At 44.8% G+C, this 70,295-nt stretch overlaps 2 protein-coding genes and 1 long non-coding RNA gene across 4 annotated transcripts in view; 1 reads left to right on the top strand and 2 right to left on the bottom strand.

Annotated features, from left to right (window-relative positions):
- Window positions 1–10,537: 10,537 nt before the first annotated feature.
- Window positions 10,538–15,821, bottom strand: LOC120919440. Its single transcript, XR_005744570.1, has 2 exons — window positions 15,716–15,821; window positions 10,538–11,268 (listed from the first exon to the last, which is right to left on the bottom strand). It is a non-coding gene; the product is annotated as an uncharacterized LOC120919440 (long non-coding RNA).
- SNF8 (SNF8 subunit of ESCRT-II) lies at window positions 15,779–42,106 on the top strand. 2 transcript variants are annotated; one of them, XM_040331604.1, is made up of 8 exons: window positions 15,779–15,863; window positions 21,321–21,371; window positions 25,198–25,336; window positions 28,309–28,413; window positions 33,996–34,068; window positions 34,154–34,295; window positions 38,032–38,106; window positions 41,530–42,106. In XM_040331604.1, exons 1-8 carry the CDS (start codon window positions 15,846–15,848, stop codon window positions 41,665–41,667), a joined length of 741 nt encoding a protein of 246 aa, XP_040187538.1. In that variant the 5' UTR covers window positions 15,779–15,845; the 3' UTR covers window positions 41,668–42,106. The 2 variants fall into 2 exon arrangements, with proteins under 2 accessions (XP_040187538.1, XP_040187537.1); XM_040331603.1 differs by lacking the exon at window positions 15,779–15,863 and adding an exon at window positions 15,870–15,991.
- Window positions 42,107–61,862: 19,756 nt separating this feature from the next.
- The window catches only part of UBE2Z (ubiquitin conjugating enzyme E2 Z), a 22,710-nt gene continuing 14,277 nt past the window's right edge, over window positions 61,863–70,295 (bottom strand). The window contains exons 4-7 of the mRNA XM_040331846.1: window positions 69,413–69,524; window positions 69,218–69,330; window positions 64,745–64,835; window positions 61,863–62,959 (exon numbers count right to left, since the gene is read on the bottom strand). Of these exons, the coding sequence (XP_040187780.1) occupies window positions 62,789–62,959; window positions 64,745–64,835; window positions 69,218–69,330; window positions 69,413–69,524 (487 nt within the window). The 3' untranslated portion in view covers window positions 61,863–62,788. The remainder of the gene's footprint in view (window positions 62,960–64,744; window positions 64,836–69,217; window positions 69,331–69,412; window positions 69,525–70,295) is intronic.

Raw genomic sequence — 70,295 nt, 5'->3', positions numbered from 1 at the left:
ATAGATAGAGGTGTAAATGTACGTCCCAAGCTGATTTCCTTATGCAGTCACAAGAATTCAGGTTCCAACAAAAAAGATATGAAAAGAATACCCTCAGCCAGGAAATACTGGCCCAGATTCACGTAGATGGGCGCAAAATTGTGCGGTTGTAATGTATCTCATTTACGTTACGCGGCCGCAAGTTTTTCAGGGAAGTGCTTTATTCACAAAGCACTTGCCTGTAAAATTGCGGCAGCGTAGCGTAAATCACCCGGCGGAATTCAAATTTGGCGGGTAGGGGGCGTGTTTCATTTAAATGAAGCGCGTCCCCGCGCAGAACGAACTGCGCATGCGCCGTCCCTAAAATATCCCACTGTGCATTGCTCCAAATGACGTCGCAAGGACGTCATTAGTTTCGACGTGAACGTAAATGACGACCAGCCTCATTCACGGACGACTTACGCAAACAACGTAAATTCTTACATTTTCGACGCGGGAACGACGGCCATACTTAACATTGGCTGCACCTCATAGACCCAGGGGAAACTTTACGCCAGGAAAAGCCTAATGTAAACGTCAAAACTTTACTGCGTCGGCCGCGCGTACGTTCGGGAATTCGCGTATCTAGCTAATTTGCATACTCGACGCGGAAATCGAATGAAAGCGCCACCTAGCGGGCAAAAAAAAAATTGCAGTTTAGATCCGACGGCGTAAGAGACTTACGCCTGTCGGATCTAATGAATATCTTTGCGTAACTGATTCTAAGAATCAGTCGCATAGATACGACGGCGCTACGCAGAGATACGACGGCGTATCTGGAGATGCGCCGTCGTATCTCTTTTGAGAATCTGGGCCAGAGAGAATTGGATTAATGGATAGAAGCTCCATGGTTTCTGATCAAGTTAACCTCCGAGCCTATTTTTCAGACTCCGTGTTTACCCCCCAAACATTATGCATTGTTTTTTTTTTTGGTCTAACACCCGAGAGAATAAAATGGCGGTCATTGCAATACTTTTTGTCACACCGTATTTGCGCAGCGGTCTTACAAGCGCACTTTTTTTGGAAAAAAAATTTGAATACAAAAAAGAGTTATCCCAATTTTTTTTTTTATTGTGTGAAAGATAAATGATACACCGAGTAAATTGATATCCAACATGTCACGCTTCAAAATTGCACCCGCTCGTGGAATGGCGTCAAACTTTTACTCTTAAAAATCTCCATAGGCGATGTTTAAAAATGTCTACAGGTTGCATGTTTTGAGTTACAGAGGAGGTCTAGGGCTAGAATTATTGCTCTCGCTCTAACGATTGCGGTGATACCTCACATGTGTGGTTTGAACATCGTTTTCATATGCAGGCGCTACTCACGTATGCGTTCGCAAACATTACCCCTGTTTGCGAGAGGGGGCCCCTCTCCTGCCGCCGATAACGGTGATCTTGTGGCGAATCCGCTGCGGAGACCACCATTATTGTTTACAGCACCGCCGCCTGAAGAGATGGATATCTCGGTTGTTAACGAGATATCCCTCTTCAAAAAGAGGACGTATATAGTCATGCGGCGGGGCTTAAAGGGGTTGTAAAGGTACAATTATTTTCCCTAAATAGCTTCCTTTACATTAGTGCAGTCCTCCTTCACTTACCTCATCCTTCCATTTTGCTTTTAAATGTCCTTATTTCTTCTGAGAAATCCTCACTTCCTGTTCTTCTGTCTGTAACTCCACACAGTAATGTGAGGCTTTCTCCCTGGTGTGGAGTGTCGTGCTCGCCCCCTCCCTTGGACTACAGGAGAGTCAGGACTCCCACTAACACACAGCTCCTTTCTCTATCTGCAACGTAGAGAGCGTCCTGACTCTCCTGTAGTCCAAGGGAGGGGGCGAGCACGACACTCCACACCAGGGAGAAAAACTTGCATTACTGTGTGGAGTTATAGGCAGAAGAACAGGAAGTGAGGATTTCTCAGAAGAAATAAGGACATTTAAAGGGGTTGTAAAGGTTTGTTTTTTATTTTCTAAATTGGTTCCTTTAAGCTAGTGCATTGTTGGTTCACTTACCTTTTCCTTCAATTTCCCTTCTAAATGTTTGTTTTCTTTGTCTGAATTTCTCACTTCCTGTTTCTCCTCAGTAAGTTGTTCGGTAAGCTGTTCTGACTGACTTTCCACCGCTCGGATGATGAGGGCAAGCTTACTGAGGAGAAACAGGAAGTGAGAAATTCAGACAAAGAAAAAAAACATTTAGAAGGGAAATGGAAGGAAAAGGTAAGTGAACCAACAATGCACTAGCTTAAAGGAACCTATTTAGAAAATAAAAAACAAACCTTTACAACCCCTTTAAAAGCAAAATCGAAGGATGAGGTGAGTGAAGGAGGACTGCACTAAGCACTAAGGGGGCTAAGAGTGTGGGGGTAAAAAGCACTGGGGGGGATCTTGAGAGTACTGGGGGGGGGGGGCAGAAAGAACAGGGGTGAAGAGCACGGGGGCTGGAGAGCACTGGGGGGTACAAAGAGCAGGGGGGAGTGGAGAGCAATGGGTGAAGCTTGAGAGCACCAGTGGGGGCCAGAAAAAACAGGGGTGGAAAGTACGGGGGGCTGGAGCGCACTATGGGGGGCGGAGAGCACAGGCGGGGTTGGAGAACACATGGGTGGGGACAAAATGCAGGGGGAAGCAGAGAGAGCACTGGCGGGGTTGGAGAGCACGTGGGTGGGGGCAAAATGCAGGGGGAAGTGGAGAGTACAGGGTTGGGGAGCGGAGAGTGCTGGGGGGGAGCTTGAGAGCACTGGAGGGAGAGCCAAAAAGAACAGGGGTGGAGAACACTGGGGGACTGGAGAGCGATGGGTGGAGCTTGAGAGCACTGGGGGGGGGGGGGCAGAAAGAACAGGGGTGGAGAGCATGGTGGGGAACAGGGGTGGAGACTACTGTGGGGGGAACAGGGGTGGAGAGCACTGGTGGGGAACAGGGGTGGAGAGCACTGGTGGGGAACAGGGGTGGAGAGCACTGGGGGGGAACAGGGATGAAGAGCACTGGGGGGACAGGGGTAGAGAGCACTGGGGGGGACAGGGGTGGAGAGCACTGGGGGGGGGAGAACAATGGTGGAGAGCACGGGGGGGGCAGGGGTGGAGAGAACTGTGGGGGGGGCGGAGAGTGTGGTGGGAGAGGAGAACACTGGGGGGGGGAGCTTCAAGGAGAACTGTATAGGAGGAGAAGCAGGGTGGCTGCATATAGAGGAAATGAGCTGTCTATATATTCCACCATGCAGCCGCGGAATGCTTGAGTCTCCCCCTCTCCCTCTTGCAAGCATCCAGCGGCTGTATGGAGGAATATAGACGGCACATTTCCTCTATATGTAGCCACCCTGCCGAATCCGATCCTCCTATTCAGTCACATAGGTCGGGCTGTACGGCGGGCATCTAGCGTGTATCATCACTCAGCTGGCTGGCCTGCCTGGGTCTGTGTTCGGCGGTGACGCTCTAACAGGGTCCCGCCCCCCTACACCGGCTCGTTTGATAGGCTGAACACTGATTCTATCTACTATGACATGAGCCGGTCTAGGGGGGCGGGACCGTGTTACAGCGTTACCGCCGAACACAGACCGAGCCAGCCAGCTCCGTGATGATACACAGGAGCAGGAGAGAGGGGACAGGGAGCACTGCAGCCCCACAACTGAAACCGGCCACAGGACAGGCAGCCTACCGGGAAATCTCCCGATATCCGGGTAGGCCAGTCGGGCCCTGCACTTTCACCCCCTTCCTGTCCAGGAAAATTTTCAGCTTTTAGCATGGCCACACTTTGAATGACAATTGCAATTGAATGACAAATGCAACACTGTACCCAAATGACATTTTTTATCTTTTTTTCACACAAACAGAGCTTTCTTTTAGTGTTATTTAATCACCACTGGATTTTTTATTTTTTGCTAAATAAATGAAAAAGGACAGAAAATGTTTGAAAAAAAACCCTAAACTAGTTTGTTATTAAATTTTGGAAACAGGTCATTTTTTAACTTCACCAATAGGCGTCACTCATGGGTACTGGTAAGCAGCATTGATGGTCACTGATAGGCAGCACTGATGAAGAAGCACTGATTGTCACTGATAGGCAGCACTGATGAGCACTGATAGGCAGCACTGATGGGTACTGGCTCACCTCCTCTTCCCTAAGATTTCTCTCCTCTCACCATCCGTGACATGACAGGGGGGAGCTCCCGAAATTAAAGTGAAAGTGGTGAAAGTGTCCTCTCCTCTCAGCCACAGTGCCGCCCCGAGGCCTGGCCTTGTTGGCCTTGTCTGGAATCCGGCCCTGCTGGTAGCACTGATGAAGAAGCACTGATTGTCACTGATAGGCGCTGATAGGCAGCACTGATGGGCGCTAATAGGCGGTACTGATAGGCAGCTCTGATGGGTACTGGTAGGTAGCACTGATGAGGAACCATGCAGGTTTCTCACTGAGCCATCGTGATATAACAGCCACTAGCAATAATCACATGTAAAATCTGGCAGGCTGGTTGTACCCAAGTTGATAAATCAATCAACTTGGGTACATTTAGATTGTCCGTATATCGTTTGAATCTTGGGCGTATTCTGCTGAACTGGCCGAGATTTGGCGGGTTTGGGAGGTGCAATCTTTCATTCTGGGCTGCTATGGATGAGGAAGTGGAATTATGCATAGTTTGGTAAAACCAATAAACAAAAGAGTCTATTTATAGAACATTCTTTGGCTGATCTGATGAGAGAAGCATTTGTGCAAGCTGAATGAAATTGTCCCTTATATTTTCAAATACAGTAAATTAATTCCTGTATCATTTGCACCATCTAGTGGACAAAAAGCAATTTTTATGGAGGTATTTCAGAAAACTATACTGCATTTTGGCCACTAGATGGTGCAAATGATACAGGAATGAATCTGTTAGGGGGGAAAAAAAAGTGATGTTTTGTTCATTTTGCACAAATGTTTCTTATAAGTAGACCACAGTGCAGGGATCGCCCAATTTTCAACTTACATTATTTTTATGACACATCAGTTCCATTTAAAGTGAAGTAACTATCAATGTTTACGCACTATTTCAAAGCAAGACATCTAGATGATCTCTAAAAGCCCATACACACAATCTGACTTTTCGACAACAACGGTCCGACGGACGTGTTTTATCAGACAATCCGACCGTCTGTATGGTCCATCGGAAAATTGTTGGTGGTTTTTCAACGGACAAATGTTCGCTGTGCATGCTCTCAAACTTTCCAACAACAAATGTCCGACGTAGGATCATCCGACCGTGTGTACACAAGTCCATTGAACTAAAATCCAAAGTACAAACACGCATGCTCCGTACCAATGCTAAACATCAGACAACAATAGCAGACGTTTCCCAAAGGGTGGCGGTAAAGAGCTGAAAAACCATGTGATTCGGTGTATGTTGGCTAAAAATGTTTTGCCGTGTGTATGTATACCAAGTTTATGGCCAACGCCCCTTCGAACAAAAATCCAATTCTGATTGTGTGTATGAGGCTTTAGATTGTAAGCTCTAATAAGCAGGGCCCTCTGATTACTACTGTATTCAATTGTATTGTCTGCCCTTACAGGTGCATCTCAAAAAACTGGAATATCATCAAAAAAGTACATTTATTTCAGTAATTAAATTCAAAAAGTGAAACTCCTATATCATATATATTCATTACACGCAGAGTTATATATTTCAAGCATTTTAATTTAGGTAATTATGGCTTACAGCTAGTAAAACCCCAAAATTCAGTATCTCAGAAATTAGAATATTGTGATAAAGTTCAATACTGTAGACTCATGGTGTCACACTCTAATCAGCTAATTAGCTCAAAACACCTGTAAGTTCGGAGCGACTTCAGAAGTGTACATTAAGACGACTCTCATTCACTTCAATGGAATTTCTCATGTCGAGCGACTTGGGGGCGACACAAGTCGGATCCCAAATGGCTGTAGTGTGAACTGCCACTTATGGAGATGCTGATTTCATTTTCCAGCAGGTCTTGGCATCTGTCCACACTGCCAAAAGTAACCTGGTTTATTGATCATAGTATCACTGTGCTTGAGTGGTCAGAAAACTCTCCTGACCTAAACCCCATAGAGAAACTGTGGGGTATTGTCAAGAGGAAGATGAGAGACACCAGACCCAACAATGCAGATGAAGGCCGCTATCAAAGCAACCTGGGCTTCCATAACACCTCAGCAGTGCCACGGGTTGATCGCCTCCATGCCATGCCGCATTGATGCAATAATTCATGCAAAAGGAGCCCCAACCAAGTATTGAGTGCATACTATACTGTACATGGACATACTTTTCAGTAAGTCTACATTTATGTATTAAAAATCCTTTTTTTATTGGTCTTATGTAATATTCAAATTTTCTGAGATACTGAATATTGGGTTTTCACTAGCTGTAAGCCATAATTACCCAAATTAAAAGAAAGAAATGCTTGAAATATATCACTCTGTGTGTAATGAATCGATACGATATACAAGTTTCACTTTTTGAATTGAATTACAGAAATTCTAATTTAATGAGATCCACCTGTATGTTGTAAAGCGCTGTGTTAACTAATTCCCATCCGGGCCAATTCTAGCACTTCGCTCCTACATGTAATTTTCTTGGTAGACAATCAGAACCCCCAAACATGATATTTCTTTTAGCAGAGACACTAGAGAAAAAAACATTGGTTGTTGCAACTTTTTACGTCGCATGGTATTTCCGCAGCAATTTAAAAAAAAAAAACAGTTGCATTAATTGAAAAAAAAAAAAAAAAACACTAAAGTTAGCCCAATATTTTAGTATAATGTGAAAGATGATGTTATGCCGAGTAAATAGATACCCAACATGTCATGCTTGAAAATTGCGCTCGCTCGTGGAATGGCGCCAAACTTCGTTACTCAAAAATCTCCATAGGCAATGCTTTAATTTTTATTTATTTTTTACAGATTACCTGTTAGTTACAGAGGAGGTCTAGAATTGTTGCTCTTGCTATAACGTTCACAGTGATGCCTCACACGTGTGGTTTTTAAATGCCATTTACATATGTGGGCGCGATGTACGTATGCGCTTGCTTCTGCGTGCGAGCTCACGGGGACAGGGGCACTTTAAAAAAATAAATTATAGTTCATTTTATTTTCATTGTTTGATTTGTACACTTTTCCTTTAAAAAAAAAAATTTTGATCACTTATTCCTATTACAAGGGATGTAAACAAAAGACTATGAAGAGGTCTTATTGACCAGGGCTCGACAAAATCCGGACGCCCGGTCGCAATTGCGACAAGAAATTGTGACCTGGCACCCGCCGGTAATTGAGGCCGTGGCTTTGCGGCCTCAATTACCGGCCGCCGCGGGGCTGCCGCGATCGTGCGGCGGGGGCGCACGGAGGCACAGAGGCGACGGCAGGGTAATTGAGGCCGCGGCTTTGCAGCCTTGTAAAGGCCCAAGCTGGCGCCACCTGGTGGTGGTCGTTGGCATTACAAGTAAAACAGCAGTTCTAATGTGTTTTCTTCACTGTTTTCACTGCCATCTCCTTCCCCCTAATTAGAAACCTCCAAACATTATATATATTTTTTTATTCTAACACCCTAGAGAATAAAATCCACACCATATGTCACACCATATTTGCGCAGCGGTCTTACAAGCGCACTTTTTTGGGGAAAAAATACACTTTTTTAATAAAAAAATAGGACAACAGTAAAGTTAGCCCAATTTGTTTTATATTGTGGAAGATAATGTTACGCCAAGTAAATTGATACCCAACATGTCACGCTTCAAAATTGCGTCCACTGGAATGGCGACAAACTTTCACCCTTTAAAATCTCCATAGGCGACGTTTAAAAAATTCTACAGGTTGCATGTTTTGAGTTACATATGAGGTCTAGGGCTAGAATTATTGCTCTCACTCTAACGATCGCTGCGATACATCACATGTTTGGTTTGAATACCGTTTACATATGCGGGCGCTACTCGCGTATGTGTTCACTTCTGCGCACGACCTTGGTGGGACGGGGCGCTTTTTCTGGCTCCTAACGTTTTTTAGCTGGCTCCAAGATTCCAAGCAAATTTGTCAAACCCTGTTATTGACCCCACATCTCTCCTCCAGGCTGGAAAGCCTGAGATAAAAAATAAATAAAATGGATTTGGATTTGGAAATGGATTTCTTCTCCGGCTCACCAATGGCAGGGGTAAGCCTGGAGAAGCATCGGAGGGTGGTGGGAGGGGGTGACCACCTGTAAGAACAATCAACATCTGAACTGCCGCTATGATTGTTCCTCTGGTGAAGGGAATCGCCGGCTGAAGAGCATGATACTGGGTTAATGCCTGTAGGTGCAGGGATCATCCCAGTATAAACAATATAAAAAGCCGCGCCAAATAACAAAAAATGAATATAATAGTTCAACAGTCCACAGGTAGTGTAAGTAATAGTGGATATTAGATTGATTCTCCAGCAGAAACAAAAACACTGTATTGATCAGAGGCTGATTTGCATGTAAAGATGTTGATTTTTCAATGCACCAGGTGACATGCATACACTGTGTGAGATCCCACCACCGGAATTGTGTATCAGCTTACCAGATAGCAAGCCTTTGGTGCAGTTGGCTATAACCCAGCCACGGCCTTTAAATCCCCCGGGCTCAGATTTCCAATCAAAAAGACAGCTGAGGTTTGGAGTTGGTGTGTAATTCCGATTTAGGACACCCCACAATTCATCAGCAACCACAGTATACCGATAAGCGTAACCCAATCCGGCTCACATGTAGACAGGAGAATAGAAAGGGACGCAATAGCGTGATATCGTAGGTATACAAATTTATTTAAGAAAGTAATGTACTTACACTTAGGCAGTATAAACACAGCATTAAACAGATAAAACAAGCCGGCCGGCTTACGGAGCCCTCCTCCTAGGCGTGGTGACGTCACTGACGCTGCCTCCAGACGCGTTTCGTCCTATTGGACATTCTCAATGGGGGTCCAATAGGACGAAACGCGTCTGGAGGCAGCGTCAGTGACGTCACCACGCCTAGGAGGAGGGCTCCGTAAGCCGGCCGGCTTGTTTTATCTGTTTAATGCTGTGTTTATACTGCCTAAGTGTAAGTACATTACTTTCTTAAATAAATTTGTATACCTACGATATCACGCTATTGCGTCCCTTTCTATTCTCCTGTCTACATGTGAGCCGGATTGGGTTACGCTTATCGGTATACTGTGGTTGCTGATGAATTGTGGGGTGTCCTAAATCGGAATTACACACCAACTCCAAACCTCAGCTGTCTTTTTGATTGGAAATCTGAGCCCGGGGGATTTAAAGGCCGTGGCTGGGTTATAGCCAACTGCACCAAAGGCTTGCTATCTGGTAAGCTGATACACAATTCCGGTGGTGGGATCTCACACAGTGTATGCATGTCACCTGGTGCATTGAAAAATCAACATCTTTACATGCAAATCAGCCTCTGATCAATACAGTGTTTTTGTTTCTGCTGGAGAATCAATCTAATATCCACTATTACTTACACTACCTGTGGACTGTTGAACTATTATATTCATTTTTTGTTATTTGGCGCGGCTTTTTATATTGTTTATTTTTCTTGTCATCACACGCTAGCCGCTGCCTATATTTGTAGTGTTGTGTTAGCGCGGTTTTTTAGTGTATAATCATCCCAGTATAACCACTGAAACGGGAGGACGTCCATGTATGCCCTCCCGGTGGGAAGTGTTTAATTGTTGACGCTATATAAATTCTGTATAACAATAATAATCCCTGGAGAAAGTGCAATATTGTAACACAGTGTGCCATTTTGAATACTATGCACAAATAAAGTGGCACCAAGAGCTCAGTGACAGATGTCAAAAACAGTCGAGTCTCCAGTTGCTCCATAACCATGATTAAAGGACTTGCTCACACCAGTCCGCATCCTAAAACAGTTGGGATGACTGTGTGGGATAGTGTTCATTGTGTAGCAGCAGTGCAGAGCGGTGCCTTGCATTTTTACAACAAAAGACACTGTTTACCTATTTTTTATTGAATGGAAGAGTCACACTTCATCAAAGTACTTCACTACAAAGTTATCATGTGAACAAGGCACATGGCAAGTAATGGTACTGATTAATTCAGGTCGCCACACATGGGGTTGTAGTAAAAAAAACAAAAAAAAAAAAAAAGCATAGCTGCTGTTCCATTAAAACTGCATATAAATTAGTTTTGTGTGAATGGGGCAAAAGTGAATGCCTTCAGGCTATATTCTCTGCAGCTCCAATGTGTGAACGAAGAATATACTGCATTATGGCCACTAGATGGAGCTGAGGAGCATAGCAATTTTCTATGATAGTCCACGCCATCTCGTGGCCATAATGCAGTATTGTCTGCATTCACACATTTGAACTGCAGAAAACATAGCCTGAAAACAAATTTGTATGCGGTTTTTCATGGGCAAACAGCTACATGCTATTTTTTTTATAAATACAGCCCATGCCTTTAAAAAAGAAGAACCAGTACTGACCATTATGAATATACATAAAAATGGTTTATATTCTACTTATATACAGTTACAGGAGACAGACAAGCATGTTATTGACTCAAATTGTATTAAAATCAAACATCCAAGCCCTATAAAGTTACATAGTAGGTGAGGTTGAAAAACGACACAAGTCCAACCTATGTGTGTGATTATATGTCAGTATTACATTCTATATCCCTGTATGTTTTGGTCGTTCAGGTGCTTATCTATAAAGCGATTTAGGAGATGCTGTATGTAGTGGTGATGTTTTCTTTTCTAGCACACACCTTTTTATAATTCAGTTACCGGGGTGCAAACGCTGTATTCAGGTGATTTTAATCCACTAGGCATTGTTTAACTGCAGGATCGTAACTGCTTAATCAGCCTCTTCATAGTCTTTATCTTCTGCTTCTGTCTCTGGGCTTTGCGATGTAGTCGTCTTATCTTCTTCTTAAGCATCAGGGTATTGGGACTCAGTGCCGAGTATGGAATTTCATTTTCCATTCCATGACAAGATGAAGAGTATGTGTGGTCGGTATGTTCTTCGGGTCTGTCACCATCATGAGTGCTGTCATGTCTCTCTGTTTGGGGTTTATTAGCAACGTCATCTACAGATCTGGTGTTCATCTTCTCCACAACTGTAACATGCCTGCGGTCACATCACTAGGCTGTAAGTGGAGAAGTCAATATCCGGAGAGCAAATAAAATTTACATAACACTCTTCAAGCCATTCATCATCATCTGAAGAATTGTCACTATTATGTGGTCTCAGGGCAAGCAGACAAAAATTACTTGTAGGACCCTAAAAAAAAACACAGATATAAAACTCTTAATTTCATAAAACACCATACAAAGCTTTCAAGCAGAGTATTCTGGTTTTTAGTTTTAGATTATTTGGTGCCTCAAAAACAAAAAAAGTCCTAATGCACTGAAACTAAGGGTAAATATACATAATATGTAGACCTTAAAGTAGGGGTGCAACGGATTGTGCCCGATCCGCGATCCGAACGGGTCGTCCTGTTCGGATCGGCACAGTATGCGATCCGCGGAACGCACAGCCGCCGCGGCCTTAAGAAAGACCGCGGCTTCGGCCTAGCTCTGGAGCGGTCGGCCATCTTGGCACACTCGGCGGCGGTGCGCGCTGACGTCATCACCCCTACCTCTGCTCGTGGATCTTTTCTATTCTGCAAGAGCGCGCTGACTCTGCATGCAACCTACAGTGACAAGTACAGTGAGACGGACCGAGTACATCAGTACAGTGAGTTGGCTAATTGCTATTACAGGGGGGAAATGGCTATACACACAGTGTTACTGTTTACTAGTGTGGGGGCAATGTTGGCTATGACTATTATTACAGTGGCAAAAATGGCAATTACAGTGTTACTGTTTTACTAGTGTGGGGGCAATGTTGGCTATTAATAATAGCCATAGCCAACATTGCCCCCACACTAGTAAAACAGTAACACTGTAATTGCCATATTTCCCACTGTAATGGTCCCAAAAATGTGTCAAAATTGTCCGATGTGTCCGCCATAATGTCGCGGTCACGATAAAAAAATCGCTGATCGCCACCATTGGTAGTAAAAAAAAAAATATTAATAAAAATGTAAATAGACAAAACTTTTGTTTGTCTTGTGTTTTTTTTTTTTTTTACTGATCCGAAAATTATCCGATCCATGACTCCTGATCCGAGGATCGATCCGATCTGTGAGTTTTTTGATCCGTTGCACCCCTACCTTAAAGGGTAGCCCACTTTTGAGGGGGGATTAGCAATTAAAAAATAATAAGAATAATGCCTAATATTGCCAAGAGGCCGTATTAAGTCAATGATGTCTCAAGAATCCCTAACCCCTTGAGTACAGCAGCATGGTGGGGAATGTGCTGGCTACAGTTGATTGGGTGGGAATGACAGCTTGTATCTGGGTTCAGTCTAAGCCCAAGCTTATCCGTAGTAGGGATAAGCATGTTCTGCTGTGTAGCTGCAAGTAAACAATGAGCCTATATACATGCGACTGAGGCTTTTAATAGGCCTATTACAAAGACAGACTACTGGCATGATCAGATTAGGATCCAAGCACATCAGAGCTCATCCCTACTAGGAAAAAGCTTGGGTTCAGACTGAATCTGGAAGAAAGCTGTCACTCCCACCAATCAACTGCAGCCAGGGCATTCCCCACCGCACAGCCGCATGTACACAAACGTGCTTTGGGTCATTTTGTGTATGTGCATCTACAGGGTGAGATTGTCCTGGCTGCAGCCGATTGGGCAAGAGTGACAGCTTCCTTCTAGGTTTGTCCTGAATGTAAGCTCATCCCTACCATGGACCACAGTGCTGCAAGAACTTGAGTTCAGGGATAAGCTGAGGCGTGTTTGAACACCAGTCTGAACCCGCCTGACGCATTCCCTGCTACACGTATGCAAGTATATGTGTGGCTGCAGGGCAGGGAATACCTCCGCCAATCATACTGAAGTATGATTGGCTGTCTGCTTTGATGACTTCCTGGCGGGATAGCTCAGGCGGGTTCAGACTTGCGCCCAAACACACAGCTCATCCCTATTTGAGATTAAGGATGGGCTCGGGCATCTTCGCAACTCCACGAGCCTGCCAGGAAGCTTACACTGCGCAGCGCTAATCATAGGTAGTGAGACATTTCCCGATCTGTGCAGCCGTGATTGGGAAATGTCTCACTACCTGTGATTAGCGCTCCGCAGTATCCATACTTACCAACTGTATCGAATTTCCCGTGACATTCACAGGATTTAGAGCATTTTCCCGGTTTTCCAGATTCCCGGGAAATCCTTGTATTCACGATTTTCCGCTGCCAACGCTAGAGGTCAGTGCCCGGCAGAGACGATGTCTCCACCGGCCACCATTTTCCTGAAGACTAGAACGAACAAGAGGCTGGGGGTGGCTGCCAATAGAAATTGAGCTGCAGCACCACCCACCCCCCGCCCGCTTCCGGCCTGTCTGTGAAGTGTGTGGGAAGGGGCAGTGGGTGGGCATCGCCGCAGCTAAATTTTTATTGGCAGCTACCCAGCGGCTCCGCCTATTTTGTTACACTGTTCGATCTGGTCATCTGTAATGGCGGTGGAGAGAGTCTCCGCTGCTGGGGGATACCTGATGTAACTTAGGGGGGCTCCATTGGGAATGCCTGGTGTAAGGGGGGACTCCGCTGGGAATGCCTGGTGTAAGGCGGGACTCCGCTGGGAATGCCTGGTGTAAGGCGGGACTCCGCTGGGAATGCCTGGTGTAAGGGGGGACTCCGCTGGGAATGCCTGGTGTAAGGGGGGACTCCGCTGGGAATGCCTGGTGTAAGGGGGGACTCCGCTGGGAATGCCTGGTGTAAGGGGGGACTCCGCTGGGAATGCCTGGTGTAAGGGGGGACTCCGCTGGGAATGCCTGGTGTAAGGGGGGACTGCGCTGGGAATGCCCCGTGTAAGGGGGGACTCCGCTGGGAATGCCCCGTGTAAGGGGGGACTCCGCTGGGAATGCCCCGTGTAAGGGGGGACTCCGCTGGGAATGCCCCGTGTAAGGGGGGACTCCGCTGGGAATGCCCCGTGTAAGGGGGGACTCCGCTGGGAATGCCCCGTGTAAGGGGGGACTCCGCTGGGAATGCCCCGTGTAAGGGGGGACTCCGCTGGGGACACCTGATGGTAGGCGATGATGGCAAGTGACACACTCGGGCTCCCACTGATTCGGCATTATGGTGAGTTGAACTATTTCATTTTTTATTACAATGTAATAATAGAAATAATGCGTTTCAATCATCCTGATACCATAACAACCATGTTGCCGGGATGATTAAAGCGCTAACACCGGGTGTTTGGAGTATCTTTATCTGCTGATTGTTAAATTTTCTGGAATACACATATTTCTATTGTGGTAAAGGTTTATGAAAAAGATTAGGTTTAACGTATATCCCCACAGGGTGATACTGTGAAGGATATTGTGGTGAAGGATCTGGGCCTGTTGTCCCTCTATCCCTTTCTTTCTCCCTTTGTTTCTCCCCTCCAACCCTCATTCATCTCAGACGCTAACCACACCCCATTTGAGTCACGCCCCTTTAAGCCATGCCCAATATTTAGCTTAAACCACGCCCATTTTCACTGTGGCGCAACACATTTTTATTCCCCCCCTACTACGTCACACCTACAAACGAATGCCCCACCCCCTAATTATAATAAGACCGCCCACAGACAAAAAAGTGTCCCTATACATTTTTTACAATGTTGGCAACTATGGGCCAGATTCTCAAAGGCGTTACGACGGCGCAACGCCATTTGTGACGTCGTAAGTCCCAATCTGGCCCAGGGTATCTATGCGACTGATTCTTAGAATCAGTTACGCATAGATACCCATTAGATCTGACAGGCGTAAGGCTCTTACGCTGTCAGATCTTAAATGCAATTTTTTTTCCCGCCGCTAGGTGTCGCATCGTCGTTTTCCCCGTCGTCTATGCAAATTAGCTAGTTACGCGAGATTCCCAAACGTACGTGCGGACGACGCAGTGATTTTACAACGTTTCCGTAGGCGTAAACTTGCCCCTGCTATAATGTTTATGGCGTCGGGTCAGCGTCGGCTTTTTCCGTCGTTTTCGTAATTCCTTCGCGAATACGACTTTACGTCAATGACGCTCACGTCGGCGTCATTGACGTTTTCCGTCGTGAGCTGGAGCATGCGCACTGGGCTATTTTTACGCCCGGCGCATGCGCAGTTCGATCGGCGCGGGGGCACGCTTAATTTAAATACAAGCCGCCCCCTTTGAATTACGCGGCCTTACGCTGGCCCAATTACACTACGCCGACGCAAATTACGGAGCAAGTGCTTGGAGAATACAGCACTTGCTCCAGTAATTTGCGGCGGCGTAGTGTAAATGGCTTACGCTACCCCGCCGCAGATTCTACAAGAATCTGGCCCCTTGAGTATCAGCTTCCTGATGGAGTTACCCGAGCCTGAGTCTATCAAGCCCTCTCTACTAGTTGATACATCATTGCCTTTTTCACTAAAACATGACACATCAGGATCTGTAGTACAGAGTGAGACACTCCAATATATTCCAGAAATAAAGACTTGTCATCAGATGTCAAACCCTCTAATGATCCATCCCTGTAATCACACTCCAGTCTGATCATCTGATGACACTCTCCTCAGCTCTGTCCGCTAAGCTCTATGATCTATGATCAGCTGTGTGATCAGGAGGGTCATATTGGAAAGCTCCACAAAGCCAACCAACAAAATGGCAACTTACCAGCGACCAGAGTGTCCTGTCCAGCGTACTTCCACCGGAAGTTTACGTATTTAGCGTGTGGCGGAAGTAAATAGACGGTCTGGGTCGCCTTCTCTATTGCAAATTATGGCCGCTCTAGCCGGGTGTCTCTATGCTCCGGAGGCCGGAAGTGAGTGTGCGGCGGAATGGATGTGACATCACCGGAGGCTTTCTGAAGACCAGGAAGCGGCGTTTATGTCAGCCATGCACCGGAGAGGGGTGGGAGCGGGGGCCATAGCCAAGAAGAAGCTGGCTGAGGTGAAGGGCCCCGTGTGGGGGGGATTGGAGGAGGGGGGGAGGGGTGCAGGACCTATATAATGATAGGTGAGGGGTGTCTGTGTTTTGTAGGGGAGATGTGTGTGTCTGTCTGTGGAGAGATCCTCTTCTGTCAGCACTGAGCAGATCAACCCAGATAATCCTTTTATATCAGACCAGCATGACAGGTTCTCTTTATGGAGGATCTGCAGACACAACTTTTCCCTTCAGGACTTGCTTACACTTCTAGCTGATCTGAAAAGCGATCTGTGGTGGATTATTTTTCAGAAGGCGGCTGGGAGGGCCGGTCACACCATAACCCGTGTGTCCTGCGTGTTCCCGACAGCCCATTCATTTCACCAGGCTGTCAAACATGCTGAACGAGCAAAAAGTACATCAGGCACGATTTTTAAAATCCTGTTGCATTAAAGAATCATTTTACCTTTAATAAATAAGTAAATGCACATTTTTTTGCAGGTAATAAGGTGCATTTATTCTATTTTATCTTGGTAGGTTGCAGAGCATTGCACTGTGATCAGCAGATCATGGGTGCAATGCCGGGCTCCTGCAGACTCTCTATCTGCTCGTACCTTCTGTGCAAACAGTTACTGAAGTCCAGGAAGCTCAGTGGATGATGAGGACGCTCACCGGCGCTCTTGCAGGTCATTGAGAACTACAAGCCATCAGCTGCAATGGCTGACAGTATTTGTAGTTCATTCATTCACAGAACTCTGTAGGCGGAGCCTCGCACAGCCATGATGTTGACAAATTGTGACAGCCGGGAGACGACCCCTCGCCCTCTGTCACTAGGAGGTGGATCAGTGGGGAGTGGATCCCCACTTGCTGACACAAGGAGGAGGTGGATCAGTGGGTAGAGGATCCACCACCTTCTGTCACAAGGAGGAGGTGGATCGGGGAGAGAATTCCCTACCCGCTGTCACAAGGAGGCAGATCAGGGGAGTGGATTCCCCACCCACCTGTCAGAAGGGGAAGAGGATCCCCCACCCGCTGTCACAAGGAGAAGGCAGATCGGGGGAGAGGGTTCTCCACCCGCTGTCACAAGGAGAAGGCAGATCGGGGGAGAGGATTCCCCACCTGCTGTCACATGCGGGAGAGGATCCCCCACCCACTGTGACAAGGAGGAGGGGGATCGGGGAGAAGAGGATCCCTCACCCACTGTCACAAGGAGGAGGTGGATCAGGGCGGAGAGGATCCCCCACCCGCTGTCACAAGGAGGAGACGGATCTGGGGAGAGGATCCCCCACCCGCTGTCACAAGGAAGAGGCGGATTGGGGCAGAGGATTCACCACCCACTGTCACAAGGAATAGGCAGATCGAGGCAGAGGATTCCCCACCTGCTGTCACAATAGGCAGAGGATCCCCCACCCGCTGTAACAAGGAGGTGGCGGATCGAGGCAGAGGATCCCCCATCCGCTGTCACAAGGAGGTGGTGGATCGGGAGAGATGATCCCCCACCTGCTGAAACAAGGAGGAGGCAGATCGGGGGGGGGGAGGGAGAAGATCCCTTATCTCGCCAGGGGGAAGAGAGGTGGCGGATGCTTTACATGTTATACCCTAAATACAGGTGTAACATGTTGAGAAAGGTGAAGTTACCCTTTAAACTACGTAGTAGGCAGTGGCTATGTTTGCTAGATGCGTTGGGGTGCCATTAACAATTAATAGCACCCGCATGAGTCTAAAGAGGGTAGTGCGTTTTTTTTGTGGTGCTAGTTTCCCGCACCATAAGTGGTGTGAATGAGTCATAAAAGTCTGCGCTGCCACTCCACAACCACGGCCATTTCAGTTCCTTTGCAGCCCCATTCACTTGACTGTGCCACGTTTTGGCATCAGTACTGCCTGCCAAATATGACCTGTATGTGTATTTAGATGTTTTTCTTTTTTTTCATAAAAGAAAATGATCTGCGGTAGTGGAAAACATGCAGTGTTTTACCAAGACAGTACTTTCCTTGTTGTGTCAGACAGCCATTTTGAATTGAACTATCAGTTATGTGATTGATCATTCACTCAGTGTTGCACGTATCACCATCATAAGCCACTTCTGGGTCATAATGGGCATTCCATTGCCATAGCATAATGCAGATCTCCTAGAGACTAGTTAAGAGGCACAGACATTGAATTGTGATTCATGAAGGGGCTGACTGTGCTCAATAATATGCATAGTTAAAAACATACATAAGACTTCTTGAGGCTCCAGGGGACATAGGAAGCTGCAAAACTAGAATTGCAAGTGTATTGTCATCTGCCTGGAGTGGTGTGCCAGGGGAGTGTGACTCATAAGACTATTTATATATACAAAACCTGTGTCAGGTCAAATAATTCACACATAAGGTCATGTGAAAATGTATGTACACCCCATGGAAATGTTTTACTTTTTTTTTTTTTACATATTAGAACAGTCAAAAGTTGGATCCTATGTCAGATCGTACCTACGGATCATTGTGATATTCTTGTAAACCTCAGACATGAAATATGAACAAAGCATCTCCCTCTATAGTGTGTGAAGGGGGGTGTGTCCCTTCCATCCAATCGGCTCTCGGAGCTCTCCTCACTGAGCTTTACAGAGTGTAACCTAAGCATCCCTTTTTCTGAACCCTCACACAAGCTTTATAAATTCTGGACTTTGAACAGATATACAGCTGAGAAAAAAATCTTTTAATTCCCTGCAGATTTTGTAAGTTTGCCCACTTCCAAAAAAATGAGTATAGTTTTTATCATAGGTGTATTTTAAATGATGGAGACAAAATATCAACCAAAAATCCAGAAAAAACACATGATACAAATGTTATAAATTTAGTTGCAGTTCAGCGAGTAAAATGGGGATTTGATCCCCCTAACAACCAACAATAATTCTGTCTCCCACAGACTGGCTACAGTATGTGCTCATGTGGTACACAGATTAGTCCTGTCAACTTTAAGAAGGCGCTTCTGACGACAACTTGTTATGTGTATAAAAGACACCTATCCACAGAATTTCTCTTTCTTTCCAACCTCACCATCATGGGCAAGACCAAAGAGCTGTCCAAGGAAATCAGGGACAAGATTGTAGACCTGCACAAGGCTGGAATATACTACAAGACAAATCAGCAAGAAGCTTGGTGACAAGGAGACAACTGTTGGAGCGATTATTCACAAATGGAAGAAATATAAACTAACCATCAATCACCCTCACCAAACTTTGATTCTGCTTTTTTCATAGGAGTTATATGGTCTTTAACATTATAGACATATCGCTGGTCTCTTTTTTTTTTTTTTTTTATACATCAGAAGCAGTACCGCCAGCAACCATTGGGTGGCGCATGGATACACACAGTTGTACAGAACTGTAAGAGAAGCCCAGGCATCTATCCAGCGGCGCAGGCTGCTGACGTCGGTTACGATATCGTCGCCATTTGCGTTCCACTCTGGTTACGTGGAACCGGCGGTGACACAGAAGAATCGCGGGCCATCCCGCGGGCAGGGAGAATGAAGATCGCGATTCTCTCCGCGATTAATCGTGCATCTCTAGTCTGGATCTCCATGCAAGATTTCGCCTCATGGGGTGAGGATGGTCATGAGAAAAGTGAGGGATCAGCCCAGAACTACACGGGAGGAGCTTGTGAATGATCTCAAGGCAGTTGGGACCACAGTCACCAAACAAAAGATTGGTAACGCAATACGCAGCCATGGATTGAAATCCTGCAGCGCCCGCAAGATCCCCCCCCCCCTCCTCAAGGCACATGTACGGGCCCATCTGAGGTTTGCCAATGAGCATCTAAATGAATCGGAGAAGGATTGGGAGAAAGTGCTGTGATCAGATGAGATCAAAATTTAGCTCTTTGGCATTAACTTGACTCACAGTGTTTGGAAGAAGAAAAATGCTGACTATAACCCTAAGAACACCATCCTTACAGTAAAGCACGGAGGTGGAAACATTATGCTTTAGGGGTGTTTCTCTGTTAAAGGTACAGGCCGGCTTTGCTGCATTGAGGGGCCAATGGATGGGGCCATGTCTTGTAAATTCTTGGATGAGAACCTTCTTCCCTCAGCCAGAACACTGAAGATGGGCCGTGGATGGGTCTTCCAACATGACAATGACCCAAAACATACCACCAAGGCAACAAAGGAGTGGCTCCAGAAGAAGCACATTAAGGTCACGGAGTGGCCTAGCCAGTCTCCAGACCTTAATCCCATAGAAAATTTATGGAGGGAGCTGAAACTTTGAGTTTCCATGCGAATAAACCTTAAGGATTTAGAGAAGATCTGTAAAGATGCGTGGACCAAAATCCGTCCAGAGATGTGTGCAACCTGATCAACCTTTTCCACCGAGTAACGCCTCAACCTTGTGTTCCTGAAACCATTTTTTGCAGTGTGACGGGGTGCATTATCCTCCTGAAAGAGGCCTCTGCCGCCAGGGAATATGATTTTCATGAAGGGGTGTACTTGGTCAGCAACAATGATTAGGTAGATGGTACGTTTCAAAGTAACATCTACATGAGTGTCGGGACCCAAAGTTTCACAACAGAACATTTCCAAAGCATCAAACAGCCTCTGCCGGCTTCTCTTCTTTCTTACTGCATCTTGGTGCCATCTCTTCCCAAGTGATGCTCCCGGCCATCCACGTGATGAAAAAGAAAACCATGTTTCATCAGACCAAGCCAACTTCTTCCATTGCTCTGATGTTCAAGGCAATTTTTCTTGTGGACAGAGGTCAGTATGGACACCCTGACCAGTCTGTGGCTATGCAGCCCCATACACAACAAACTGTGATGTGTGTTTCATATATATATATATATATATATATATATATATATATATATATATATATATTGTACACAATTTTTTTTTTTCTGCTTTCAAAACATCAACTTGATGGACAGCATGCTTACTTGCTGCCGAATGCACTGTATCCCATTGTCTTTTAGATGCCATTATGAGATAATCATGCTGTTCCTCTATCCTGTCAGTGGTTGTAAAGTTATGGCTGATCAGTGTACAGGCAAAGACCAGGCCTTCTGGAAAAGTGTGCTGTGGACTTGTGAATCACAGATAGTTGTTTGACCACAGTAATAGTATGTATTTTGTAAAGTCAGCATCTCAGGAGAAGAGCCTCACAACAAGTGTGAAGCATGGTGGTGAAAATGTTATAACTCAGGGATGATCTGCTGCTTCTGGGCCTGGGCAGTTTTTAGTCTTTTATTTATTTTTTTTCTGAATTGGAAAAGAATGAATGTAAGATTTTTTTTTTTTTTTTTAAAGACCAACTAATTCTGGTACTCCAGTTCTTGCGCTTATTCAATTCAAATGTTTAATTGAAATGTACTTTATCTTTCAGGCCAAATACAAAGAACGAGGGAATGTCTTGGCTGAGGACCAGCTTGTACAGGTGAATAAGACTGACGTTTTTTTTAACAATTCCTTTTATATTAATCGCTCTGCAGTACACAATTGCCTTATGTGTCTGGAATATGAGAAGTGGGCCAAACAAGTAGTCACATTTTTGTGTTGGGTTCTTAGCCTGTAGTAGAAAAATGACAACTGCAATATGTTGGGTGACACAATTTTTACTGAGCAGTCCATCTAGGTGATATTTATCAACTAAAGGTCTTACCTGTGTGATATGCTGCTGAGCCCCATACGGAGTCATGACATTTTGGACCATTGATTTCTTTAGTAATAAAGGGATTAAAACTTCACTAAAGCTCAGCATACATTTCAATCTAAGACCCCTTTCACACAAGATGGAATCCATCCAAGCTGATCTGTCCACTGATCCCCGCTGAGCAGGTGGATGACAGGTCTGTGTCTGCTCTGGATAGCCTGCTGCTCTCTATGGGGCGGTCGAATGGAATCGGACTGCATATCCGTTTTTCATCCAATTGTCATCCGGACTGATGGCTAACATATCCTCAAACGTCTGTTTTTAGCAGACGGGATCGGATGCCGGCGGACATCCACTGCCCCATAGAGAGCAATGGGTGGTCTGATTGGGTCAGTCTGAAAAATGGACAGGCAGACCCGATCGGTCTGTTGGTGTGACACACGGGGCCATGGAGGTGCGGTGACGGTAAAGCGGCGCAAATTTTAGCGCCGCTATACCGTCGTATTTACCGTGATATCTGGCTGCTAGCGGTGCGGTTTTAACCCCGCTAGCGGCCGAAAAAGGGTTAATACCGCCGGAAATGCGCCTCTGTAGAGGCGTATTGCTGGCGGTATTACCGTGGTTTCCCATTGATTTCAATAGGAAGGAGCGGTGTAGGAGCGGTAAACACCCCGCTCCAAAGATGCGGCTAGCAGGACTTTTGGAGCGGTCCTGCTAGCGCACCGCTTCAGTGTGAAAGCCTGCAGGACACGATTTGTTTCAGGTGGTATAGCAGCGCTATTTTTAGCGCTGAACTGCCTGAAAAATGTGTCGGTGTGAAAGGGGCCTAACTGTACGATCTCCATTTGTTCTGGCAACAACTGTGTAGAATTGGGGCTACCTTACTGGATGTAAGTTTCAGTGAATCCAAAGAAAAGTTTACAGTCAGATTGATGTGGGAATCCCTCCAGTGGAGCTATTGTATTCTGACAGAGGAAGGTTTCCCAGCCGTCAGAATAAAATGATCACTGACGGCAGCTATAGCCGGTGGAAGTGATTCAACTAGAAAAAAAAGAAAGACTGCTTGTATTGAGGACAAGTGATCGACTTCAGTACAACCAGCCTGCCAAAAGATGGATTGAAATTTGTCCAGTTTTGGCTGAACTGGCCAAATTTTGATCCATTTATGGCCAGCCTAAGGATTCTAGCCACACCCTAATTTGAATGCTACTTTAGGGTCGATGGAAAAGTACCGAAGACATGAACAACCAGGCAACTAATATTTTCAGAAGAAGGTCAGCAAGGGCAATCTGCCGAGCTGTCGGTTAGGGCTCTTTAAGGCTGGGTTCCCCACATTCAATTCACATGTCAGGAGATTGTGACCGGCTCTCTATGGAGTCGGTTCACACATCTCCCGAGCAAATTGCACAGGAGTCCTGTGCGTTTTCTGGTCTGTTTCAGGTCCGAATCCAGCCCAAAATTCAGACTGAAATCGGACCCGAATGGTGATCGGAGACGCACCGGACCCCTCTGTGAGCATCTCTGTGCGCCAGTGTGAACCCAGCCTAATGGCACGTACACACAAAAAATACCGTTCTTGAAGTGATCGTACGATAATCTGATTGTTAGTACAGAGCTTTTGAGAGTCGTTCACGGCAGTTCATCCGATTTTTATTATTCGGACAAGCATGAGAATTTTCCTCATGCGATTTTTCGTTTAGTCAGTACAGTTGAAACCATGAGCCAAACTGGCTTGGAGTTGTGGTGCCAATATGCAAAAGACACACATAGCAGAGACGAAAGAGCTGCACACCCCGAAAACAAATGTGAATGGAAAGTTTCCCCAGTGGGGCTTTGGATAGCAATGTAACAAGATCAGAAATTCGAATAATAAAAGGAGTTGTTTATTAGATGAGTAATCCCAGTAGCATGAATAAAATACAATAGAATTTAATCTGGTCCAATGATGCAGTATATGTACAGTACAAATACAATTTAATGCAATAAAAGAACATAATTGTGCACATCGTTACATAGCATGTGCTATGGGGTGTGTGAGCCCAGACGCGTTTCGACCTCTGTTCGGTCAGGGGGACAATTGGCTCTAAATATACATACATTACATAATTTAAAGTTTAGAAAAACAACATATTTATTGTTAAATAAATCCATAATGGTATATTTACCACTCAACGGTGAAATAACTATTCATGTGACCAGAGATAATAATGCTATTGAAGAATCCAGGGGCCTGGAGTTGTGGTTGAATTGAAAATTGCTGTTCGGGGCGTGGCCTGGACCGGCATTTGAGAAGCAGCTTCCTCACAGAGCTCCTGCGTGGTATCCTGAAGTAATCCTGCTCCCGGCTTCTTTGCCCTGTCGGCCACAGACCGACTCAAGAACCTAAGGGGACCCAGCGGAGGTACCTGTGCAGGCGGAACTCATAATGATGGGGCTGCGGGGTAAGAATAAAGAAGAGGGTCAGCGCTCAGAAATCCAACATGGCGCCGCTGCGGGAACTTGGCAGCGCGGCACTGAGAAGCTCAAGGACTCAGTGAGTAAGCCTCCGAAAACCCCTAAGAGCACCAGCGGTGACCCTAAGGACATAAGGTACTATGCTCAGAAACTGTCAGGGTCTTGAACATGGCAGACTCAGCAGAGGAGGGGGGGGGGTGCCTGAGGGGGAGCTATCTCCACAGGGGGACGTGGAGGAAGACTCTCCTGACCACGCAGCTGCTGACAGCATGGCAGAGGAGCAGGATGAGGAACCTGCTCAGCCCACACTAGCTGAGATCCTGAAAGCTGTTAACAAATGCACTGCCTCAGTGAATACCTTGCAAGCTCATGTTTTGGTCTAACAAAGTCTCCCTGATAAGACCAGACCTACAAAAGATCAGAGAGAGAACTGCAGTTAGCAGGATTAGCGATATGGAGGATAAGCTCCCCCCTCTGATGAGAGACGCTAAGCAAAATGCTAGAATGGTCAATCAACAAGCTGATGACCTCGAATAGGATGAGGCGCAACAATGTCCCCATAGTCTGTCTCCCAGAGAAAATGGAGGGTAGGGACCCCACCGAGTACTTTGAGAAGTGGCTGCTGGAGGTATTTGGGAAGAAGGCGTTTACGGCCCTTTACGCGGTGGAGAGGGCTCACAGGGTTCCCATGCGGCCCCTTGCCCCGGGGCGTCCCCCGTGACCCATCTTGGTGCGCATGTTACATTACAGAGAGCTTATTCTTCGTCTGGCCAGAGAAAAACAGAATGTGCAGTTTAATGGAGCCTGCATCTCCTTTTATCCTGATTTTTTTTGTCTGATGTGCAGAAACGCTATGCCCAATTCAAAGTCGAGAAAATTGCTGTTCAGCCATTAAAAAAAAAAAACAGACAGTAGGCAACGGGAGCACATCCTGAGTGCCTGCAAGCTGCTGCTGTACCATCCTCTGAAAAGCAATAAGTCCTGGATCACTTTTTAGAGGTTGGTAAGTATTACCATCTATCTGAAAGAGTCCTAAGTTTGCAATTTTGATGACGGTTTACTATAAATTTTTCTTCAAAATGAATGGTAGGGAACCAGTGTGGTTGGATTTGTTCGATTGAAAAGCATTTTGAATCTGCTCTTTCCTGTGTTACAGATGTCAAAACAGTTGGAGATGTTTAAAACGAATCTAGAAGAGTTTGCTAGTAAACACAAGCAAGAAATCCGGAAGAATTCTCAGTTCAGGGTCCAGTTCCAAGATATGTGTGCGACAATTGGAGTGGATCCTCTGGCCTGTAAGTTGATGAACTTTCTGTCTGTCTTTTCACTTCAGTTCCTACCTTGGCTGAACCTTCACACACGTGCACACTACATATTCTGAGCATTGGGTGTCGTCACAATTATCAGCAATAGGGCCTGTAGTAGCTCATGTGCGCCAAAGCAGAAGCGGCAAGGGGAAAGCTGATGTAAAGGTTGCATGGCACAGTGGAGAGCAATGTAGTTTAAAGCCAGTCCTCGCTGCATCAGAGGTTCTACTTCTATGATACTGTAAAAGGGGCAAATCCTCTTCCACTCCTCCACTCACCTGTGTCCTGTAGGAGCCTGGAACATCCTTGCTCAGTCAGGATGGAGAGAAGCGAGAGACCGGGGAACCTTTGCTCCCCAATCTCTTTTGTGATAATTTTAGGGCTGTATTTACTATTGCAGTGTTACTATCCCTTGTGATAGTAGTATAGTTAAATTGAACTAAATCTGTATTTGAGCATATCAAATCGATGCTGTTTAATGCTTAAAGTTCAGAGCAAACTCTCCCATTTATCCATATCGTACCCCCTTCCTTTTAGCCACAGCCACTTTGCATAAGCAAAGATCATTAATGTAGCACTTACTTCCTGAAATCCATCTTCCCTTGGCTTAGGCATGCTGGCAAGAGGGTGTACTTTCGTTGAGAAAGCCCCTCCTCCAGAGAAAAAAAAAAAAACACAGACTCCAGGGATGTATGACATTATATTGGCCTAGGCCAGAAACTATTTTATGGGCCAGCACATTAAGTATTTTAAAACTGTGTTCTCCCTCCACTCCTCAAACCACGTCAGTGTGCACAAAATGCCAACCGTGCAGCCATTTGCTAAAATCATTTTAAGTTCATTTTTTTTTCCCCCTCATTAATGTACACCCCATAGTGACAGAAAAACACAGAATTGTTGACATTTTTGCAGATTTATTAAAAAAGAAAAAGTGAAATATCACACAGTCCTAAGTATTCAGACCCTTTGCTCAGTATTTAGTAGAAGCTCCTTTTGATCTAATCCTCTCCAGTTCTGTCAGGTTGGATGGTAAACATTGGTGGACCAGCATTTTTAGGTCTCTCCAGAGATGCTCAATTGGGTTTAAGTCAGGGCTGTGGCTGGGCCATTCAAGAACAGTCACGGAGTTGTTGTGAAGCCACTCCTACATTATTTTAGCTGTGTTCTTAGGGTCATTGTCTTGTTGGAAGGTAAACCTTCGGCCCAGTCTGAGGTCCTGAGCACTCTGGAGAAGGTTTTCGTCCAGGATATCCCTGTACTTGGCCGCATTCATCTTTCCCTTGATTGCAACCAGTCGTCCTGTCCCTGGAGCTGAAAAACACCCCACAGCATGATGCTGCCACCACCATGCTTCACTGTTGGGACTGTATTAAACAGGTTTAGAATTAAGGCCAAAAAGTTCTATCTTGGTCTCATCAGACCAGAGAATTTTATTTCTCACCATCTTGGAGTCCTTCAGGTGTTTTTCAGCAAACTCCATGCAGGCTTTCATGTGTCCTGCACTGAGGAGAGTCTTCCGTCGGGCCACTCTGCCATAGAGCAGACTGATGGAGGGCTGCAGTGATGGTTGACTTCCTACAACTTTCTCCCATCTCCCGACTGCATCTCTGGAGCTCAGCCACAGTGATCTTTGGGTTCTTCTTTACCTCTCTCACCAAGGCTCTTTTCTCCCTCGATAGCTCAGTTTGGCCGGATGGCCACTCCAGGAAGGGTTCTGGTCGTCCCAAACGTCTTCCATTCAAGGATTATGGAGGCCACTGTGCTCTTAAGAACCTTAAAGGGTCACTAAAGGAATTTTTTTTTAGCTAAATAGCTTCCTTTACCTTACTGCAGTCCTGGTTTCATGTCCTCATTGCTCGTTTTTGCTGTAAAACTGCTCTGTTCTGGACACTTCCTGGTTGTCTGGCTCCGTATGAAAAAAGTCATGGCAGAGTTTAGTTTTGTTTTCCTAGCCATGACTCTCTATGGCACTGTCCAGCACAGAGGCATAAAATAACACGCAAAGACTAAACTACTTTCAGTTTCGTTTTTGCATCTAAGAGGCACATTATATGATTGATTTGTATCTATTTTTAATCCTTTTTAAAAGGAATCGGTTAACTATTATGTCTCTATACCCTGTAAACAGTCATTTCAGCCAAAAAAATGTTTTTCCTTTAGTGATCCTTTAAGTGCAGCAGAATTTTTTTGTAACCTTGATCTGTGCCTTGCCACTCCTCAGGCAGTTCCTGTGACCTCCTGATTCTCATTTGCTCCGACATGCACTGTGAGCTGTAAGGTCTTCTATAGACAGGTGTGTGGCTTTCCTAATCAAGTCCAATCAGTATAATCCAACACAGCTGGACTCCAATGAAGGTGTAGAAGCATCTCAGGGATGATCAGAAGAAATGGACAGCACCTGAGTTATATATGAGAGCCACAGCAAAGGGTCTGATTACTTAGGACCGGGTGATATTTCAGTTTTTCTTTTTTTTATAAATCTGCAAAAATTTCAACAATTCTGTTTTTCTGTCACTATGGGGTGCTGTGTGTACATTAATGAGGGAAAACAATAACTTCAAATGATATTAGCAAATGGCTGCAATATAACAGAGTGAAAAATGTAAGGGGGTCTGAATACTTTCCGTACCCACTGTATGTAATATTTCATACTTACTGGTCAGTAAATGTTTTTTGACTTTTTGTCTTTCTTATAACATTAATAAAATAAAAAATTCAAAACCCCTAAACATTCCCTTTAACTCCTTGGCATGAGCTGAAATGTGCAGGCGTACCCGGTGCACCACTTAACAGATCGAGATAAGTTTGCATCTGTGGGAAGGGTGGGTTAGGTTAGGCCAGAAGAAGGGGGGGGGGGAGGAAATAAGTGCACATATCTGTTAATGGCTAAAGCTGTGACCATGTTTTAAAGTATTTTTTCTTTGATTTTGTTATTAATTCATAATTTTTTGCCTTTTCAGCTGGGAAAGGATTTTGGTCAGAAATGCTTGGCGTGGGTGACTTTTATTATGAGCTGGGTGTGCAGATAGTTGAAGTCTGCTTGGCTCTAAAGCACCATAACGGAGGTGAGTGCAGGGAGGAGTGTTTTGATAAAAAGTTATTTAATTTATTTATAATTGATTGCAGTGCCCATTCCAGTAGCCAGCACTTGAGTTACTAAATACATTGTCATTTCTTGTCTATTGAGAGACGCAGCCAATGTTAAACCTTTGGGTTATGCTGCCACCGTCAGGAGGATTGCCAAACAAAGGTATCTGCAGAGCACTTTACAGATTCAGAGCTGTTAGTGTTGGACTTGCTGTGTCTCTGAGGACTCCCTCCTGTGAGTAGGCCATTTGGACCAGGCATTGGGAGTTCTCTCATTTTTATTAGATGTTGTGCACCTCATTTTCATTTCCTGCTGACTTACTGTGAAAGAGGTTAAAGCAGAGTGCTGATGTAATTGCTCTGGGTGTAGTGTTGCATGCACTCCAGCCTCTTTCCCACCAGCCATAATCGAGGAAGCATCTCTCTGCTCCTGCTTTGAGAAAACATAGAACTTTGATCCATGATCAGTTCCTACTTCCTGTCTGCACTGGTCCTTGGTCACCTGCTTCACCCTCCGGGCTTGTCTGCCAGAAGCCCAGGCTCTTAGCTTGAGCCTGTCTGTTGATGACTTCACTTGTAGTTATAGACACAGTGGGACAGTCCAGCTGTACCATGTGTCCCCAGCACACTGGGGTCAGGGTCATCCTGCAGTGCAGTGGTGTAGCATGGGGGAGGGGGGCCCAGGGGGACCGTTGCCCCGGGCGCAACATTTGGAGGGGCGCAGTGACAGGCGGGAGATTAGTTAAGGAGACTGTGAGCTATAAAAAAACAAGTTGCGGCTTAGGCTCCAGCGCCGCGGCCGGTAACACTGAACACTTTGTCTTCAGCTGCAGTATCATCGTCTTCACTATTTCTGCACTGTTCAGTCACTCACTGCAGTGTCCGCAGTGACCGTCGGCCTGTATGGACACTGAGTACTCGCTCTGTTACACTGGTGGTCAGTGTAGTGTGTGTTGCAGTGGTCAGTGTAGTGTGTGTTGCAGTAGTCACTGCAACACAGACTACACTACACTGACCACTGCAACACAGACTACACTACACTGACCACTGAAACACACACTACCCTACACTGACCACTGCAACACAGACTACACTACACTGACCACTGAAACACACACTACCCTACACTGACCACTGGAACACAGACTACACTACACTGACCACTGAAACACACACTACCCTACACTGACCACTGGAACACAGACTACACTACACTGACCACTGAAACACACACTACCCTACACTGACCACTGCAACACAGACTACACTACACTGACCACTGAAACACACACTACCCTACACTGACCACTGGAACACAGACTACACTACACTGACCACTGAAACACACACTACCCTACACTGACCACTGCAACACAGACTACACTACACTGGTCTGTGTAGTGTAGTGTGTGTTGCAGTGGTCAGTGTAGTGTGTGTTGCAGTGGTCAGTGTAGTGTGTGGTGTAGTGGTGTCAGTGTAGTGTCAATTGTAGTGGACAGTTTAGTGTAGTGGTCAATGTAGTGGACAGGTAGGTCAGTGTAGTGATCAGTCTAGGAATCATGTAGGTCAGTGTAGAGGTTAGTGTAGTGGTCATTGTAGGAATTTGGCTGGTCAGTACTATTGTAGGAAGGGAAGGGACTAAAAGTCCATATGTTAGGGGGACGCAAATTTCTTGTCTTGCCCCGGGCTCTGACAACCCACGCTACTGCTGCAGTGTTCCCCCTGATGAGCCAGTTTACATAGTGTAGAATCATGTGTCTTGTTGAAATATATCCTGTCTTCCTCGGGTGTTGCTCAGCCTGCTCCCCACTCTGAGGAGTTATTTTTTACACAGTCATCTAAGACTTTGCACAGTTAAAACTCTGACTGTAGAGGCCGCAAACATGCTACTTCCCTTTCCCCTATAGCACCTGAGATACCTGCAGCCCTGGCTGCTGCCATGCCTTTGGCTGTGGAAACTTTGTCCAATGCCAAATCTCTGACTGGTAAGCAGTCTTCTGCTATCATTCTTAAATTAGGAGTTTTGCCCTTAAAGCGGTGGTTCCCCCTAAAACACATTTCTAACGATAGATTCGTAAGACCCGTTACACTGCGGGTAGGCTGGCTTTTTTTTTTTTTCGTACATACCGAGATCTCGGCGTCTCGTCCCTTGGCGGTGGGCGTTCCTATTTGATTGACGTTCCTCGGACGGGCGCATACGTGACGTCACGACTTTCCGACAGAAGCCGAACGTCATTGCGCATGCGCCGTATAGAGTCGGCTCTATACGGCACCTGCGCAGCGACGTTCGGCTTCTTTCGGAAAGTCGTGACGTCACGTATGCGCCCGTCCGAGGAACGTCAATCAACTAGGAACGCCCACTGACAAGGGACGAAACGCCGAGATGTCGGTATGTACTAAAAAAAAAAAAAAAAAAAGCCAGCCTACCCGCAGTGTAACGGGTCTTACGAATCTATTGTTAGAAATGTGTTTTAGGGGGAACCACCCCTTTAAGGAAAAACTGGAAGATCAATTTACTAGTGCTGTCTGACCTTGGCTCCTACAGGGCCACTAAGACTTGTGGTTTGAATTCCAAATGGTTCAGCAGGAACCGGACGAGATTTCAACCATTAATGGGCATGCTGAATGTACCAAGTTGATCGATTGATCAACTTGGTTCAACCAGTCTGCCAGATTATTTTGCGATTATCACATAATATCACACAAGCTATAGCCGCTTGCGATAATTGATGTCTTCTCCCAGGGGGGGTGACTTCCCCCTCCCCTTGCCGGAAGCAAACAGTTGCTCGACAGAAGAGATTCTCTTGTCAGCATTGACTGTGTCGATGGGGGAATCCATGCCAAGTTTACACCATCTATGGTCTGTCTTAGGCTTGGTTCACACCGATGTATGGTGTGTGTTTTGTTTTATTTTTTGCATTTTGCAGCAACACACTACAGTCAATTTACCATGGTTTTCTATGGGGCATGTTCATATCTATGCATTTTTCAGCTGCTGCATTTTTGTAAAGTGTCATGGACTTTTTTTTTTTAGCGCAATATGGTGCATTTTTGGTTGAATCGACATCAATGGACACACTGTGGAAACGCATGTAGTACATTTTTGATGCGTTTTGTAATCTGCCTAGAAACAAAGACATCTCATTAAAAAACAAATGAGAAATAAGGGTGCAAAAACGCAAAACGTACCGCAAAAAGCACTGGTGAAATGGACCAAAAGACAACATCATAGGTGTGAACCAGGTCCGAGGCCTGCAAAAACCCCTTCCCTTAATATGCTCTTTTATAGTGGTGTTTTTTATTTATTTTATTTTTATTCATTTTTTTTTTTTTTCAAGGGCCATGTTCTTTTTGGCAGACTCTGCCTTGCATCTGGATCTGGCAGTACTCTTATGCCAGACCATGGCTGAATGGGTTTAACATGATATGATTGATGCAGACATTGACCCACTCATCATTGTGATGTTTGACTTTAATGGAGAAGTAGGGCTTCTCCTGATCTTCACAGGAGTGCACGTAGTCCAGATTCGGCCAATCGTGGGCTAAAGTCCACTGTTGGCTGATATCCCCGAACCATTCCAGACACTGGAGGGATCTTGACTTTATTGTTAAGATCAACAGCTGGAGCCTAAGCCAGCCGCTCCTGCCCTCTCCACGGTCCAGTGCTCCAGTGAGCGCTGGAGGAGCAGAGGGCCAGTGACAGTCACCGGCTCACTGAAGACTGAGAACTGAGCGATTTACTGGTCTTTTTATCGCTCAGTTCTTAGTCTTGGGGGCGGTGATAAACAGATGCAGCATTGATCGATTCTGCATCTACCTAGGTAATTATTTTTAAAAATCTTTTTTTAAATCCCACACTTCTCTTTTAAAGCTGACTTCTAGGGAAACCACTAAATTACATAGAGATATTTATTTATCTGACAGCTGTTTAAACAGCAATATTATTCCCATGTCACACCTTTGCTGTTATAATTGCATCATGTTTCTATTTTTAGTAATGGAAATGTAACTGATTGCTTACAGGGAGAATACTTTTTTTACAGCACAGTATAGACTTTCTTCTGTGTGCTAATGTTTGTTCTATTGTGCAAATATTGTTTTTATCTCTTTTATGCTCAATGTCATACATTTTCCACTATTATCTGTAACCTAAGTATTTTATACACTTATTTTGTCTTTTTTTCCAATTTTATCATTTGTTGGCTTTCATTGATTTTCTAACACGTGTGAAGAATAACAGCTGGAAGCTGAACAGGTCCCAATGCTTCCGCTTTCCACCATTTTAACCACTTGCTTACTGGGCACATAAACCCCCTTCGTTCCCAGGCAAAATTTCAGCTTCCGGCACTGCGTCGCTTTAACTGACATTTGCGCGGTCGTGCGACGTGGCTCCCAAACAAAATTGGCGTCCTTTTTTCGCCACAAATAGAGCTTTCTTTTGGTGGTATTTGATCACCTCTGCGGTTTTTATTTTTTGCGCTATAAACAAAAAAAGAGCGTCAATTTTAAAAAAAATATATATTTTTTTTTTACTTGTTGCTATAATAAATATCCCATTTTTTTTTTTTTTTTTTTTTAAAAACTATTTTTTTTCTCAGTTAAGGCTGATACGTATTTTTCGACATATTTTTGTAAAAAAAAAAAAAAAATCGCAATAAGCGACTGGTTTGCGCAAAAGTTATAGCGCCTACAAAATGGGGAACAGAATTATGATTTTTTTTCATTCTTCTTTTTTTTTTTTACTAGTAATGGCGGCGATCTGCGATTTTTATTGGGACTGCGATATTGCGACGGACGTATCGGACACTTTTGACACAATTTTGGGACCATTCACATTTATTCAGCGATCAGTGCTATAAAAATGCACTAATTACTGTATAAATGTGACTGGCAGTGAAGGGGTTAACACTAGGGGGTGAGGAAGGGGTTAAATGTGTAGCCTGGGTGTGTTCTAACTGTGTGAGGGGGAGGGGGGGACTGGGGGAGGTGACCGATGCTGTGTCTCTATGTACAAGAGACACAGATCGGTCTCCTCTTCTCTAACAGCACGTGGAGCTCTGTGTTTACACACAGAGCTCCACGTCCCTGCTGTTACCGGCTGTGTCACCAAAGATCGCGTGTACCCGGCGGACATCGCGGCCGCCAGGTACACGCATCAGGTCCCCAGCGATGCGGCGGCACAGTGGTTACCCGCCGCCTGCCCCCCAGTGGTGCGTGCGGATACTGCTTTCAAATGACGTCCAAAGACGTCCACTTGGCACCTGAGAACCGCGCTGTTGACGTCTTTTGTCAATAGCGCGGGGCTCAAGTGGTTAAAGAGAATCCAGAGGGGATGTTTTGTCAAAGCAGGATGAAATGCATTGCCGATCCCAACCAATCAGATTCCTGCAGTCATTTTTCTTGGTTAGGTTATAGTACAGGGACCATTTAGTTTCCAGCTGTGACTTACCTGTTTAGATTGAAGAATAAAAGATGGCATCTGGCAGATCGCTGCAGTAATGGCTCTAGTCTTTCTTTATTGAAAATGTTTAGTCCTGTGTGTTTTTTATTTTTTCCCTAGGTCTGATCACATTAGGTGAACTGCACCAGCAAGTTCTAAAGGGAAGAGGGAAGCTCGCTCAGGACGTCAGTCAGTAAGCATTCTTCCTCTCTTTCACAGAGTCCTAGGCAGCCAAATGGCCAATACAGCAGAGTCATTGGCATACTTTCTTATTTCAGAGATGATATCATCAGAGCAATCAAAAAACTCAAAGTCCTAGGTAGTGGTTTTGGCATCATCCCTGTGGGTGGATCTTACCTGGTGCAGTCGGTTCCTGCAGAGCTGAACATGGATCACACCGTGGTGCTACAGCTGGCAGAGGTTGGTACAAATCAAAGGCTTTGTCTTGCAGCTTGAATCATTTTACAGTACTGGGCTCTATTGCGTCAAAATGTATTTGTTTTAGAAACAATACTTTGTGTGATCATCACATAATCCTGGAATTGTGAAAAACAAAATACCTTTAATCGAGTAGTTGTTTCTGCCCTATACTGATGCCTACCGCAACTGTTTTGTTTATACTTCAGCTGTCAGCGATGGTACAAAACATTGAAAAGTTATTTACAAATGAAATTGTGTGTATATATATATATATATGTAAATAGGGAAGGTAGTGCTGCGCTAATGGGTGGTGGATGGGTAAGTGTATGGACAGGTGGGGGAAGGGAATAATATTGGTATAGCTGAAAATGAGAGCAGTATAACCAAAAATAGCATAAACAAAGAATAATCCGTGAACAATACTGGTGCAAATCATATAACTCCACACATTTCTCTTGGTGTGATAAATACACTAAAAAATGAGGTAATGAATAGTGCAAAAAATTATATATAACACAACACCCAAATAGCTGTGATGGGTAACAATATTAAACAGGTGATAAACAGTCCTTGAACAAGGCTTAAGCTGTGTCAACAAAAATATATATATATATATATATATATATATATATATATATATATATATATATATATATATATATATATATATATATATATATATATATATATATATATATATATATATATAATCATTTGAAAGTCCAAAAAATGAGAAAAAGGTGCTGGTGTAGGTCCGCAGTGTGAGGTTATAAGTGGGTAGATATCCAGTGATCCTTTTAAGATGAATAAGGATGTCCCCTTACCTTACTGCTGTAAGGTAACAGCATATAGATCCAACCACATTAGATGGTTAACCAGATGGGCTCTGATCCAGGAACGACAGGTCCTCCTTGGAAGTCTCGTCCCAGACTTATTCCACTGTACTAATATAACAATTACGTAATTGTCCTTATTCATCTTAAAAGGATCACTGGATATCTACCCACTTATAACCTCACACTGTGGACCTACACCAGCACCTTTTTCTCATTTTTTGGACTTTCAAATGATTATTTATATATTTGTGTGTATATATATATATATATATATATATATATATATATATATATATATATATATATATATATATATATATATATATATATATATATATATATATATATATATATATATATATATATATATATATATATATATATATATATAATTTGTTGACACAGCTTAAGCCTTGTTCAAGGACTGTTTATCACCTGTTTAATATTGTTACCCATCACAGCTATTTGGGTGTTGTGTTATATATAATTTTTTGCACTATTCATTACCTCATTTTTTAGTGTATTTATCACACCAAGAGAAATGTGTGGAGTTATATGATTTGCACCAGTATTGTTCACTGATTATTCTTTGTTTATGCTATTTTTGGTTATACTGCTCTCATTTTCAGCTATACCAATCTTATTCCCTTCCCCCACCTGTCCATACACTTACCCATCCACCACCCATTAGCGCAGCACTACCTTCCCTATTTACAATTACGTATGGTTTGATACACCTTTCAGTGCCGCAGCTGTACCCTCACCCCTCCCCCCCCCCCCCCCCTCCCTCCTTGTTTTCTCCCCTGATAAGCGCGGTAATATTCACTTTTTATATATATATATATATATATTTTTTGTTTATGTGTATATATATATATATATAATGTGTTTACAAATATTAACAAACAAAGCAAACAAAAAAAGTTTTCATTATTCAAAGTTTGTATAATAGGAGTAAAGAAAAAAAATGAGCATGAAAATTAATTTAAAAGAAAAAATTGCGCTAATGAGCCCAAAATGATGCTTCAATGGTAAGTCCTATAAGGAAAGCTGGTATAAAAAAAGCACGACTTCCTGGGTCCTGGGTCCTAAATCAACCTGATAAATTGTATGCTTACCAGAAAGCAAGCCAATGTGGCAGATGGCTATAACCCAGCCCAGCCCAGGCCTTTGGTTAGCACATCAGTACTAACTCCTCCAGTGTTGATGGGTTTCAGCGAAAGTTGACTCCACAATATGCGTAGGTGGTTAACCCAAAGTAAGGAGAAAATAAAAAACATAGCGTGACCCTGTGATAGGATCAATGCTATGGGGTATAGGAAACAACTGCACCCAGTGTTGACAACTTGTATGAGTGAACCACAACCGCACAAAGAGTCTCCTTGCCAGACAATAGATATTGGACAATAGTAAGATCAAAACAGGTGAAATGACACCCAAATCCACCGCAATGTGAACCACCACCATACAGGGAATCTTCTTACCAGATTGAAGCAGCTGTAAGCATTATCAATACAGACAAGGATCTTCAAAATCAACTGCAGGCTAGTGAATGGATAAATGGATGGATGCAAACTCTCACTGCTAGGACCGTGAACTCCGTAAGACTCGTGGATGAGATGACTACTCAGGAAGAAATTAAAGGACTAGATAGTGTAGTACCATTGAAGCATTTAATATAAAAAAGGAAATACACTTACTAGAATTACGATAAACGATAACATGTAAAATGAAGCCGGCCGGCTGCAATGCAAAACTCCCGTCCTGCAAACGTGGTGACGTCAGCGCGTACCCCCTCAGACACGTTTTCGTCACCAAAGACATTTTCATAATGGAAAATTAATCAAATGGAGGAGCATAAGGAGTTGAGGCTTATTCGAGTAAATGAAGGGTTAATAAGGGGTTAAACAAAGGAACATTTATGAAAGCAAATAAAATTGAAATAAAAGCTTGGTGGAACGGGGTCACTTTTATTCCTATCACAAGGAATGTAAAAATCCCTTGTAAAAGGAAACAAGCATGACGGTACCTCTTTAATGTGAGATCTGGGGTCAAAAAGACCTCAAATCTCTAGTTTATACTTGAATGCAATAAATAAGATTAAAAAAAAGAGAAAATCCCCTTTTAAGACCATTGGGCGGAAGTGATGTTTGATGTCACTTCCGTTGTCCGTTGCTTCCCTCACTCGGATCCATGTTACTGAGGGGAGAGGACACGATCACAGCAATACCACATATATGTTTGTATCCTCAGTACAGCCCAGAAACGATGGTGCACATTTTTGCTTTTTTTTTTTTTTTTTATCCTATTTAAAACACATCGATACGAATTAAAAAAAAAAAAAAAACGTTCTAAAATCATGAACTTTGGCCTGACAGGTCAAATTGCATGACAAGTAACACCATATTGTTTGCAATGGCACTGTTCAAATTGATGCAATTTGCGGAGCAGCATCGATTTGAAAAAGTAGTTCCTGCACTGCTTTTTTCGATTTTGGGTACGACTTGCATAGACATCTGTGCATGAAGCTGCACCGATGTCTTCCAAGTCGCACATGAATTTGCACTGACATGCAGATTTGAAATTGTTTGATTTCAGATGAAGTCGCCTGATTTCAACGCCGCATTTAATGTGAACGAGGGCTAAAAATAGATTTTAATGTGAATTTTTTATTTTTTTTACTATATTTATAAAGCACTGATGCATTATGCACTTCTTTACCCAGTAGATACAAGCATTTATATTATTCTGTGTTCCAGAGGAAGCTAATGCCTACTAGAAGAAAACCTACATAATGGCAGGGGATCATACAAACTTCATGCAGATTGTCTTCTTGGTGATAATTAAACTCCTGATTTCAGTGCTACCCAATAAATCACCATTCTTATTATTTCTTGCAGAAAAAGGGCTATGTGACAGTTGGTGAAATACATTCAAGTCTGAATTGGGAGAAAGAAAGAGCAAAGCATGTGCTGGTGAGTTGAATCTGTACTGTATAAGATTCTGGGCAGGCTGACAGTGGTAACATGCCGGTGCATCCCCAGACCTGTACTGACGTGTGCCTGACACCGGCGTTACATTTAGATTTACTTTTTAGTCAGTCTTTTGACTAAAATGCCATTTTAGTTTTAGTCGACTAAAGTAGTAGTAATTTCATGGACGACAATCTTTTTGGCAACAAACTTTAACGCTGCCTGTCACATGTTCGTGACAGTGGAGGTGTAGTGGAGGCAGTCATTGTCAGTCCATTGTTGCTGATTTTTGGTACGTGGATTCTTTTAAATATTTTCCAGTCTGCCAGTTGGCTCAGTCTGTTCAGGAGCTTTGTTTTGAGATGTTTTTGTCACCTATAGGTTAGGTTCACACTTATGCGATTGGTGCAGTTAGCATTTGTGCAGGCACAGCAGTCTTATCATGTGAAATGAGCTGCTGTATATGCAGGAAACGCAGGAGAAAGGTGTCTGCACCTTTTTTCAAATCGCAGCTGCAGGAAAATCACATGATGCTTTTGAAATTTCCCGCACCGGAAAATGTGCTGTGGGTGCCTTTTAAGAATTAATGGCATCCCTGCATGTTTGCTAAATAGCAGCACAGTTTGCGTGCTGGTGCAGGAATGCGCTAGATTTACACGCATACCTGCATATATGTGAACCTAGCCTTGAACAGTCATTGGGCCGGATTCAGATACATTGCAGTATCTGTCGGCGCGGCATAACGTAGCTCAGATACAGTAGGCCGCCGTAACTCAGGGCGCAAGTTCCGTATGCAGAAAGGACTTGCGCCCTTAGTTACGGCGGCGTAACGTATGTCTTTCATGCGCCGTTCGTGAAAGAATCACAGTGCGCATGCTCGAAATTACGCCGCAAGTCGTCATTGCTTTAGACGTGAGCGTAACTTGCATACAGCCCTATTCGCGAACGACTTACGCAAACAACGTGAAATTTTTAAAACTCGACGTGGGAACGACGTCCATACTTAACATTAGCTACGCCTCATATAGCAGGGGTAACTTTACGCCGGAAAAAGCCTAACGTAAACGACGTAAAAAAATGTGCCGGCCGGACGTACGTTTCTGAATTGGCGTAAATACCTAATTAGCATATTCCTTGCGTAAAGATACGGAAGCGCCACCTAGCGGCCAGCGTAAATATGCAGCCTAAGATACGACGGTCGGATCTTAGGAAAATCAATGCGTAACGGATTCTATGAATCCGTCGCATAGATACGACGGCCCGCACTCAGAGATACAACGGCGTATCCGGAGATACGCCGTCGTATCTCCTTTCTGAATCCGGGCCATTGACTTTGATTAACAGCAGCGGGAGCCAATGAGAAGGTAGAGTCCCAGACAGCTGAGACTCTCGTGCTACATCAATAGATTGCCATTGGGCTCAAGTAAGTATTATGGCTCATTTACACTTGCTTTGGCTTCAACACACATTAACAGTTTTACAGTTGCTTCAAAACAAGGCTTCGGACATGCTTTGTTAAAGCTCTATGGACGTAGCCAAAGCTTGTGTCACTAAATAAAGCGATTAGCTTACAGTCCTGTTTGCACCTTGTTTTGCTTTGCTTCAAAAATTATTCCCTGTGTAGCTTTAGTGGTGCTTCAAAGTCTCCATAGAAGTCTATGGCAAAGCTCACTTGAAGCCTCCAACAAAAGCCCCATGAAGCACCAAGCAAAAGATAGTTGTAAACAGGACTGTAAGCTAACCATTTTATTCAGTGACAGGAAATTTGATTGGCGTTCAGAGAGCTTTAACAAAGCCTGTCCGAAGCCTTGTTTTGAAGCAAATTTAAACTAGCACTTAGGGGGCTGCTGCACACAAAACGCTTTTTATCCTAATGGATATAATGCATTTAGTCTGGTTGATGAACTTAATTTACCAACCTCTGCTTTCCAGCAACCTTCAGAGCTCTGTGTAATGTGTTGGATAAATGCAGGGTGCGTCCTTAAAGGAGTTGTAAAGTCTGAAGGTTTTTTTTATCTTAATGTATTCTATATATTAAGATAAAAAGCCTTCTGTGTGCAGCAGCCCCCCTAATACTTACCTTAGCGGTATCTAGCGATGTCCACAAGTGTCTTGGCTATCCGGGACTCTCCCTCATGATTGGTTGAGACAGAGCAGTGGTGCCATTGGCTCCCACTGCTGTCAATCAAAGTGAGCTGGCCAATCAGGAAAAAGAGGTGGCCGTGCCGCAGCCGCTTGTCTGAATGGACACGGGAGCTGTGACTCGGCTCGGGTGCCCCCATAGCAAGTTGCTTGCTGTGGGGGCACTAAACAGGAGGGAGGGGCCAGGAGCACCAAAGAGGGACCTAAGAAGAGGAGGATCGGGGCTGCTCTGTGCAAGGCTAACTGCACAGAGCAGGGAAGTATAACATGTTTGTAAAGTCTCACGGAGCTGTGACTCGGCTCGGGTGCCCCCATAGCAAGTTGCTTGCTGTGGGGGCACTAAACAGGAGGGAGGGGCCAGGAGCACCAAAGAGGGACCTAAGAAGAGGAGGATCGGGGCTGCTCTGTGCAAGGCTAACTGCACAGAGCAGGGAAGTATAACATGTTTGTAAAGTCTCACGGAGCTGTGGTTCGGCTTGGGTGCCCCCAGAGCAAGCTGCTTGCTGTGGTGGTACTTAACAGGAGAGAGGGTCCAGGAGTGCCGACGAGGGACCCGAGAAAAGGAGGATCTGGGCTGTTCTGGGCAAAACCATTTCACAGAGCAGATGAGTATGACGTGTTTATTTTTAACTAAAAAAAAAAGACTTTACAATCCCTTTAATCTAGAGCCATGGCATAGCTTCTGCTGTCACTCAGTCCCTCCAGACTCATTTTATGACGGGGCAATCGGGCCTGCGTCGTGGTGGCATTTACATGGCTGTATCTAATCTCCCCTGTACTGTACAGTACTATCTGCTGTATGAATTCTCCTGAAATGTGACTTTTGGGCACTAGGTTTTATTTATGATGCTTCTCAATATAAAGTGCTTCCAGGTTCAGAGAATGCAGCTCAGCATTTGGTGTGCCAGGTCTCTAAGAACTGGCTTGTTCGGCACTTCCTCTATTTAGAAAACATTTTGTATTCTTTTTTTTTTTTTTTTTTTTTTCTTCAATGAATACAAAGCTCTTTCTGATTGGAGAACCTGGAGAGGAGGGGCGGATTAACATCACAATATACCCTCGTCCATTCAGAGAATGCCTTGTATTCATTGATTAAAAGAAGATCTTTTATAAACAGAGGAGGTGCCAAGCGAGCGACGCTCTATTCTCAGTGGGTTTTATTTATTTTTTTCATGTGCAATTGAAAAAACATCTACTAAAAAACATCTGTATTAGCTGTAGCCTTAGAATTGTAGGATTTAGCTGTTTTTGTGGTAATGTGATCTTACTGTTGTCACCATTTAGGAACACTTACTGAAGGAAGGCTTGGCATGGCTAGATTTGCAGGCGGCTGGAGACCCCCAGTATTGGCTTCCAGGTCTCTTTACTGAACTTTATTCTAATCGAAGTACTCCAGAGGAGTCCAGCGAGGGACCACCATGACACCTGACACTGGGCATTGAAATCTCCACTACCTCAGAGTCCTCTGTCTTATAAAACAAACCACCTCTGAAAGAAGCAGATTCTTTTTTGTGTTTGGTTACCTTTTGCCTGGGACTGGAGCAGATATATCTGACATTTTTATCTAGCAGCTCTGTTTACATGTGCAAATAAGACTTTTAACTGATAGATAACAGAGGACATTTTATTAGTGGAGTTCAATCACAGCCAAGTAGTGGCCTTTCTCCTATATAATGATTACTGTGCTACAGACTGAACCAGCCACGTATCTGAAGTGTACCTTCTCCAGGGCCAATTGGAAATACATTGATCTGGAATGTATACAGTTTATTGAAGAAACTGGTCCCCCATCAGTCTGCACAAAGACAACTTGTATTCCACTGTACTATACTTTCTACAATAAAATATTGTAATAATAAAACTTTATTATTATTATTATTATTATTGGTTACTGAGAATCTAGGTGCACAGCCTGGAGATCAGGACACCATATCTGTCTAAATGTTGGGGCTTTACATGGTAAAAGTACAACTCCTCCCCAAAGTGATATTTTGGTTGTTGGCAAGTTGAATCATGTTCCCTTACATACAGTGGGGCAAAAAAGTATTTAGTCAGCCACCAATTGTGCAAGTTCTCCCACCTAAAAAGATGAGAGGCCTGTAATTGTCATCATAGGTATACCTCAACTATGAGAGACAAAATGTGGAAACAAATCCAGACAATCACATTGTCTGATGTATAAAGAATGTATTTGCAAATTATGGGGGGAAATAAGTATTTGGTCAATATGAAAAGTTCATCTCAATACTTTGTTATATATCCTTTGTTGGCAATGACCGAGGTCAAACGTTTTCTGTAAGTCTTCACAAGGTTGTCACACACTGTTGCTGGTATGTTGGCCCATTCCTCCATGCAGATCTCCTCTAGAGCAGTGATGTTTTGGGGCTGTCACTGGACAACACAGACTTTCAACTCCCTCCAAAGGTTTTCTATGGGGTTGAGATCTGGAGACTGGCTAGGCCACTCCAGAACCTTGAAATGCTTCTTACGAAGCCTCTCCTTTGTTGCCCGGGCGGTGTGTTTGGGATCATTGTCATGCTGAAAAAACCCAGCCACGTTTCATCTTCAATGCCCTTGCTGATGGGAGGAGGTTTGCACTCAAAATCTCACGATACATGGCCCCATTCATTCTTTCATGTACACGGATCAGTCACCCTGTTCCCTTTGCAGAGAAACTGCCACAAAGCATGATGTTGTCACCCCCATGCTTCACAGTAGGTATGGTGTTCTTTGGTTGCAACTCAGCATTCTCTCTCCTCCAAACACAACGAGTTGTGTTTCTACTTTTGGTTTCATCTGATTATATGACATTCTCCCAATCCTCTTCTGGATCATCCAAATGCTCTCTAGCAAACCTCAGATGGGCCCGGACATGTACTGGCTTAAGCAGGGGGACACACCTGGCGCTGCAGGATCTGAGTCCCTGGCGGCGTAGTGTGTTACTGATGGTAGCCTTTGTTGGTCCTAGCTCTCTGCAGGTCATTCACTGGGTCCCCCCGTGTGGTTCTGGGATTTTTGCTCACCGTTCTTGTGATCATTTTGGGGGGGTGAGATCTTGTGTGGAGCCCCAGATCGAGGGAGATTATCAGTGGTCTTGTATTTTCTAATTATTGCTCCCACAGTTGATTTCTTCACACCAAGCTGCTTGCCTATTGCAGATTCAGTCTTCCCAGCCTGGTGCAGGTCTACAATTTTGTTTCTGGTGTCCTTCGACAGCTCTTTGGTCTTCACCATAGTGGAGTTTGGGGTGTGACTGAGGTTGTGGACAAGTGTCTTTTATACTGATAACAAGTTCAAACATGTGCCATTAATACAGGTAATGAGTGGAGGACAGAGGAGCCTCTTAAAGAAGAAGATACAGGTCTGTGAGAGACAGAAATCTTGCTTGTTTGTAGAGGAGACCAAATACTTATTTTCCACCATAATTTGCAAATAAATTCTTTGTATTTTTGTGATTGTCTGGATTTGTTTCCACATTTTGTCTCTCATAGTTGAGGTATACCTATGATGACAATTACAGGCCTCTCTCATCTTTTTAAGTGGGATAACTTGCACAATTGGTGGCTGACTAAATACTTTTTTGCCCCACTGTATCTCAGGGAAAGAATATACCTCACCAGCAATCTCATTTTGGCAGATGTACTGCAGCCTTTAAATAACATTTAAACCAGAAAAATAGACGGCACACCTATGAAGTGATGGTGACCTCCATGGCTTCCGTAGTGGTGGAATGTGTCTGCCATTGTGTAACTTTAAAAAGGGTAAGTTTAACTTTGTTCGCTTTTGATCATCCTGGGTGGACGTCATATGACGTCCTGGGCTTCCCGGCCGTCTAGGGGGCGCCCGTGGCATCGCTCGGGACCTGGTGCGTGTGCCCGGCGGCTGTGATATCTGCCGGGCACCCGCGATTGCCTGCAATCACAGCAGGACCGTGGATGTGTGTGTGTGTGTGTGTGTGTGTGTGTGTGTGTGTGTACACACAGATCCATGTCCTGTCAGAGAAGAGGGGACCGATGTGTGTTCCCAGTACAGAGTAACACCGATCAGTCTCCTCCCCTTGTGAGTCCCCTACAGTCAGAATCACTCCCAGGGAACATTTTTAACCCCTTCAGCGCCCCCTAGTGTTAACCCCTTCCCTGCCAGTCACATTTACACCGTAATCAGTGCAGTTTTATAGCACTAATCACTGTATAAATATGAATGGTCCCAAAAACGTCTCAAAAGTGTCCGATATGTCCGTCGCAATGTCACGGTCACAATAAAAATCACAGATTGCCGCCATTACTAGTAAAAAATAAAATAAATCCCCTATTTTTTAGACGCTATAACTTTTGCGCGAACCAATCAATAAACGCTTATTGCGATTTATTTGTTTTTACAAAAAATATGTAGAAGAATACATATCGGCCTAAACTAAGGAACAAAATATATATAATATTTTTTTTAATTGTGCTTTTTTCAAAATTGTCGCTCTTCTTTTGTTTATAGTGCAAAAATAAAAATCGCAGAGGTGATCAAATACCACCAAAAGAAAGCTCTATTTGTGGGGGGAAAAAAGGACATCAATTTTGTTTGGGAGCCACGTCGCACAACCGCGCAATTGTCAGTTAAAGTGCGACAGCGCTGAAAACTAAAAATTGGTCTGGGCAGGAAGGGGGTGAAAATCGAGGTCACACCATCAATATGGAGTGGGACACAGAGGAGGAGAAAGCATCGCTGTGACATCTTACCAAGATAGCCCTCCAAGAGAGCAAAAACTGTGAGTGTGGTTCAACCTACCCCAAAGATTTCCATTTTGGATGATCATTTTTTGAAATGGCATGGAGTTCTGGTCAAAGGAGAAGTATGGCCACAGCTACTTCTATGGATCACAGAATTGCACGAAGTCCTGCATTCCTGTGACCCGTTTGTTGTTTAGCTGAGATTGGGCTAAAGTCCGTTGACGGCAGACATCACTCAGCTGGCCCAGACTCTAGATTGATCCCCACTTTACAGTCCAAATCCACCCAGATGTCTGGACCAGCGAGCCTCTGGGAGACTGAGCCAGGCCCTCCTGCTACTTGCACAGTCTGGCACTCCAACTGACAGTCACAGCTCTCTGCTCAGAGCGGAGGGGAGAGAGCTGAGCGATCAGCACTCTTTGATCGCTCAATTCTTAGTGTAGAGGTGGGAAGGGGGGGTCGGGGGAGACAGATTCAGCATCGAATTGATGCTGCATCCACCGGGGTGAGTTTACATAAAAACATAAATAAAAAAAATTCCCCCAACTCTATACTACTTTTAACCACTTAATGACCGTCCTATTGTTACAGGGCAGCAGCTGTGTGTGTGTATATGGGGCATTATTCATGTCACGGATAACAAAATAGGGCACTAATACAGCCACTGACCCCAACAATGGGGAACTATTCTACAGTATGATGGAATACTGTTCCTCCCACTGGCACCAACTGCAGGGCCCTGTTTTTCCCCACTGGTACCAATGATGGGGCACTTCATTGCCCTTATACCAACAATGTGGCACTAATTCCTCCCATTGGCACCAATGATGGGGCACTATTCCTTTTCATGATACCAACAATAGGGCAATATTCCTCCTACTAATGCCAATGATAAGGTATTCTTTACTCCCATTGGTGCCAGGGCATTTTTTTACTCCCACTGGCCACAATAAGGCCCCTCTCAAAGTCTAAAGAACACTAAACTGACCCTTTGTTTAGAAAGTTTGAAGACCCCTGTTTTAAATCAACTGTTGTACTGGGCGACAAGTTGGATTAAATAGATTCTTGTAGTCGCCCCCCCCTATATCAATTAAGTGTATGCAGATCTGGAGCTACAGTAAGTGCAGGGTCATCTGTAACAGCCCTATCTTGGATCCAAGGGCAGCCTGTGAGTGTTTCCTCATAGGGAGGGCCAGCCCTACCGCTAGGCAAACTAGGCAGCCGCCTAGGACATAGCGACGCCTGCTGGTTTCCCTACTCCTATAAGTGTTAAGACAAAAGGTAAAAAAGAGAAGCGCTTCTAAATGTAGACTGTATTCTAATTTAACCAGTTGCTGCCTGCCCACCGTCAAGTGATGGAGGGACGTGCGGCTCTTGTTCTGGGTGGATGTCATATGACCACCCAGAACGGGCGCTGTCACACCGTGTTGCTAGGACACGGCACGACTCCGATCTCTGTACAGAGCCATGGCTGTAGCTCTTTAACCATGTGATCGGCTGTATCCAATCACAGCCGGTCACATGTAAACACAGAAGTGACGGTAATCGGCTCTCATCACCTCATACTGACAGAATGTGTGTCTCCTCGCAGGGGATGACCTAGGACGGTAATTGGGGGACTGATTGGCTGTGCCCTGATTACAGGAAAGCCCTAGCAGTGCCCAATCAGCACCCATTAGTGCAGCCTTTCAGTGCCTGCTCATCAGTGCTTCCCATGAATGCCTCCCATTAGCGCCCATCCATGCTGCATATCAGTGCCGCATAACATTATCATCACAGTGGGTGTAATGCTTTGATCCAGACTACGGCCACTAGACTTGCCTTGTATGCTTCATCTACTAAGCGGGGACTTCAGCTGGCATGACAAGAGGAGACGCGGTGATTGACATGCTGTGGAGACAAATCCCAGGGTTAATCGGTGGATCTTTGGGTGCCATCGTGGACGGGTGAGATTTATTGGACTATCTACCTGCACTTGCCTAAACCCAACACTACCCCATCTCCTGCTGACGCATTACTTCCATCTGCGGAAATCCACTGCCTGTCTGCTTTGATATGTACCAGCTTGACTTTCTATCTATTTTGCACTGAGTTTGCTGCCTTCAATGTGATCTTCATTGAAACCTGGCTGAGGATCTAACCCAAACCCAGTAACTTTTACCTGCTTCAGTAAAGAGCTAGGTCCCTTCTTTTTCACACACACACTTCCTCCAAGCTGCTGAATAATTTCATCTGCGATTCCTGGACAGTGTTATACTATACTGACAGGTTCACTGTCCTAGGTCCAAACTGAACCTGGCACTGGCTGTTAATTTATCATCTATCGGCGATATTTCTTTTATTGGATACCTGATATGTGTTGGTGTGTGTGAGCATGAAGGCTTGAGCAGGGTGGTTGTAAGTCTGTTACTGACAACTAGGGATGAGCCGAACACCCCCCTGTTCGGTTCGCACCAGAATCTGCGAACACACCAAACGTTCGTGTGAACTTTAGAACCCTGTTAAAATCTATGGGACTCGAACGTTTGAAATCTAAAGTGCTAATTTTAAAGGCTAATATGCAAGTTATTGTCCTAAAAAGTGTTTAGGGACCCGGGTCCTGCCCCAGGGGACATGTATCAATGCAATTTTTTTTTTTTTAAATGGCTGTTTTTTCGGGAGCAGTGAATTTAATAATGCTTAAAGTGAAACAATAAAAGTGAAATATTCCTTAAAATTTCGTACCGGGGGGGGGGGGTGTAAAGTATGCGTGTGAAATGGTGCATGTTTCCCGTACTTAGAATTGTCTCTGCACAAAGTGTAATTTCTGAATAAAAAAAAAAGTCACTCGCGGCTATAATGAATTGTTGACTCCCGGCAAGATAATTCATTCATAAAAAAAAAAAGCGTGGGGTCCCCCCAAATTCAATTACCAGGCCCCCCAAAAAGACCCCTTATCCAAGCACTTAACCTGGCCGTCCGCAGAAAAGAGGGAGGATGAGAGAGCGCCTCATCTCATCCCCACAACCCTGGCCTGGTGGTTGTGGGGGTCTGCGGGCGGGGGCTTATCAGAATCTGGAAGACTCCTTTGACAAAGGGGACCCCCAGATCCTGGCCCCCCTATGCAAATTGGTAATGGGGTAAATGTTACCCCTACCATTTCACAAAGGAAGTGTAAATAGTTGTAAAAAAAAACACACACACACACACCATGGAAAAAAGTCCTTTATTAAAAACAAAATAAAAATCCAGCGGTGGTAATCCACTCTCGGTCCCGGCTCCCCGCTCAAACGTTGTCGGTATCCAGCGACGGGTGATCTCCTCTCCGGTCCAGCGATGAGAAGATCGTCCGGGATCCAGAGCGCAGCATCGGCGGCCACCTGTCTCCACCGGAGACAGCCCGGCAAATGACGCTGCTGGAGCTAGTGACATTTCTTATATAGGTGATGCCTTATATACAGTGTTGCATGACCACGCAATTGCCAGTCAAAATGTGACGGAGCTGAAAAACGGCCTGGAAATAAAGTGAGCTTGGAAAGTCTTTGGTTTTATTTGACATGCGTTTGCCCTTCCAGTGCTCCTTGCCATGAATACCAGTTATAGGTGGGGGCAGTGACCTTTTTTTTGTATTGTTGACATATTGGTCAGGCAGCGCACTGACACCTTTGCTGCCATTGTACAACATGCTGGGTGTTCAGTGTGTTCCTGTGCCTTCAAGGAGGGGTGGGCTCCCTTCATCTATCCATTAGAATACATGTTCTCCCACTGTGAAGACTCTTAAAAGTTAGAGGTAGGGTCTGCAGGATACAGGGAGCCTTGCCGGGGTCTGCAGCTTAGGCTTGTATTTGGAAATGTGTGCAACTAAACCCCTGTTTTTAACGCATACTGTTAGGTTAATTTGGTTGGTCGCAGGCTGGTTGGTAAGTTGAGCTTGGAAATTCTTGGAAACTTGGCATGCGTTTTCCCTTCCAGTGCTCCTTGCCATGAAGACCAGTTATAGGTGGGAGCAGTGACCTTTTTTTGTAAGGGGGCGAAAGTGCCCTGTATTGAGGTGGTTAATAGGCTCCTAATTGTAGCAACTCACATAATGTAAAACACAGGAAGGCTCATTAATGATTAAACCCCATAGAATGGTTGCCACTGCACAGTGGGGGGTGCTGTAGGAGTCCCGAAAGCACTGCCAGGGACGTTGAGCTGGACAAGACAGTCTGTCTTCAGGATTGGGGGCTGGAGCGCTCCATGGACAATACCATTAGTGTGGTGACATCACTGGGAGGGGCTGCAAGTAGCTGGCCTTGCCTAGGGTCTAAAACAGTCTATCACCAGCCCTGCTTATGGGGGGGCATATATGACTGAGTGCTCTGTCAATGTCCCCCAGGCAGAAAGCACCCCTGTTCTGGCAGAAGACATCCTGGCTGGAGAAGGTAAGCCCATTTGTCCTGGAGATGTGGTGTGTACACCCCCCTTTCGCCCTGTCTCTCGTGGGAGGGATAGGAATGGGTTCTGGGTACTTTTATTCTCCTCGCTTCCCTGTGTTCTGTATGTTATGCAGGTGCTTTGTGTGGACTTGCCAGGCCTCTAGTTTGTCAGGGCATGGTTGGAGTATGGCACAGTACATGCTGCGACACTGGTGCTTTAGGGCAGTGATGGCGAACCTTGGCACCCCAGATGTTTTGGAACTACATTACCCATGATGCTCAGATACACTGCAGAGTGCATGCGCATCATAGGTAATGTATTTCCAAAACATCTGGGGTGCCATCACTGCTTTAGGGACTCTACTAGCTGGGGCTGGCCTGTTCCATCTGGCTGCTCGCTGATGTGTAAAATGCTTTGAGAGTTCCTGATGGTGGCATGAACTTCCCTGTTCCTAGGCCAGTGATGGCAAACCTTGGCACTCCAGATGTTTTGGAACTACATTCCCATGATGCTCAGATTGGACACTGCAGAGTGCATGAGCATCATGGGAAATGTAGTTCCAAAACATCTGGGGTGTCAAGGTTCGCCATTACTGTCCTAGGCTGTCAGTGCTGACCGGAGACTGAGATGGGCGCATGGTTCTTATTAGGAGTCTAGGTGACTTTCTTCCCCATTGGTGTGGCCTCTAGCACTCCACTCTGTCGGACTGCAGATTTGTGGCCTACGTGAGCTGAAGCCTTAGCAGCCATGTTTACATTGGGCTTCTACCCATGCTCTAAAGCCATCCCTTTGGAAGGGATGGTTGCTGGGTGATACAATAAAATACATGGACCACCACCTTACACTGAATCACTCTGTAGCAGGGAACCAGGGGTAATGAGTTTGCTTAATCTTTCTTCCCTTCCCTACTGGCCTGGCTATTGCATCTCCTCAGTCTCTGTTGGGCTCTGGAACCTTGTTTCGCTCTGTGCAGTGGCTGCTTAGAGTTGTATCTGGATGTACTTTACATGCATGCTATTGTCAGCAGGTGGAATCTGGCGTCCTTGGAACTTCCCTAACATCATTAAACATGGCTTCCTCCTTGGCTCTATACCAGGAGGTGCAGGTTTGTTTGGTCAAATAGCAACAGTGGAAATGCGCGTGCCTCCTTGATTTTCCTCACCGCAGTATCCTTGTATGATCTGCCTGTGACTTAGTGGCTCTGAGCCGATGGATCTTGTCTGAAGCCACATCTTGTAGGCTCCTCAGAGGAAGCTACTGACCAGGGACCTGCTATTCCTACCAGACTTCTTTGGGTTGTTTTGACTCTTTTTCCCTTATTTTTATTCTGTGTTTTTTTATTTAGTTTTTTTTGTGGTTGGACTGGATGGACTTGTGTCTTTTTTCAACCTGACTAACTATGTAACTTGTAGCTTTTACCAGTACTGTCCCATTGATAGGGTCCAAAGCCATTGTGGGAGATTTACAAAAACGATAGAACCTGGAGCAGCTGTGCATGGTAATCAATCTACTTCTAACTTCAGCTTGTTCAGTTAAAGTGGCTGTACACCCTGTACAATCATTTTCACCTACAGGTAAGCCTAGATTAAGGCTGGGTTCACACTACTACACTACTTTCATCCTACTTTGCTCTGCTACATTGGTCCTACATTTATCCTACATTGGTCCTACATCCATCCTACTTTCATGAACAGGATACTACTTTGGTCCGACTTTAATGATATTCAATGGGCCTGAAGTAGGATCAATGTAGGACCAAAAGTAGTACAGGGAGCATTTTCAAAGTCGGACCGACTTGTGTAGGAAGCTACAAGACGCTCTCATAGGGAAACATTGAACACAGAGCAAAGTAGGATGAAAGTAGTGTAGTAGTGTGAACCCAGCCTAAGACTTTCCTGTAGGTGCTGGAAATATCTCCTGAATCTACACGGTTTAGGAGATATTTACAATGTCCCCAAATGCTGTCCTCTTCTGCGCATGCGCCAATGTATTTGGCGCATGCGCACTTTAGAAAGGGCACACTGTGCTGTTTCTAGAGGGGGTCATACCATGACTGGTGACTCCAGCCAGTCAGAACTGGAGTCCGCAGCCCCGGATAGTAGAGAGCTGAAGATGGATGCTTTCAGCCAGCGGGGGGACGTTGCAGGCATTGGTTTCAGGTAAGTGACACATAATGGGCTAGTATGCGATGCATACTAGCCCATTACCTTTGCAGGGAAGTATAACCCATCAGCGTTTACTTTCTCTTTAAGATTTGACAATAAATCCTGAAAGCCGATTGGTTTCTATGTAGAGCTATACACAAAAGCCCTGTTATAGTGTCCTACAAGGTTTGAGCATTTAATCCAGGGGTCTCCAAACTGTGGCCCTTGGGGCTTTATTCCTCCCACTGATATGAGGCACTATTCTTCGCACTGACACCAACAAGGGGGCACTATTTCCTCCACTGATACCAATGATGGGACACAATTACTCCTACTGATAGGGGCACTACTCCTAATCCTACTAACCGCAAACTCTGAAGCCATTTTTTTTTCCTCACCAATGCTGGGCCCGGAACATTTTCTACCCCGCTGGCCACAATCCGGTTCTCCTTAAGTCTGAAGGACAATAAAACTGGCCCTTTTATTTGAAACATTTGGAGACCCCTGATTTAATCCTAGCATCTGGTGGGGGAGCCCTCCACTAATTAAATTGGAAATGGCTCTGCGTAGTGCTTTTACAAACCAAGGAATACTTCTCCCATATACTCTATACATAAAAGCCAGGTTGTAGAGTCCTACAAGGTTTAAGCATTTCATTCTATCATCTGGTGGGGAGCCCTCCACTAATTTCTATGTAGAGCTGCACCAGATTTTTGCACTGTCCAGTTTTAGTAAATTGTTTTTCTGCCCTCCATCATAGAGATGGGTGAGCCCTGGCAGTGGTTCTTTCCTTCTAAATGTATAATGACCTTGTACATATGAGAAAAGCTTTTTTCCAGAAAGCTGCCTCATTTGTGGATCCAGCAGTATAATGCCTAGTACACACGATCGGTTTTTCCGACGGTCAAAAGACCGTTGGGAAAACTGAGAACCGGCTCGGTCCCTTTTCCTCTTTACACGCGGCCGGTTTTCCCGACAGGAAAACTGCCAGGAGAGCTTTGGTTGGGAAAACCGGCCATGTGTATGCTCCCTCGCAGTGTTTCCCATAGGAAAACTGCAGGGGGAAAAAAAAACCGCCGGTTTTCCCGGCCAAAGGAAAATGCGGCAGTTTTCCCAACGGGAAAAACAATTGTGTGCACTGGGCATCATTACTTAACCCCTTAACGCCCGCCACACGACTATTTACGTCCGCAGAATGGCACGGACAGGCAGAAGGACGTATATATACGTCATTGCCTTCTAGCGGGTGGGGGGGTCCGATCGGAACCCCCCCCCCGCTGCGTGCGGCGGGCGGGTGGGTTCCCTCGGGGAGCGATCCGGGACGATCGCTCCACGAGGCTGAAGCACGAGGAGAGCCGTATGTAAACACGGCTTCCCCATGCTTCACTGTGGCGGCGTATCGATCGAGTGATCCCTTTTATAAGGGAGACTCGATCGATGACGTCAGTCCTACAGCCACACCCCCCCTACAGTTGTAAACACACACTAAGTGAACACTAACCCCTACAGCGCCCCCTGTGGTTAACTCCCAAACTGCAACTGTCATTTTCACAATAAAGAATGCATTTTTTGCTGTGAAAATGACAATGGTCCCAAAAATTGTCCGAAGTGTCCGCGATAATGTCGCAGTCATGAAAAAAAATCGCTGATCGCCGCCAATAGTAGTAAAAAAAAAATAATTATTAAAAATGCAATAAAACTATCCCCTATTTTGTAAACGCTATAAATTTTGCGCAAACCAATCGATAAACGCTTATTGCGATTTTTTTTACCAAAAATAGGTAGAAGAATACGTATCGGCTTAAACTGAGGGAAAAAAAATGTATATATGTTTTTGGGGGATATTTATTATAGCAAAAAGTAAAAAATATTGCATTTTTTTTTCAAAATTGTCGCTCTATTTTTGTTTATAGCGCAAAAAATAAAAACCGCAGAGGTGATCAAATACCACCAAAAGAAAGCTCTATTTGTGGGGAAAAAAGGACGCCAATTTTGTTTGGGAGCCACGTCGCACGACCGCGCAATTGTCTGTTAAAGCGACGCAGTGCTGTTTTGCAAAACCTGGCCTGGGCATTTAGCTGCAAAATGGTCCGGGGCTTAAGTGGTTAACTAGTTTTTGAATGACTTGTTTATTTTTTTGACAGGCCCTGCCTTGTGCTTGGTTCACACTGATGCAAATTGAATGCAGCTTTCCCAGCATCCAGTTCACATGACCACACAGCTCCGGGTTGGATGCAGTCCAAATCGCAGAAGGGTCCTATGCATCTTTGGCTCCGTTTCAGGTGTGAACTCGGGCAAAAATTCCAACCTGATTTGCACCTGAAAAAGTGAACAGACACGCACCGGATCCCCTGCTATGAGCCGCAGCTAGTGTGCACCCAGCCTTGTACCTTACCATGGTTGTGCTGCTAGTCTGTGAAATGGTAGATATTGGACTCAGGAAAGAGGCTTCATCTCCTCCAAAAAAAAAAAAAAAACTTCCAACTAATCCGACAAGAAAACCGTGGATTTTTTTCCGATGGAATTTTCATCAAACGTGTCTTGCATACACATGTTCACACAAATGTCTGAAATTTCGAATGTCAAGAACGCAGTGACGTACAACACTACAACAAGCCTAGAAAAATGAAGTTAAATGCTTCTGAGCATGCGTGTTTTTGTTTTTTTGTGCGTTGGAATTGCATACAGACAATCAGTCAGATTCTCAAATGTTTGTTCTTTCCGACCAAAAGCGCACATCGGTCTTTTGTTGGAATTTCCGCTCATGTGTACGCGGCAAAAGTTTTTTAACCACTTCCTTACGGGGCACTTAAACCCCCCTCCTGCCCAGACCAATTTTCAGCTTTTAGCGCTGACGCACTTTGAATGACAATTGCACGGTCATACAATATTGTACCCAAATGAAATTTTTATATTTTTTCCACAAATAGAGCTTTCTTTTGGTGGTATTTGATCACATTGACAATTTTTTTTTTTTTTGCGCTATAAACAAAAAAAAATGCCAATTTTGAAAAAAATATATATTTTTTGCTATAATAAATATCCTAATTATAAAAAAAAAAAATGTTCTCAATTTAGGCCAATACGTATTCTTCTACATATTTTTGGTAAGCATATATTGATTGGTTTGCGCAAAAGTTATAGCGCCTACAAAATAGGGGATAGATTTGAAATTTTTTTTATAATTTTTTTTTTACTAGTAATGGCGGTTATGTGCGATTTTTGTCAGGACTGCGATATTGCGGCGGACACTTGACAATATTTTGGGATCATTCACATTTATACAGCAAACAGTGCTATAAATATGCACAGATTACTGTATAAATGTGACTGGCAGGGAAAGGGTTAACACTAGGGGGCGATCAAGGGGCTAAATGTGTACCCTGGGAGTGATTCTTACTGGGGGAGGTGACCGATCTGTGTCCCTATGTACAACGGACACAGCATCAGTCTCCTCTCCCTGACAGGACGTGAATGTCTGTTTTTACACACAGAGCTCCACGTCCCTGGCTCTGTGACTGCCGATTGCGAGTACCTGGTGGACACCCAAGTGACACAGCGGGCACAGCTTTTCTGCGGCGCGCAACACGGAAGAAAACAGCAGGACGTCCACCCAGCAGTTCAGGTCCGCGCTGCAGCTGTCTTTAGCTAAAGGGGTTGTAAAGGTAAAAAATGTTTTCCCTAAATAGCTAACCTTTAACCTAGTGCAGTCCTCCTTCACTTACCTCATCCTTCCTTTTTGCTTTTAAATGTCCTTATTTCTTCTGATAAATCCTCACTTCCTGTTCTTCTGTCTGTAACTCCACACAGTAATGCAAGGCTTTCTCCCTGGTGTGGAAAAAGCCTCTTGAGGGGATGAGCAGGAGTGTCAGGACACTCTACTTTGCAGATAGAGAAAGGAGCTGTGTGTTAATGGTGTCCTGACACTCCTGCTCACCCCCTCAAGAGGCTTTCTCCACACCAGGAAGAAAGCCTCACATTACTGTGTGGAGTTACAGACAGAAGAACAGGAAGTGAGGATTTCTCAGAAGAAATAAGGACATTTAAAAGCAAAATGGAAGGATGAGGTAAGTGAAGGAGGACTGCACTAAGGTAAAGGAAGCTATTTAGGGAAAAAAATATTACCTTTACAACGCCTTTAACCACTTTTTATTACTAATTAGGCCTTAAAGTGGAACTTTAGTCAGAAAATTAAGTCCTGCTAGGCTGGCCCCTTTCGCAGGTATTGCTATGTAAAACATAAAAAATAAGTACCTATACTGTAATACCAGTAATAAATGGTCTCACCCTGCTCTGCACATGCTCAGTTGCGCTCTATTTTTAAGCATTGAGCTGAAAAATCAGAGCCACTAGAGGCCAATCTGCTGACAGCCCAAAGATTTACTGCTGCTCAGGGGCTCTGAGCTTCCACAAAATGGCAGCCTCCAACTATAAGGCAATTTACAGCACAAACTTCAATCTTGGTAGCTAATTATTCATGTGGAATGTATAATCCTTGCTTAACCACTTGCTGACCAGCCACCGTCATTATACTGCCACAGACTGGCACATTCCTGCGAACCACCGTAGCTGTATGTCGGCCCTTTAAGTGGGATAGCAGTGGCGTGCACATCCGCTGCACTGCAGGGGAACTGATGCATGTGGCCAGCGGTCACGATGAATCGCAGAAACGAGAGCCAGAACAGGAGCGTGTGTGCGTATAAACACACAAATCCCTGTTCAGCGAGGAGAGCAAGATTGTGAGTTCCTACTAGCTAGGAGCAACGTTCTGTCATCTCCTCTAGTCACTTCCATTCCCGTACAATTAGAACACAAACTAGTGAACACAGTTAACCCCTTGATCGCCCCCTAGTGTTAACCCCCTTCCCTGCCAGTGACATTTACACAGTAATCAGTGTATTTTTATAGCACTGATCGCTGTATAATTGTCGATGGTCCCAAAAATGTGTCCGATGTGTCCTCCATAATGTCGCAATCCCGAAAAAATAGTGCAGACCACCACCATTACTAGTAAAAAAATAAATATATATATATATATAATAATAAAAATTCCATAAATCTTTCCCATAGTTTGTAGGCGCTATAAAGTTTGCGTAAACCAATCAAAATACGCCGATTGCGATTTTTATTAACAAAAATGTGTAGAATATATATATTGACTAAAACTGATGAAGAAATGTGATTTTTAAAACCATTTCTGGGAAATTTTATTAAAGCAGAAAGTAAAAAAAAAAATTAAAAATTGTCGTTTGTTTTTTGTTTATAGCGCAAAAAATTTAAACCGCAGAGGTGATCAAATAGCACCAAAAGAAAGCTCTATATATGGGGAGGAAAGGACGTCAATTTTGTTTGGTAGCCATGTCGCACTTTGCAATTGTCAGTTAAAGCGACGCAGTGCCGCATCACAAAAAATGGCCCCGTCAGGAAGGGGGTAATTTCTTCCAGGGCTGGCTAAAGCGGTTAAGAACATTTTTATCAAGTTATGAGTAAGGTCGCTTTCACACTAGGCGGATCTGTCTCCAGGGGAGATCTCTCCATGGATCTCTGCTGATCCGGCGGATGACAAGTCTCTCTCTGCTCACTGAGCGGGGAGGGGGTTGTGCAGCGCCGCTGCCTCCTATGGAGAGATCTGATGAAAACGGACAGATCTCACCTGATCGGAAATGGACGGATGGTGACGTATCGCCATCCTTCTGATTTTATCAGATCGGGTAGGATGTCAGCGGACATGTCTACGCTGACATCCGACATTCCATAGAGATGTATAGAGCGGCAGTTCAGGTCCGCCGACAAATATGACAGGCGGTCCTGAACGGTCCAACCGTGTGAAAGGGGCCTAAAAGTTCCACTTACCGGATTTTCCGGCGTATAAGACGATCTTTTGGATGGGTCGTCTTATACGCCGATGACAGTCGCCGTGACTCCGTCAGGCTGCGGGCATCCATGATTTAAAAGCCGCGCCTTCTCCTGAGACTGTTCCGTGATTGGCGGAACACAAATTTTCCCAGCAGGGCCTCTGTTCAGTGTTCCGCCTATCACGGATGCCTTCTCATCCTCGGACGTGAGGACATCTGAGACGGAACAGTCTCAGGAGAAGGCACGGCTTTTGAATCATGGATGCCCGCAGCCTGGAAGCCAGAATCTACAAAAAAATAAGGTAGGGAGATCGTCTTGGCCGGCACAGTGGGGGGCAAGGGATGGCACAGTGGGGGGCAAGGGATGGCACAGTGGGGCCAAGTGTTGGCATGTAATGGCACAGTGATATTTGAAAAAAGCCTGTTTCTGTCAGCGGTTGTTCCGGCTACCCCTCAGCTTCCAGAAAGACTAGTAGGAAGGGGGGTAGTCTTATATGGCGAGTATATCCCAAAACCAAAATTTTTCCTGGAAAAATAGGGGGTCGTCTTATACGCCGGCAAATACGGTAAATTTTTTGATTTCCTTTCTTTAAAAAAATAAATAAAAAAAACGTTTTTTCAGTGTCGCATTAAAAAAAAAAAAAAAAAAAAAAATCAGCAAATAATTATCATGCTTTGTACCAGAAACATTGTTAAAGGGGAGACATTATAATATAAAATGTATACATTTTATTTACAGCAATTCTACTTTTTGCAAAACAATATTGCCAAAAGAAAGCCCCCCCCCCCCCCCCCCCCCCCAAAACAAAGAATGCATCACTTGATGATCTTAAAGCTGACCTTTATTCTGCTCATATTTTTCCCGGTTCCTTCTCCTCTCTCAATTATTAAATAAAACCTGTTTTTATTCCATACCTTATATTGGGGCTCAGTGATATTATCATTAGGTCTTTGTGCTTCTCTATGCCACACTGGTAGGTCATCGTTGGTGTGGTGTTGCCTATTGCTTTCTGAAAATAGGCAATTGAAAGAACTGAAATCCAATGAAAGAGGGGGTGGGGCCAGGGAGGTGAAGGAGGAAGAGGCCGGATGTGTTCCACCCAGGAAATGAAGCGGGCTCTAAATTGCTGCACCTTCTAATGCACACTGTGAGAAAACAGTGCGCGATGAAATCAACATAAGCAGTGTTATTACAGGAGAGGAGCCTGTACAAGATGTAAGCTAAGGCTTTCAGGCACTTTAGCGTTAAAAAAAAAAGCGCCTGTAAAACGTCTGAAAGAAGCTGCATCTGCAATCCCAATGTGAAAGCCCCGAGTGCTTTCACACTGAGGCGCTGCGCTGGCAGCGCGTCAAAAAAAAGTCCTGCAAGCTGCTTCTTTGCAGCGCTTTAGGAGCGTTGAATACACCGCTCCTAAAGCGCCCCTTCCCGTTGAGGGAGCTTTTTTTAACGCCAAAGCGCCTGAAAAACGACCCAGTGTAAAAGGGGTCTTGGCGGCGCTTTACCAGCGGTTTTCAGGCGCTGGCAGTGTTAAAGGGCTCTGAAAGCACTCAGGCTTTCACACTGGGATTGCAGATGAGGCTTCTTTCAGGCGCTTTACAGGCTTTTTTTTAAACGCCAAAGCGCCTGAAAAATGCCCCAGTGTGAAAGGGGTCTTGAGTTATCACCAAATAAACAGGCCCCATAGTGGAAGTGTCAAAATTGCCAGTAAGGGGTATAAAAAGGTACGAGCGCTGAAGAAAAGGATCAAGTTGGGGTTATGGACACGGAAAAGGCAAGACCGTGCCGTTTTAGCCTAGGTCCGTGATGGCGAACCTTGGCACCCCAGATGTTTTGGAACTACATTTCCCATGATGCTCAACTACACTGCAGAGTGCATGAGCTTAATGGGAAATGTATTTCCACAACACCTGGGGTGCCAAGGTTTGCCATCACTGGCCTAGGTTCACATTGGTGCGAGGAAAGCACTGAATGCGATTCACTTTGTGTCTCAAATCGCATCAGCACTAAAATGGTGCAGGTCCCTTACCCTCCCTCCTCCAACATTGACACCCGCAGCAGATCGCATGGACGCCATGCGGTTGACAAGTCGTGCGATGCAGGTAAATGCAGCGTATCTTAACCGTTTCCCACATTGCATCAGTGTGAGCCAGGGCTAGGTTTGTGATTGCAAAAATTCTAAAATGAGAGTGATGGGGTAGGATTGTTTTACACCTCCAGTTGTTGCAGAACTACAAGTCCCATGAGGCATTGCAAGGCTGACAGTTACAAGCATGACTCCCACAGGCAGAGGCACGATGGGACTTGTAGTTCTGCAACAGCTGGAGGGCCACAGGTTGAGCACCCATGTTTTACACACACGTATTCAATGCAAACGTCATCTATCTCTTTTGTACGCAGGATTTGGATACAGCCCCCTTGCCACAAATCACTTAAAATGCTCAGCTGTTAATTCCACTACTGCAGTTATCAGCTGCAGGGGGGGGGGGGGGGGCTTGAAAGAAATACCAGAACAGGTCTGGCTACCTATATTTACAAATCTGACCCTTTTATTTTTTTTTAAGAAACTTTTATTGTTTACACAGGTTTTATACAATATGTCCAGCTTAGTCCCGAGCTGTTCTATTTTTATTTTTTTATTATTATTTGCATAGAGCACAAAGGGTTAGAACCCCTGTCAAGATTTATTATTTGTCAGTTAAAATGATGGGTAATCTCTAATGGGGACACATATTGGTCACCCACTCACCGCATTTTTATATCTGGGTGTCACAGGGTCACCAATGGGGTAACAAACAGAAATAAAAACTTTACATTTTAGACCATTTCCAAACAAAAAAAAATATTGCCCTTGAGTTAAAGCGTTTGTTAGGCCAACATTTTTTTCTATTATGGTTCCCCCTCTTAGACCCTTTTCACACTGAAGCATTTTTACAGTGTTTTCGCGTTAAAAATAGCGCTCTTAAAACGCTCTCCATGCATCTCAATGGACCCTTTCACACTGAGGCATTGTGCTGGCGGGGCATTGAAAAAAGTCCTGCAAGCAGCATCTTTGGAGAAGCTTTTGGGCGCTGAAAAAAAATGCTCCAAAAACGCCCCTCTTCATTAAAAACGCTGTAAAAACGCCTGAATAGCGCCTATAATCCACTCTGAGCTGTAGAAAAGTCACACAATCTCCCAAAAATGTAAACATGCAAGCAAAAAAAAATAAAAAAGGATCTACAACAGCAGGACTGAAATTGCCCATGCTTCAATAATGCTGGAAAAATGCTGTTAAAACGCCTGCCACGTTGCGTTAATTTTACCGCTAGCGCCCTAAAAACGCGTTAATAGCGCTAAAGGCGTTTTTGCAGCGCCTCAGTGTGAGAGATCTCTTAGAGCCCCCCAGTGTATGCCATTTATAAAAAAAAAATATGCTGTATTATTTACAAGCGCTCATGTGACTGTCCGCTGGTCTCCTCTCCTGATCTCATAGCTGCAGGGGGAGAAGCTGGGTATGCCCCAGTGATGTCAGTGGAGAGGAGGAGACCAGTAGGGCAGTCATGTGAGAGCCATTATACAGAATATTTTTTATAAATGACATCCACTAGGGAGCCTAATGTTCTATAACAGAGGGAACTATAATAGAAAAACGTATTTTTAGAGCCAGAGGGGAGGATCATGGAGTAGAAAGAGCTGACAGGCAGGGGGGGGGGGGGTAGGATGAGGGAGACACAGGAGAGGACGGAGGAGGGCTGCGGATGACGGAGGAAGGTAAACTGACCACAGTGTCAGGTAGGGTTGCCAACTCATCCCTTTAAAACAGAACACATATTAATTACACAGGTTCTGTGGCTGATTAAGGAGGTAATTAAACTCACTTGGTGCCTTATTTGCATTAAATTAGCCTCAGAACCTGTGTAATTAATATGTGTTCTGTTTTAAAGGGATGAGTTGGCAACCCTAGTGTCAGGGCTCAGCAGCCATGATATACCGTGGTCAGTTTACAGGGGGAGGGAAGAAACTGGCAGGATCAGCCAGGTATATCAGGTGTTACAAGGGGCCAAATTACACAGCACAAGCGCTGTGCTGTATAACATGCTTTAAAGGAACAGGATCAATTTTTTTAGGGTAACAAACACTGTAAAGTGGATGCAAAAAAACAAACACCAAGCATGTCTATACGTATCTGCTCTATGCAATCAAATTGCACAGAGCGGCCCCAAACCTCCTCTTCTCAGGTCCCCCGCTGTCACTCTTGGCTCCTCCTCTCTGTCCAGTACTTCTGAGCCCCAATGCTGCTGCGTCCATTGACACAGACAGTGGGCCCTACTCCCTCGTCACTGGCTTTGATTGACAGCAGCAGGAGCCAATGGTTCCCAATGCCCCAGTGAGACCCGAAAGTGAGGGGGGAGAAGAGCTGCAGACGTGTACAGTGCTGGATCGAATAAGGGTAAAGTAAAGGGGGGGGGGGGGGGGTGAGGAGAAAAACACTGATACCTAAACACAAGATAAAAAAAAGTTTAGACTTTAGAACTACTTTACATTTTCAATTTTACAACTTATCTAAACTTTGCAAATTTCAAAACTACAAATTAGAATATCGGACCTGAAATAAAAAGGGAGAAGTTGATATGTTGCAGTTTTTGTATAAAAGAGCCTAGTTAATTGCGCTTGTCCCGTACACTAACCCAATACTCATAAACAGTCACACACCCATATGCCCTTATTAAGGCCTTTTGCTTTATGGCTCAAACTATTGTACTCCTTTAGCTGGCATCTGCCGATTTCATTCACTAGTTAAGAAAACGGATTGATTGGACCTTTTCCGTGTCCCTGAATTCTGTCTGTAGGATACAATTTTAGTAAAATAAGAAATGTATACATTTTTCTCATCCAAATTTACAACCATCACAAAAATTACAAAAAAAAAATACATTGAAGCCTTGATTTATCCCAGTACCAAATATATATAACGGGGAAATGGACAATGCCCATTAGATTAGACAGAGTGCACTTCTCTGGGGGAGAAATTGTAGAGGGGGGGGGGGGGGGGGATGCATAATCCTGTCTGGAGCTAAAAATGGCAACTGGTTAATCCCGTGGCTGGGGAAGGCTCAATTTGCTTGCGATAAAACTCTTTGGCTTGTCTGGGCCACTAAATGACCATTTCACGAAGAAAAAGGATTGAATCCATGAAAGTGCGCCGCCTTCGTGTTTCGATCCAGGCTCCATTAGTCCAAGCCCCCAGCCTCTTGTCTATAGGATGGTTACAGGCCATCGTCCCCCTAAGGACGAGCAGAGAGATGGACCGACTCTGCCCCCAAACAGCAGCCAGAAGCAAAATCGGGGCTTTGTTTACAACAAAGTCTTTTTATTGTCCGTGTAATCCTTAGGGAATTGGCTACGGTTATGCGACTTGCATTCTACAGGTTACGTTCCCGTAGGTTAGGGGTTTGAGCTCCCCTGGGTGTCCATTTCTGTTTCAGAAGAGCTGGATTCTGAGTCTATATCCACAGTCTCACACCGGTGTTTCTCCCGAACTCTTTGCTGGATAAGCTGCAAGCGGTTGAGCAGAGTCTGGTAATCAAAGTGCCCTCGCTTCTCGCCGAATGGATCCTAAAACCAGAAAAAAATAAAAAAGAATTCAAACACTCATTTTCCAGAACACATAAAAGCCTAAAGGCAGGGCTTGACAAATTTGCTTGGAATCTAGGTGTCATGTTTTGTTTTTTAACGACCGCCAAAGCTTTACGCACGGCTATACCGCTGAAAAAACACTGCTGCTGCAGCAGCGCATTGCAGGTGGTTTTAACCCTTTCTCGGCCGCTAGCGGGGGTTAAAAGAGCCCTGCTAGCGGCCGAAATGCCCATAGCGTCGGCGGTAAAAATAGCAGAGTTTTATCCCTGATGCTATGGGCAACTCAGTGTGAAAGGGTCCGATCAGGTCCGCCTAAAAAACTGACAGGCAAACCTGATCAGACAGCCCGCCTAAAAGGGGCCAAGCAGGGAGATGACTAATAATAAATTTATTTTAATTAAGAAAAAAATAAAATAAGCCGGAAAAAAAAAAAAAAGGCTATATGAAGCTATTTAAACCAGCCAACCCACACTCGCCATTAGGCAAAAGGCGCCAGATGACGGCTGCAAACACTCCCTTCTCTTCTCCACTTTGGGAAGGAGATGGGTAGGCAGTAAAAAAAAAGGCAGGAAGCCCCAAAAAGGCAGGAAGTTTTTTTCTTGTCATACCAACGGCCACCACCAGATCACAGAAGGAAGCATAGGCCTGCAGAAGGCCACAAAGCCGCGGCCTCAATTACCAGCCGGCACAGCCCGACGCGATCGCTTGGGGCGCACGGAGACACAGGATACCCCCCAGCTGTGCCGCCCCAAACGCCATGTCACCGTGAGTACCCGGAAGCCGGATTGAAAATAGCGATAATGAGGTATGTACAGCCTAAAAAGTGCCTACTGTACATGTTAGAAGTATAAAGAATTTGGTCTTATATGGATGTTATTTGGGTGAACCTCCGCTTTAAAAGCGTGACATGTATCTATTTACTTGCCGTAACATCATCTTTCACATTATACAAAAAAATTACTGTTTTGTTATTTTTTAATTCGTGAAACTGTTTTTTTTTTATTCCAAAAAAAAAAACGGCATTTATAAAATTGTTGCGCAAATACTGTGCGAACTGCAATTGTATTCCCTAGGGTGTCTGCTAAAAAAAAAAAAAAGAAGAAGAAAACAAAAAAAAAAACCATTTATAATGTTTGGGGATTCTGAGTAATTTTCTAGTAAAAAAAAAGAAAATTATGATTTTTACATGTAGGAGAGAAGTGCCAGAATTGGCCCGGTATGGAAGTGGATAAAAGCAAGATGTCAAGATTGACATCAATGCTTTAGTTCTGGGACGGTGTCTCAATCTGCCAATCAGGAGGACTGTGTACCAAGTCTGGGCCTGTGGACTGTAGCCTGGCACTATAGATCCACTGCAGCTCCTATTGGTAGATTTTGGTCAAACAGATATCAGCTTGCCCCCTGAAGTATGGCGCTTTCATGTACATAAACCAACTGAAATGCCAACAAACGGAAAACACGGGGAGCTCCAATTCTCAACATTGGTTTGGAGTCCGTTCACACTAGTGTGACTTGCTGTGCGACTTTGGACACAGTTGCATGACAAGTCGCAGCCCATTGATTTCAAAGGCACCCGTTCCACTCTGGGCAACAAAGTCGCAGCAACTTTGAGAAGGTTCCTGCAATACTTTGAGTGCCAGAGAGTGTAAAGTCGCACTCAAAAAATCACACAACTTTGGAGTCATTAGTGTGAACGGAGCTTTAATCACCAAAATATTAAACAGGTTAGTGTACATTTCCCATGAACAAGCCCCAATTCATTACCTGCATGCTCTGTCCTTGTAGATGAAATCTGTCCTTGCAAACTGCTTCGTAAAAATCATAATATTCCAAAAACGATTTCTCCATGACAGTCCTGCAAGAAACATAGAAATGGTTATCGAATGCCATCTCCTGCCAATGGCATCATCACACCTCGATCATATTCTTTTCATTATCCTGGGTGGATGGGACTAAGATTAGAAGCAGAGACTTGTCTGAAGACGGGGTGAATAGGAGGTGGATGGGGGATGGGATATGCCAAGAATTGCACCGTCAGTGCAATCAGCAAAGCCAGACACACAGGTAGGAGCAAACCGAAAATCCATTTAAAAAAATATACATTCACCTTTGTAACATGTTACACATAGCTGTATTTAGGGTGTAATAATAATAATACAAAATAATTAATACACCTGGGTGCAATCCCTCATTGTGGCAGCGGGCGGAGGATCCTCTCCCCACACCCACTGTCACAATTTAAAAACAGTGTGGCCGTTTGGGACACTGCCATGTCGTTGTGAATGAATAAACAACAAGTACCGTCTGCCACCGTGACAGACCGCTTGTAGTTCACAATGAACTGGGAGGGCGCTGGTGAGCACTCTTGTAAGTTTCATAGATTCTTCCTGGATTTCAGCAACTGTCTGCCCCTATAGGAAATACAGTAAGACAGCCGACAGAGTCTGCAGAAGCCTGGCATTGCACCCATGGTCTGCTGATTGTGGGTGAAATGCTTTACAGGCTGCAGTAATGACAGCAAAAAATGTAATCTGCATAATTATGTGCATTTTTTAATTTTATTTCTTTTAAAAAGATGAACTTGTCCTTTAAGGAAACTCACTTGAGATACACTATATTACCAAAAGTATTGGGACGCCTGCCTTTACACCACACAAACTTTAATGGCATCCCAGTCTTTGGGGTGGATTCAGTAAGCAATTGCGTCTGCGTAACCATAAGGCTCTTATGCCGTCGTATCGTAGGCTGCATTCTTACGATGGCCGCTAGGTGGCGTTCCCGTAGTGGTCAGCGTAGAGTATGCAAATTACATACTCACGCCAATTCACAACCCTACGCGCGCCCTGCGTACGCATTTTACGTCGTTTGCGTTCGTCGGTTTCTACGTAAGGCTGCCCATGCTATTAGCAGGGGCAGCCAATGCTACGTATACCCGTCGTTCCCGCGTCACGATGTTTGAAAATGACGTCATTTGCATAAGTGAATCGTGAATGGCGCTGGACATCATTTACGTTCACGTTGAAGAAAATGACGTCATTTGCCGCAATGCACGTCGGGAAAGTTTCCCGACGGAGCATGCGCACTACGTTCGGCGCGGGAACGCGCCCAATTTAAATGATCCACGCCCCCTACGGGATCATTTAAATTACGCGCCCTTACGCCGGGCAGTTTTAAGGAGCGCCCGCGCAAATTACGTAGCTACTACTTCATGAATGAAGCGTAGCGCAGGTATTTTACGGAGGCGCAGCGTTAAAACGGTACGCTGCGCCTCCGTAAGAGGGCGCAATTCCTACCTGAATCCAGCCCATTGTCTGTAGATTTCAATATTGAGTTGGCCCACCCTTTGCAGCTATAACAGCTTCAACTCCTATGGGAAGGCTGTCCACAAGGTTTAGGGGTGTGTCTATGGCAGGGATATGCAATAGCGGACCTCCAGCTGTTGCAGAACTACCAGTCCCATGAGGCATAGCAAGACTCTGACAGCCACAAGCATGACACCCAGAGGCAGAGGCATGGTGGGACTTGTAGTTTTGCAACAGCTGGAGGTCCGCTAATTGCATACCCCTGCCTTAGGGACACACTTTACCCTCTGATCGCCCCTGATTTTCCCTGGTCTATGGGAATGTTTGACCATTCTTCCAGAAGAGCATTTGTGAGGTCAGGCACTGATGTTGGACGAGAAGGCCTGGCTCACAGTCTCCACTCTAATTCATCTCAAAGGTCAGCTGTCCAGTGTGCTGTGACTTGTAGTGCTGTGTTGGATTTTACAATAAAGGCAATTTTTATTTGGAGTGCGGCTGTCCAGAAGAAATTATTCTTTTTTTTTTTTAAACTGGTTTTCTTGCGTGCTCAACGAATTGCAAACAATTCTTGTGTAAGTGGCTAATATTTACTTGTTTAGCTTTATACCATGTGATACACTATACAACATTTTGCTCACCAGGTTGATTTATTCTGTTGGAAACCTGTTACATTCAAAATAAAACATGCAGAGCATGCAAAGTGCTTACATTTTTAGGACCCATTCCCATCTCTCGGGTCTGCTGGCTTCAACTGATGTATTTATCATGGGGATTGGAGAAAGGAAATATACCTACCTAACCCCCCCCCCCAGTCTTGTGCAGTGGACTGTTCCCGACATCATGCCCATAGACATGCTCTGGATGTGAGGCTGTTAGGAACAGTCCACTGCTGGATTGTGGGGGAGCACCATTTGCCGCTGGAGAGGAGAAAGCTTTAGTATCCGATCTTTAAAGTTGCTATAAACCCGTTACAACCACTTTTACCTACAGCTGACCAGTTGGAAACCAGTTTACCCAGAATGCAATGCAGTCTCGATCTGGTTGTTATTAGCAAGAAAACCCAAATACGGTAAGGCCCCTTTCACACGGGCCGTCCAATCAGGTCTGCCTGCCAGTTTTTCAGGTGGACCTGATCAGACTTTGCCCTCTCCCCTACAGATTGACAGATGCCAGCGGTGACATCCGCCACTATCCGATTTGATCTGCAAAATCCAGCGAAATGGTGGTCCTATTTTCCATAGGTCTGGCGGATCGGATTAAAATGGACTGTGGTCTGTTTTCACCCGATTTCCCCATAGAGGAGAGCAGGACTGTGTCCATCTCCGCTCTGCACAGTTTGCGAAGACGGACCTGTCATCCACCTGCTCAGTGAGGATAAGTCGGATGCAGTCAATGTTTGGGTATAACAGCCAGCAGTGGAGATTCCTCCATATACACTATGGGCCAGATTCAGGTACATCGGCGTATCTTTGTGCCGGCGTAGCGCAGCTCATATGCGCTACGCCAACGTAACAGTGAGAGGCCAGCTGAGTATTCACAAAGCACTCGCTCCCATATTTGCGCCGGCGTAACGTAAATTCAAAGTAGGCAGGTAGTGGGCGTGATGTATTACAATGAAGCGTGACCCCCATGTAACTGAAGGGCCGAACAAACGGCGCATGCTCAGAATCACGTCGCATATACTCTCTAAGATATGACGGCTCAATGCCTTCGACGTGAACGTAACCTACGCCCAGCCCCATTCACGTACAACTTACGCAAACAACGTAAAATCCGACGGCTGTTCCGACGTCCATACCCCAACATGACTTACCCCTGCTTTATGTGGGATAACTTTACGCCGGACGTGCGCCTTACGTAAACGGCGTAGATTACAGCGACGGGCGCAAGTACGTTCGTGAATCAGCGTATCTGGGTCATTTACATATTTGACGAGTAAATCAATGGAAGCGCCCCTTGCGGCCAGTGTAAATATTCGCCCAAGATACGACGGCGTAGGCGACTTAAGTCAGTCAGAAGAGGCCGAAATTCAGGCGTATCTTCTTTTAAGAATTAGGCGCATAGATACCACGGCGCATCCGTGGACTTACGCGGCGTATCAATAGATACATCGGCGTAAGTTCTCTCTGAATCCGGCCCCATTAGTTTAGATGGGGAACAACTGATTTTCTCTTGTTCAGCCCACAGGCCAAGGATCCTCCCTTTTGTGACAGCACAAATAACTGGCTACTGGCCATCAAGGCACGTAGCAATAAAAAGGCACAGAAATTAAGTGTGGAAGGAAGAAAGTTATGCTCTTCCATACTAAGAGGTACTGGGCCTGCAAAATGGGCAACCAGGGCAACAGCAAAGGGTATGGGCATAAAAAGAAAACTGAAAAATGGCGCAAAGGGGGACAAAGCCACTGGGCACTCCAACAGAATGGTGATAAAAGTCCAAAAACGGAAAGTCCATTAATGCATATATTAGTTCTCTGCATAAGTGGCAGCTCCACTAAGAGACAGGAATAATTTCTTAACACAAGGGAAGGCAACAGGGGGTGCCAACTAAGTGCAGTATTAAAAGATACTTTATACAATTAAAAGACAGTTGGGAACTCACTAGAATAAGAGCAGGGTGCACTCTGGGATGGTCACCTGCCTGTAGATGTGATGGACCTCTCCTGCCGCTGTTCGCGGGAATGCTGTAGAGACGAACCAGGAACTCCCAAACCACCGTGAAGTGAAGGAGCGGAAAGGGCGTCACAAGGGGGAGGAGCTGTGACCAAGGGGCGTGGCTATGCGTTTCTGAGAAATCGTCTTAACTGAAGTTTTTAAAGTATCTTTTAATACCTCAATTAATTTGATTACCCTCTGTTGGGTAAAAGGGTGTGGGCATAAAGTACATTTCCTTTACTAGGCCAGTGGAAAAAGTTTGCTTACAATACAGGACTTACCGTAAGGCCTCTGGACACTGGCACTTGCCCTCCAGCATGTCACATACTGCCACCCTGATGGTCTCGTGACGAATGCACTCATTGTAGTTCTTGCTGTCTCCCGAGTGTCTCTCCTGAGGACGAGCATAGGGTGAGTATTACATAATAGGTTGTAAAGAGCTACATACAGAGGTGAGAGCACAAAAACACCAATACCTGTTCAAAGCCAGGTTCATTGTGATAAGGATTCTCGGTCATCAGGGACTGGATAGAGATGAGTACTGAAGACAGGCTCTGAGCTGGACTCCATGCAGGTCCTGTCCATGTACTGGTATTGGAAGAAAAAAAATAGCAATGGTCAACGTCCTGCAACCCAAACCTCAGTTTTATATAAAAACTCACATTATTTCCTCTATTGTTCTCCATGAGTCACTTATCCACTTCAACATTCGTAAAATATAAATGAACCCCAGCATTCAGACACTGATTTTTAACCAAAGGGAAGGATACATTATTCTGCTATACTATAGAATGGCTAAAGTGCAACTGTCAACAGGTCAAGAGTGTATTTAACCACTTCACATCCCGCCCATCGTCAAATGATGTCCACAGATGGGATCTCCCATCCTGGGTGGACGTCATATGATGTCCTGGGCTTCCCGACCGTTGAGGGGGCGCGCGCACCCACCCGCAGCATCGCACGGACCTGGTGCGCGTGCCCGGCGGCCGTGATGTCCGTCGGGCACCCGCAATCATGGCAGGACCGTGGATCTGTGTGTGTGTAAACACACAGATCCACATCCTGTCTGCGGTGAGGAGACCGATGTTGTGTTCCCAGTACAGAGGAACACAGATCGGTCTCCTTCCCTTGTGAGTCCGCTCCCCCTACAGTTAGAATCACTCCCTAGAGAACATATTTAACCTCTTCATCGCCCCCTAGTGTTAACCCCTTCCCTGCCCGTCACATTTACACAGTAATCAGTGCAGTTTTATAGCACTAATCGCTGTATAAATGTGAATGGTCCCAAAAATGTGTCAAAAGTGTCTGATATGTCCGTCGCAATGTCACGGTCACAATAAAAATTGCAGATCGCTGCCA

The sequence above is a fragment of the Rana temporaria genome, chromosome 12 (assembly GCF_905171775.1).
Source record: "Rana temporaria chromosome 12, aRanTem1.1, whole genome shotgun sequence".
NCBI lineage: Eukaryota > Metazoa > Chordata > Amphibia > Anura > Ranidae > Rana > Rana temporaria.
This window is presented reverse-complemented; position numbering and strand designations above follow the sequence as displayed.

What these genes read in the sequence shown, in the direction of transcription:
- SNF8 (XM_040331603.1), top strand. Translation starts at nt 15,929, where the DNA reads ATGTCAGCCATGCACCGGAGAGGGGTGGGAGCGGGGGCCATAGCCAAG. An exon ending in CTGAGGACCAGCTTGTACAG is followed by an intron (nt 21,372 to 25,197) that starts GTGAATAAGACT and finishes CCTGTGTTACAG; the next exon opens with ATGTCAAAACAGTTGGAGAT. An exon ending in TCTAAAGCACCATAACGGAG is followed by an intron (nt 28,414 to 33,995) that starts GTGAGTGCAGGG and finishes TTTTTTCCCTAG; the next exon opens with GTCTGATCACATTAGGTGAA.